Raw genomic sequence first — 72,089 nt, 5'->3', positions numbered from 1 at the left:
GGCGGTTATGCCCTCAGTCAGTACTGCATGAGTGCATCAGCCCAGATTACATGCCTTCATCTCTAAACTAGGGCTTGAACAAACAAGCTTGAGGCTCAAGATGTGTGAACTAAATCAGACAAATGAAACCCCCAGTGAAGAAAAGTAAATCCTTATTAAAACCTTAGTCAGGATTTTCTAAACAAAGGAGTTAGAGAAGAAGGAATTTCAAATATCAGTTATTTAATGAAAAGAACAAGGCCACAGAAGTCCACTGTTTAAAACAAAGTAACGTTTTTGACTTTGAGAGGCAAACAAAGCAATACCATCTCAGGTAATGCCTATCCTCTAAAATCTAGAATTAACACAAATCAAACATGAATAAACAAATTGTGATCAGTTATAAATGAGGAACTACATCTTAAACACCAGGTATAAAGGATTGCCTTGCAGTTTAGCTTGACTGTCCACTCAGCACATATGAAAACCTCAGTCACAAATTCCCACAAAGAATTTCAGCTCATCATTTTCTGGGATGTAGCCAGATCGCTAGCTATCAAAATTGCACAACCAGCTTCACAAAAACTGTACATGTACATACCTGCCTATCCACAATTTCTGCATCTCACTTTTGCCTTCTTCAGCCTGTCTGAACTGTACCGAAAGGATTATCTGACCTGTGGTGGCTCAATATCCTTTTATATGGTTGCAACTAGTTTCAGTCTCCTAGAAGTTCCTAAACTAATTTCAGTCTTAATTTCTTTAGAAACTGGAGTAGTAAGACTTTTCAATTAGGCTATGTTTAAAAAAAAAGTTCTGAAAGCAAGGAATCCATCACAACTAGAACCATGCCTGCCTAAATGCATAGTAGAACAGTGGAAACAGGTTGGCGGGGGGCGGTGGTTGTGAGAAGTGGAGGAATCGGGTTGGGGGAAGGAGGGATAGGGAGAAAGAGGTGGAGAGATGAGAGATGAGATGGGGAGGGGGAGCAGGGGTTGAGGGTGGTAAGGAGGGGAGGGGGGAGAGGAGGAGGAGGAGGAAGAAGGGGAAGGGGGGTGGGGGTAGGGGAAAGTATAGGAGGAGGGGACAGGGGGGAGGGGAAGAGGATGGATCCCAGCACTTGCATCTGCGCATGCGCTTTATGGTCCATGGCACCGTCCATCACAAACACTCCAAAATAAAATAGCAAAGGTGCAAAGAAACACAACAGATCCAACCACCATTACCAGGCTGAGGTGACTGTTTGTCTCTCCGAGCATTCACTCACTCTCACAACCACCCGGCCATTATCGGCGACCGGCATCGCTTCGCTCAACCTTCACAGTCAGCCCAGAGCGGAAGGCCGCACGTGTAATTTCATTGGTGGTTACAGCGAACCAATAGGGAAGCGAATCTGGGGAACAAAGCGCCAATCAGACAAGGGTTGTCGGCGGTACGGTCCCGCCTACCGTTGCCACAGCAACGCTTAAAGCTGTAACCACGCCCCCATGAAACCACGTGGTGCGGTACTCCTGCAATTGACCCAAGGGCAAGTCCTACCTGTTTCAAGGGTATTTACAACATCACTGAGCAGGTTAATTGCGAATATCCCAATAAGATTGTAAATATTTTAAAGGCATTGGAATGTGTGCTAAAAACTGGGAAAAAAAGTAGGATTGGTCTTACCAGAACTTTGACTTAGGTAGAGATAATAAGACTGCCGATGCTGCAGTTAGAGATAACAGTGTTTAGCCGGAGGAACACAGCAGGCCAGGCAGCATCAGAGGTGTAGGAAAGTTCTTCAGTGACCTTCTTCAGAGGTCCTGGCCAGAAACGTCAACCTTCCTGCTCATCTGATGCTGCCTGGCCTGCTGTGTTCATCCAGCTCCACACTGTGTTATCATTGACTTAAATAGGTTGTGAGCCAAAACAACCTAACAAGTAGGAATTAATTGTTCAAGAAGATCATCTGATCCAACTGTCGCCATAACGACACATTCTTTTCTGACATGTAACACTTGATTCCTGTGTCAACCAAAACTCTATCTAGCAGGTGTGAGCTAGTATCCACTGCAGTCTGAATTCCATGAACAGTAACTCTCTGAAAGAAGAAATCCCTCATCTCTGCTTTAAATGGGAGACCCCTTGCTTTTAAACTGTGCCCTATAGTTCTAGCCTCCCGCAAAAGAAATAAACATCCTCACGGTGTGCAACCTGTCAAAGTGTTATATGTTTCAACTATAACACCTTTCTGTCTTCTTAACGTCAATGAATATATGCCCAATGTGTTCAACTTTTCCTCCTAAGAAGAATCAGTCAAATAAACCTTCACTGAACTGCTTCCAATGTAACTATATCTTTGGGTTCCACAGAAGAGCAATTGTGTAACTATGAACAGACAGTGCTGGAGAAACTCAGCAGGTCCAGCACCATCTGTGAAGAGAAGCAGAATTGATGTTTTGAGTCTGTACTGACTTCTTCAGAAGCTGGAGTCATGTTGAACCCAAAACGTTAACCCTTTTTCTCTGTCTACAAAAGCTGTCAGACCTGCTCAGTTTCTCTGGTATTTTGAATTTTTGGTTTAAATTTCCAGCATCTGCAATATTTTGCTTTAAAACAAGTATATCCTTCTTTCTTAAATAAGGAAGTCAAAATTGTAAACAGGACTAAATGTCTCAAAAGTACATCATACGCTTGTCAGTTAGCTGTGTGGGCTGGATGGCTGGTTTGTGATGCCAATATTGTGGATTAAAGGCCTTCAATGTAAGGACTCTCTTTCTCAACCTGCCGGAACCATGTGACTCTCAGGTGAAAGCAGCACCAAATAAAAACTGAAAGAACTGCAGATGCTGTAAATCATGAACAAAAACAGAAGTTTCTGGAAAAGCTCAGCAGATCTGACAGCATCTGTGAATTAAAAATTAGAGTTAATGTTTTGGGTCCGGTGATTCTTCCCCAGAACTGATGGGAGCTGGGAAAACGTCGATTTGTATGTAGAAAGTAGGGAGGGTGATGGAGTGGGGAGTAAACGATAGGATAAAGGTTTAAGCCTGAAGAGAGAGAAGAGCAGTGGAATAGACAAAAGAGTTGATAACGATCTGGCTATGAGGGTGAATAACTGTTAATGGGGATTGTTAGTGACTAACAAGAGGTGGTGTGTAATGGAGGCTCTTTGAGAACAAGGTCTGGTGTGCAGGGTAAGGGGCTACGACATGGGAGAGTTAGGCCCTACAATTATTGAACTCAATTTTGCATCCGGGGGGCTGCAGGGTCCTCAAATGGAAAGTGACGTGTTGTTCTTCCAGCTGGCATTGAGCTCCATCGGAACACTGCAGCAAGTCAGAGACAGAGATGTTGGCCAAGGAACAGGACGGTGTTCAAGTGGAACAGACACAGAGAGCCCTAGGACCCTCCTGGTGGGGAATGGATGTGTAAAGGAATGGCACATCCATGATAAAGCGGAGGCTGCTGAAACCTGCAAACTGGAAGTTTTGAAACTTGTGTAAAGTGTCAGAGGAATTACAGATGTACATGGGCTGGGATTGGACCAGGGAGAGAAGACTGAGTCAAGGTAGGAAGAAATGAGTTATAGCAATAAAGCCCAGTGACTCCCACAGCTACCTGGACGATACATCCTCCTAACCTGCTTCCTGTAAAGACTCCATCCCATTCTCTCAGTTCCTCTGTCCCTGTTGCATATGTTCACATGAGACCAACTTCAACAAGGGAGCCTCCAAAATGTCGACCTTCTTCCTCAACTGAGGATTTTCCAGCACCATTGTTGACAAGGCCCTCAACCCCGTCCAACCCAGCTCCCGCACTTCTGCCCTCACCCCATCTCGCCTCTCCCGCAACAGTGATAGAGTTCCCTTGTCCTTACCTACCATCCCACCAGCATCCACACCCAGAAGATCATCAGGCCCATTCCTGCCACCTCCAGCAAGATGCCACCACCAGGCACATATTCCCCTCCCCTCCTTTGACCATCTTCTGCAGGGACTGTTCGCTCTGGGATGCCCTAGTCCACTCTTCCTAAACACCCAACACTACCACACCCCCCCCCACCACAAGCACCCCCCCAACAGCCCCACAGTATCTTTCCCTGCAAACAGCAAAGGTGTAACACCTGCACATTTACCTCCTCCCACACCACTATCCAAGGACCCAAACATACCTTTAAGGTGAAGCAACACTTCACCTGCACTTCCCAGAATCTAGTGTACTGCATTCGCCGCTCACAGTGTGGTCTCCCTACATTGCGGTAAGAAAGTGTAGACTGGTTGACTGCTTTGCAGAACATTTACGTCCTGCTTTCAAAAAAGAGACTGAGTATAGAATCGAAAGTTGTTCTGAGGTACATTACATAGATTGAAATTTGAGTTGACTGTTGCAAAGACATTTCTGGGAGTGTAGCATTGTCAATTTAAAAATCTTTCATCGAGGCTAAACTGAGAGAGTAAGCAGACAAGTTGAAGGTAGAATTAAAAGCAGGATCATTTAAGGATGCAATGATTGAACAAATAATTAGCACTTCGAACTAAAAGGAGGGAAACCTGGAATTAAATTTATCAAGATTTAGATAGAAATGAACCTTGAATTAGGAGAAAAAGAGGAGAATAGAAAAATGGAATGTGTAGATCATGGAAAGTGGGAAGAAGGAAAGAAAAAAAATACAACTAGAAACAAGAAAGCTTGAATTCGAAAGTGAGGAGAAAGATAAACAAAGAGAAATGGAAAGAGTGGAGAAAACGATTGATGGAGTAATGGAATTGAAAAAGCTTGAACTCAAAGGGAAGTCAGACAGAGTTTAGTGTAAAGGAAAAAGGAAGAGGTATTAGTATAGGAGTTAATTCTGACTCTAATGAGGGCTTTGCTTTACCTTGAAATTTGCAATACTGCCTAAATTTACAGGACATGGAGTTTGAAGACATTACATACCATTTGAAAAGATAGTTGAAGTTGAACTCACCAATAGATGTTTGGACTTTACTCAAAGTGTCCTGATTGGTGCAAATATGAATGTCTTCTTTATCTGAAGAACAATCCGTAACTACTAAATTGTTAAAAGAGTAATACTCTATTATTATGAGCTTCTCCATGAAGCCAAATAATTAATACTTAGGACTAACCTAATCAGGCATTTCTAGAATGTACGAGAGAAAAATAAACACTCTGGGAATCATTGGTTTCAATCACTGAACTCAGAGAGGAAAATGACATTCTAAGGGAAATTTTGATATAGAAGAATTCTGAAGTATTATTTGAAAACCCTTAACGCTTATCAAGATGAGCAACAAGTATTAAAGATGCTAGAAGTTTCAGTTCTTGTGGACACCTATAATACCTCAGAGAAGCAGCTGTAGTGGTAAAATGGTCAAAGGGGAGTCAATGAAGAAATTGGAGGAATGGAAAATCTGGGATGGAAATGTTTTAGTGGACACACACAAATACACAAAATGGAAAAAAAAAGAGAAAGGCCAGAACCACAAATGATAGAAAGAAAATAATTTGTTTCCAGTGTAATAAGATGCTACATAATAAATCTAATTACTGGAAGTTAATGGGAGACTTATTGCAGTAGTAGCAACACCAAGGGAATCCTCAGAAAGGGGATGTATCAATAAATTGAATCAGTCTTATATTTGTAGCAGGTAGAGATGGAGAGTGTTCTCTCTGACAGGGCAAGGGAGATGTCTCAGAAATGTCAAAAAAAGTTCCTCAATTAGTGATAAAGAAAATCAGACTATTGGAACGTTCTTAACATTTTATTTTAAATGGTGATGTATTTCCTCATGCTTCTATTCGAAGAGGTAAACTAATCATGATACTAACATACACAGAGCAAGTCCATTGTTAATGCTTGGTGATGATATAACCGATCCTCCAGTCTGGCTAATGATGGAAAAAAAGTTGAGTGAAGGTATATGTGGAGGCTACAAACCAGTCCCACTACATAGAGTTGTATTAAACATTGACTTAGTACATGGACATGTTGTGGTGGAACTCGTCCAACAAATTCCTACAGAACAAAATGATTTCAAGTTGGAGAATTACCTGACTAGTTGAAAAATATTAACCTTTCTGGGGATGGTGGAATAACCAACAGACATAAAACAAAACCGAGATGCTGAAAGAGAAATTAATTTGTGACTCAACCTCAGGCTCATAGACTTAGAAAATGAATGGTCTAGTCAAAAGGGAGCTTATGTGGCAGTTCAATAATCTTATACTATTGTCAAAAGCCTAAGTAAGAAGGATGAAGGGAAAGAAAATGAGGCTGACATATTTAACTTATTTTCTTTGTTTGAGTTAAATCGACAACTCTCAGTTGAGTACAAGTTAATCTGTCGAGATACACCTGGGTGTATTATATTTGTTAAGCATTAAGTGGACATCGGCAAGTCAGGACCAATGAAACGGCATCCTTATTGGAATAACAAGCTTAAGTGGAAACATCTCTGCAGGAAAGTCTTCGTTCTATCTTTCTCTATTCAAGAGGATGTATTGCCTTTCAAGGCTGGGGCATGTACAACAGGAAGCTTACATCTCCACTCTCCCTCATAACACACGAATCTGCCAAGGCAAACTGCATAAAGCATTGCTTCTTCCTCGTTAAAAGCTGTCCTGCAGGATGTTCAGGCATTTCAAGGCAATTTAGCAGGCCATATGAAACATTGAAGATTAACTGATAATGGAAAGATGAAAAGGATGTGCCTCCGTAATGCTCCCAAAATGCTGCCCACCATGAGAAACTGTACTACACAACACCCAGATAAAAGACACTGAACTTTAGTGACATGTAATGTTACTGCCCTGCCTCACTGACTGCTATTCTATGAGGATGACCTGTAAAGTGCAAAGACTTTAAGGTAGGATTAGCCAGAGATAGCATTCATATAGTCATATGGATAAGTAAGCATTTACAGAGGAACAGAAAAGGACAAGAAGTGTAGAATTAACCAGGTCTACATGTGCCGGGGACTGACCAAGCACTGCTTACCATCCAACTAATAGAAAATAACATAATGATAAGAAGCCCTAAGCTAACTCATTTAGCCTGGAAATGGGTTTCAATTAAGCTCTGTCTGGTTTCTCATGGTTGATAGAATATTGTTCTGTCAGGATGTCTAAGATGTCCCTCCTGGTCAATGTCCTCATTCTCACCTTCACCTTTATCATCAGCCAATTGCTATTCATGCCCCACTTTCTCTGCATCTAGGATCAACCCTTTCTGCAACTCCAGTGGTGAAGAGCATGTACCACAATAATCATGGAATCTCAAAATTATAAGATCACTGACAGTGCAGATCAAGGCCATTCGGCCCATCAAGCTGTACCGACCCTCTGAACAGCATGCAACCCTATCCCAGCAATTCCGCCATCCCACATTAACCATGACTAAGCCACCAAGCCTGCACATCCCTGGACACAACGAGGCAGTTTACCATGGTCAATCCACCTAACCTGCACATTCTTAGACTGTGGGAGGAAACCCGAGCACCAGAGGAAACCCACATAGACAGAGGGAGAAAGTGAAACATCCATACAGTTAGAGGAGGTAGCAAGAACTACAGATGCTGGAGTCAGAGTCAACACAATGTGGAGCTGGAGGAGCACGACATGTCAGGCAGCATCAGAGGAGCAGGAGAGTCCATGTTTCCGGTTGGGTCCTTTTATCAGGAATGATGCCTGATACGTTGACTTTCCTGCTCCTCCGATGCTACTTGACCTGCTGTATTGCTCCAGCTCCACACTATATTGAACTCCACACAGTTTGAATTTTGAAAAGACCAAGGCAAAATTTGTTTGGTGAGGATGCCTGGACCCAAGTGAAACTCAGGAACAGGTGACAGTTGCACATTAATTGAGGGTGATGGGGTGAGAATTTGACGAAGGGTATATATATTGGGAACAAATAATCAGTGGGGTTTTGAGTTGATGGTTTATGAGTTGAAATAAAAACCTGACCAGAACTAAAAACATATGCCCAGATGCTGTGTAACCAACATTTTAACATCTGGTATTTCATAAGTCGTTATTCATTGGGATCGGAAAATGCAAAATAGTTTTATAAAGATTTGGTCTAGTCTGGTCTGGAGGGTATTTTTTATTAGAAAAGTTTTTAAAAGGTTGCTTTCTTTGGTGAGGGGATACCTAATTGATGTGAATAAAATTGGGATGTCTGGATAAAGAGGTTAGGAAATGACTAATCCTTTTGGTTAAGTGTAATGAACCAAGTAACATAGATTTAAGCTAGGTTACAGGAGGGTTAGAGCGAACTGGAAGGGAAATCTCTTCCTCAAGAGGGTGATTTCTGAAAAGGTGGTAGACGCAGTAACTCTCACAACATTTATAAAGTATTTGGATATATAGTTGAAAAACTGTAATCTATGAAATCAGGGGCTGGAAAGTGGAATTAAATTGGATGATATTTGTTGGCTCGTGTGAATGGGAGGCGCCAGATAAGTTCATTCTCAAGCACATTTCAACATAAAAACTGTGATGAAAGGGGTAAAGAGTAACAAGGTAAAAGGTAGAAGCAGAGAAATGTTTTAAGGAATTCTTGATGCTCACAAGGGGAGCCTTTGGGATCAATCAAATAGATTAACTGAGAGAGCTTGCATAGCCTACTTCATCCAATAACTAATTCATAATCTTTGAACAAGTCTTGATTAATTCTGTAAAGGATCTTAAATATAACCCAATCACTCAGCTAGGTTATTCAGAATTCAACAGTACTTAGAATAATATGCTGTTCTGAATTCAAAATTGAATAAAATGGAACAGTCACCAGGTTGAATAACACACATGAAGAGAGAAACTTACAATAACATTTCATCAAATTTGGAAGATGTTTGATGGTAATGCCAGGGAAAAGCAACCAGAAGAAGATCACAAATGGAAGATCCTTGATAGGGTGTTAAACATAGAACATTACAGCACAGTACAGGCCCTTCGGCCCTCGCTGTTGTGCTGACCTGTCATACCGATCTCAAGCCCATCTAGCCTACACTATTTCATGTACGTCCATATGCTTATCCAATGACGACTTAAATGTACCTAAAGTTGGCAAATCTATCACCGTTGCAGGCAAAGTGCTCCATTCCCTTACTATGCTCTGAGTAAAGAAACTACCTCTGACATCTGTCCTATATCTTTCACCCCTTAATTTAAAGGTATGCCCCCTCGTGCTTGCCGTCACCATCCGAAGAAAAAGGCTCTCCCTCTCCACCCTATCTAACCCTCTGATTATTTTATATGTTTCAATTAAGTCACCTCTCAACCTTCTTCTCTCTAATGAAAACAGCCTCAAGTCCCTCAGCCTTTCCTCGTAAGACCTTCCCTCCATACCAGGCAACATCCTAGTAAATCTCCTCTGTACCCTTTCCAAAGCTTCCACATCCTTCTTATAATGAGATGACCAGAACTGTATGCAATACTCCAAGTGCGGCCGCACCAGAGTTTTGTACAGCTGCAGCATAACCTCTTGGTTCCGGAACTTGATCCCTCTATTAATAAAAGCTAAAACACTGTGTGCCTTCTTAACAGCCCTGTCAACCTGGGTGGCAACTTTCAAGGATCTGTGTACATGGACACCGAGATCTCTCTGCTCATCTACACTAGTAAGAATCTGACCATTAGCCCAGTACTTTGCCTTCCGGTTACTCCTACCAAAGTGCATCACCTCACACTTGTCTGCATTAAACTCCATTTGCCACCTCTCAGCCTAGCTCTGCAGCTTATCTATGTCTCTCTGCAACCTACAGCATCCTTCGTCACTATCCATAACTCTACCAACCTTAGTGTTGTCTGCAAATTTACTAACCCATCCTTCTACGCCCTCATCCAGGTCATTTATAAAAATGACAAACAGCAGTGGACCTAACACCAACCCTTGCGGTACACCACTAGTAACCGGTCTCCAGGATGAACATTTCCCATCAACTACCACCCTCTGTCTTCTTTCAGCAAGCCAATTTCTGATCCAAACTGCTATATCTCCCACAATTCCATTCCTCCGCATTTTGTAAAATAGCCTACTGTGGGGAATCTTATCGAACGCCTTGCTGAAATCCATATACACCACATCAACCAGTGTACTCTCATCTACCTGTTTGGTCACCTTCTCATAGAACTCAATAAGGTTTGTGAGGCACGACCTTCCCTTCACAAAACCGTGCCGACTATCCCTAATCAATTTATTCTTTTCTAGATGATTATAAATCCTATCCCTTACAACCTTTTCCAACACTTTACCAACAACTGAGGTAAGGCTCACTGGTCTATAATTACCAGGGTTGTCTCTACTCCCCTTCTTGAACAGGGGAACCACATTTGCTATCCTCCAGTCATCTGGCACTATTCCTGTGGACAATGTCGAGTTAAAGATCAATGCCAAAGGCTCAGCAATCTCCTCCCTGGCTTCCCAGAGGATCCTAGGATAAATCCCATCCAGCCCAGGGGACTTATCTATCTTCACCCTCTGTAGGATTTCTAAAACCTCCTCCTTGTGAACCTCAATCCCACCGAGTCAAGTAGCCTGTATCTCAGTATTGTCCTCGACAACATTGTCATTTTCTAGAGTGAATACTGTTGAAAAATATTCATTTAGTGCTTCCCCATCTCCTCTGACTCCACACAAAACTTACCACTACTATCCTTGATTGGCCCTAATCTTACTTTCGTCATTCTTTTATTCCTTAAATACCTATAGAAAGCCTTAGGGTATACCCTGATCCTATCCACCAACAACTTCTCATGTCTCCTCCTGGCTCTTCTGAGCTCTCTCTTTAGGTCTTTTCTGGATACCTCGTAGCTCTCAAGTGCCCTAACTGAGCCTTCACATCTCATCCTAACATAAGCCTTCTTCTTCCTCTTGACCAGAGATTCCACCTCCTTCGTAAACCACGGCTCCCGTGCTCTACGGCTTCCTCCCTGCCTTACAGGTACATACTTATCTAAGACACACAGCTTTTCCTTGAATAAGCTCCACATTTCTAATGTGCCCATCCCCTGCAGTTTCCTTCTCCATCCTATGCTCCCTAAATCTTGCCTAATCTCATCGTAATTGCCTTTCCCTAGCTATTACTCTTGCCCAGTGGTATACACCTATCCCTTTCCATCACTAAAGTAAACATAACAGAATTGTGATCGCTATCACCAAAGTGCTCACCTACTTCCAAATCTAACACCTGGCCAGGCTCATTACCCAGTACCAAATCTAATGTGGCTTCGCCCCTTATTGGCCTATCTACATACTGTGTCAGGAAGCCCTCCTGCACACACTGGACAAAAACTGACCCATCTATAGTACTCGACCTACAGTGTTCCCAGAACTTGGAATGCACTTAACAGGTTCATCCCAAAGAAAAGAAAGATTATCCGGGGTGGGATTAGACAGCCATGGTTGACAAAGGAAGTCAGGAAATATATCAAAGAAAAAGAAACAGCCTATAAAGTGGCCAAGAGCACTGGGAAATCAGAAGATTGGGAAGGCTACAAAAACAAACAGGATAACAAAGAGAGCAATAAGGAAGGAGAAGATCAAATATGAAGGTAGGTTAGCTAGTAATATTAGAAATGACAGTAAAAGCTTCTTTCAATACATACGATACAAATGAGAGGCGAAAGTAGATGTTGGGCCGCTCCAAATTGATGCGGAAGGCTAGTGATGGGAGATCAGGAAATAGCTGAAGAACATAATAAGTACTTTGCGTCAGTCTTCACAGTGGAAGACATGAGTAGTATGCTAACAATTAGGGAGAGCCAGGGGGCAGAGTTGAGTACGGTAGGCATTACAAAAGAGAAAGTGCTAGAAAAGCTAAAGGGTCAAAAAATTGATAAATCTCCTGGCCCCGATGGGCTACATCTTAGAGTTCTGAGGGAGGTGGCTGAGGAAATAATGGAGGCTTTGGTCGTCATCATTCAAATGTCACTGGATTCAGGGAAAGTCCCAGATGCTTGGAAAATTGCTGTTGTAAACCCCTTGTTTAAGAGAGGATCAAGGAAAAAGATGGAAAATTATAGGCCGATTAGCCTAACCTCGGTAGTTGGTAAAATTCGAGAATGCATTGTTAAGGATGAGATTTCTAAATTCCTGGAAGTGCAGGGTCAGATTAAAACATGTCAGCATGGTTTTAGTAAGGGGAGGTCGTGCCTGACAAACCTGTTAGAATTCTTTGAAGAGGTAACAAGTATGTTAGACCAGGGAAACCCAGTAGATGTTATCTATCTAGACTTTCAAAAGGCCTTTGATACAGTGCCTCACGGGAGGCAGCTGAGCAAGGTGAGGGCCCATGGTGTTCGAGGTGAGCTACTGGCTTGGATTGAGGATTGGCTGTCTGACAGAAGGCAGAGAGTTGGGATAAAAGGCTCTTTTTTGGAATGGCAACCGGTGACGAGTGGTGTCCCGCAGGGTTCAGTGTTGGGGCCATAGCTGTTCACCTTATATATTAATGATCTGGATGAAGGGACTGGGGGCATTCTGGCGAAGTTTGCCGATGATACGAAGATAGGCGGACAGGCAGGTAGTACTGAGGAGACGGGGAAGCTGCAAAAAGATTTAGACAGTTTAGGAGAGTGGTCCAAGAAATGGCTGATGAAATTCAATGTGGGTAAATGTGAGGATTTGCACTTTGGAAAAAAGAATACAGGCATGGACTATTTTCTAAGCGGTGAGAAAATTCGCAAATAAGAAGTGCAAAGGGATCTGAGAGTGGTGGTCCAGGATTCTCTAAAGGTTAACTTGCAGGTAGAGTCCATAATTAAGAAAGCGAATGTAATGTTGTTATTTATCTCAAGAGGGTTGGAATATAAAAGCAGCGATGTGCTTCTGAGGCTTTATAAGGCTCTAGTTAGGCCCCATTTAGAATACTGCATCCAATTTTGGACCTCACACCTCAGGAAGGACATACTGGTGCTGGAGCGTGTCCAGCGGAGATACACAAGGATGATCCCTGGAATGGTAGGTTTAACATATGATGAACGGCTAAGGATCCTGGGATTGTACTCATTAGAGTTTAGAAGGTTGAGGGGAGATCTAATAGAAACTCAAGATAATGTATGGTTTAGAAGGGGTGGACGCTAGGAAGTTGTTTCCGTTAGGCGGGGAGACTAGGACCCGTGGGCACAGCCTTAAAATTAGAGGGGGTAAATTTAAAACTGAAATGACACAACATTTCTTCAGCCAGAGAGTGGTGGGCTTGTGGAATTCATTGCCGCAGAGTGCAGTGGAGGCCGGGACGTTGGATGCCTACAAGGCAGAGATCGACAAATTCTTGATCTCAGAAGGAATCAAGGGCTACAGGGAGAGTGCAGGGAAATGGAGTTGAAATGCCCATCAGCCATGATTTAAATGGCGGAGTGGACTTGATGGTCCGAATGACCTTACTTCCACTCCTATGTCTTATGGTCTTACGGTCTAAACCAAGCAGTTTCAGGATAGCTGCAAACCTGCATCAACTCAAAATTGCCCCGGTAGGTCCTGCAGTCACAAAGCATGACAAACCCAACCTGGCAGATTGCTGCTCTATCAGTCAACACATGATCATCAATAAAGAGGTGGAAGGTGTCATCAATAGTCCTATCAAGCAGCTCGGCAATAATCAATTCACTGATGCACAGTTTGGGTTCTACCAGGGCCACTCAGCTCCTGACCTCATTACAGCTTTGTTCCAAACATGGACAAGAGACCTAAACTCCAGAGGGGAAAGTGAAAGTGATTACCCTTGATATCAAGGCAGCTAACAAACAAGTGCAGAATCAAAGAACCCGAATAAAACTGGAATCAATTGCAATCGGGAAAACTCTTCACTGGTTGGAGTTATAACAAGAATAAAGCAAGATGGTTGTAGTTGTTGGTCAATCATCTCAATGCCAGGACATCGCTGCAAGAATTCTTTAATGTAGTGTTCTTGCGCAACAATCTTCAGCTGCTTCAAGGATAATCTCCCTTCCATCATGAGGTCAGTAATGAGAAGCACAACCATCAGTAAACAATCTGCAACAATATTCACAACTCCTCAGATAGTGCAAGTGTCTGTGTCCATACACAGCAAGATCTGAATATCGTTTAGGCTTGTGCTGACTATCAGAAAGTAACTCTCACCAAGCATGTGCCAGGCAATGCCTGTCTCCAAAAAGAGAGAATCTAACCATTACTCCTTGATGTTCAGTGTATTAACATCGCTAAATCTCCCTGTATCAACATCCTGTGGATTATCATGACCAAGAACTGAACTGGACTGGCCATATAAACACTGGCTACAAGTGTAGTGGAATTCTGAGGTGAGTAACTCACTGCTTGGTTGGCTGGGTTTAGCTCCAAAAACATTCAAGGTGCTTGGCTCCATCCAGGACAGATCAGCCCGTTTGACTGGCATTCTGCACCTTCAACATTCTCTTCCTTAATCACTGATGCATAGTGGCAGTAATGTATACCATCTTCAAGACAGATTGCAGCATCTTCCCAAGGGTACTTCAGCAGCACCTTCCAAGTTCAATACCTCCATCATCTGGAAGAACAAGGGTAGTGGATGCATGGGAATACGAGCACCTCCAAGTCATACACCATTGTGATTCAAAACTACATGCGTTCCTTCACTATCGCTTGGTCAAAGTCTTGGAACTCCTTTCATAACAGTGCTATGGGTGAACCTGTACCCACGACTGCAGCAGTTCAAGAAGTCTCCTCCACTTTCAACACCACTTCTCCATGGCAATAGGGATGGGCAACAAATGATGACCTATTCAGAGTCACCCACATACCATGCTGAAATGGAAAGGGCTATTTGGTGATGACAAATTTGACTAGGTTTGCTGCTTTTCCAATAGTAGGATCTCTTATCATCTCTCAGCTTCCACAAAATATAAAGGGTACAGTTGTATAAAGCCACAGTTAAACTGCCTCTGGTGGACTTCATTTAATTTTAAACATCTTGACTTAAGAAGAATATATTGGTTGCGGGAAGGAAAGACAATGCATAGTGCAGAGCCAATGGAATGATAACAAGGCTGTAATAGTTAAATTATAAGGTCAGTTGCACAGTCATAGAATCATGAGAACATTGAGACAGAGGTAGGCCATTCAGTTAATCCACTCTGCTCTACCATTTAATATATTCATGGCTAATCTAACATTTCAATACATTTTACCCATTCTATTCTAATAACCCTTCATGCCATCGGTAATTATTTTATCAACGTCTGTTTTAAATCCACTCAAAGACTCAGATTTTATAGCCTTTCGAGTACAGAATTCCACAGATTCATTACCCACTGAGTAAAACTATTTCTCCTAATCTTGATCCAAAATGGCATCCCTCTTATTGTTAAATTGTGCCCCCGGTTCTTGATTCCACAAGCAGGGAAACATCCTTCTCTGCATCTATCCTCTCTATCCATTTAAATATTTTGTAGATTTCAATAAGATCAACTCTTATTCTTCTAAACTCTAGAAAATACAAGCCAAGTTTGCCCAATATATTCATAGGTCAAACACATCATTACAGTAACGAGTCTGATGAACCTTCATTAGACACTCTTGATGGTACTCCACCTATGGCAATGATGTCTTTCCCAAGATACGGATACCCAAACAGCACAAAGTACTCCTGGAGGAGTCTACCCAAGGTCCTATGCAATGAAGCAAGACTTCCTTACTCCTGTACTCAAATTCTCTTGGGATAACCACTAGCATTCTAACAACTTGTTGCACCTGTATATTACCCGTCTTATTGACAAGGCTATCCAAGTCTCCCTGCACATCCAAACTTTCCAGCTTTTCACCATTCATGATATATTCTTCATATCATTTCCTTCATTATGTGGATAACCTCACATTTTTTCCACATTATATTCCATCTCTCCCACGTTCTACCCAATTACTAAACCTATCCAAATGCTTCTAAAGATTATATCTTTCTCATTGCAAATAAGTCTGCTTGGTTTTGCGTCATCTGCATATTGATAAATATTACATTTGGACCCATTGACCAAATCGTTGATATATATTGCAAATACCATGGGGTGCACATTCTGATCCTTGCAGTATCCCACTAGTCAGTCTGACATTGTGAGAATGGCCTTCTTATTTCAACTTTTTTTTACTGTCTGTTCACCAAAGCTTAATCTATGCCAGTACATTACGTCCTATACCATGTGCTATAATTTTGCCAACTAACCACTTGTGGGAGATCTTACAAAAGCCTTCTCCATCCATTGACACCCCTTTGTCAATTTTGTTAGTAACATCCTCAAGGAGGCCACATTTGATTTTTGTTTCACAAGTCCATGCCGATTTTGTCCAATTAGATCATTTTTATTCATGTGTCCATTCATCACATGCTTTATGATAGATTCTGTAAATTTTCCTTAGTGTGATGGAAACTGATGGGACTGTAGTTCCCTGTTTTTCACGCCTCGCTTCTTTTTTGAATAGTGGAGTGATGTTTGCAAGCTTCCAATATGCAGGAATCATTCCAGAATCTATGGAATTTTGGAAAATGATCATCAATGCGTCAACCTTCTCCTTAGCTATCTCCTTCAATACTCTGGGAAGTGGACTATCAGATCTTGGGGACATAGTAACTTTCAACCCCCCTAATTCTTCCACTACAATCTTCTTATTAACATTAATCACCTCCAACTCCACATTCTCCCTTGTCACTTAGATCTCAAATTCTAGGGGATTTCTTGTATCTTCCTCAGTGATTAGGTTTGTGATCTCTTAACAATAGAATGTTATGGGGTGATGCAATTGAGATTTTTAAGTTGACTAAATGATTTTATCAAGTTAAAGAAAAAATATCCTGCACATATCTAGCACATTCAATCTTTTAGCGAAGATCTGTAGCTCGGGTTACGGTTGGAGTTGTTGGTTGGTTTGCCAAGCTGACTGGTTTTCATGCAAACGTTTCATCTCCCTTCTAGGTGACATCATCAGTGCTGTGTAGCCTCCATTGAAGTGCTGTTGTTCCATCCCACTCTGAAGTGGTCCAGTCTGTTGTGGTGGGCACTCTTGTTTCCGGTTTTGCACCGTAGTGATATGTAGATGGGGTCGACTTCAATGTGTTTGTTAATTGCATTGGGGCTGGTTGAAAACCTTAAACGTTACAGCACTATGCACCCGCTATCGACATGACACTACCAAAGAAGATACTAGCCACTCTATTGGATGATTCTAAAACACTAACCTCCAATAAAACCATCAGCAAGGATAACATGCTAAAATTACTAGACCTATGCCTTACCACAGCTTCATCTTCAATGGCCAGGTAAATGAACAAATTAATGGAACACCCATAGGTTCTCCCATCTTGGGGCTCATAGTGGAAACCATTATGCAAAGACTAGAATGCACAGCCCTCCCCCAGAGCCAGGGTACCTATGGGTTAGATACATGGACAATACCTTCATGATCATTAAATGAGCAAATTGTGAAGAAACACATTACCTTATTAACAGCATATTCACTGGGATCAGGTTCACCAGGAAAGAAGAGAACAATAATCAACTCCCTTTTCTAGACGTAATGGTGGAACAAGAGAACAATGGACAATTCCTTACCAGCGTATACCGAAAGACTACAAACACAGACCAAATCCTGAATTACAACAGTAACCACCCCAGCGACAAAACAAAAGTTGTGTCAAGACTCTTTAAACAAGCAATAACTCACTGCAACAACCCCTGGAGCTGCACAAAAATGAAGAAGAACACTTACACAGAGTCTTTGCAAACAATGGTTATCCTAACAGCTTCGTCCACTGATGCCGAGCAAACAAACAACATCAAGAAGACATTGTATGCCCCAACACACTAGCCACCCTACCCTGTGTTAGAAACACATCAGAACTGATTACAAGACTCCTATAACATCTTGGAATAAGGATAGCTCACTAACGAATAGCCACACTTCCCCAATTTATCTCATAGACAAAAGACCCCATACCCACAATGAGCTGGACAAATATGATGAATAAAACACCATGCAGCATCTGTGAGAAATGTTACTTAGGACAGACGGGTAGGAAGCTCACCACCAGGATACACGAACACCAAATCACAGTAAAACGGCACCACCAACTCTCCCTCATTTTAATACAATCTGACATAAAGGATTAGGAAAAAGTTACAGTACGAGGACAAGCAAGACAAAGACAAGCATGAGAAATTACTGGAGACCTGGTTTTCAACTACCAATGCAATTAACAAACGTGTTGAAATAGACCCCATCTACATAGCAGTACAGTACAAAACTGGGAACAAGACTGCCCACCATGACAGATTGGACCATATAAATTCAGAGGAGGACAGAACAACAGCACTTCAACAGAGGCTACACAACACTGGCAGTGTCACTAGAAGGGAGGTGAAATACTTGCATGAAAACTGGTCAGCTCAGCGAACCAACCGACAACTCCATTTCTAGCACATTTCATAACCTTATAAAATACCAAAACGCTTCACAGCCACAAAAGTTACAATGTCAGAAAAGCAGCAGCCAATTTGCAGCACAAGGCCCTACAAAGGAGATAATGACCAAATAATGTGTTGTTATAGAGTTATAGCGTCATAGAGTAATTCATCATGGAAACCGGCCCTTTGGACCAAATTGGTCCATGCTGACTATGGTGCACATTCAGCTAGTTCCAATTGCCTACATTTGGTCAATATCCCTCTAAACTCTTCTCATCCATGTACCTATCCAAATTTTTAAAAAATATTGCTATTGTACCTATCTGAACCACTTTTTCTGACAGCCCATTCTGTATATGCACCACTGTCTGCGTCAACAAGTTGCCCCGCAGGCCTTTCTTAAATCTATCTCCTCTTACCTTAAACCCATTCCTGCTAGCTTTCAATTCACCATCCCTGGAAAAACAATTTTGTGCAATCAGCCTATTTATGCCCCTCATGATTTTATACAGCTCAATAAGTTCACCCCTCATTCTCCTACATTCTAAGCAATAAACTCCTACCCTGGCCAACATCCCCCTATTACTCAGGCCTACTAGTCCTGGCAACATCCTCACAAACCTTCTTTGCGCAATTTCCAGCTTAAGTATGTCTTTCCTATAACAGGGTGACCAAAACTGTATACAATACTCCAAATGCAGCCTCACCAATGATTTATACAACTGTAACATAACATCCCAACTCCTTTACTCAATGCCTTGGCTGATGCAAAGCATCTGTAATAAAAGTGGATGAACTAATCGCGCAGATAGGTATAAACTTGTACACTATAATTGGGATTATTGAGACATGGCTGCAGGGTGAACAGGGATGAGAACTGAATGTCCCAGGGTATTCAGTATTTAGAAAGTACAAGCAGAAAAGGTGGTGAAGTGGCATTGCTGGTTAAAGTGAAAGTTAAGCAATAGTGAGAAAGTTTATTAGCTGTGACAATGTGAGATCTGTATGGGTCGAGTTGAGAAATACCAAAAGGCAAAACAAAATTGGTGAGTGTCATATATAGTCCCCCAAACTGCAGTGGTGATGTCAAGAATGACATTTAACAGGAAATTAGAGGTACATGTGATAAGAGAGTATTGGTGGCCATGGGTGATTTTAATCTGCATGTAGACTGGGCAAATTGAATTAGCCACGATGCTGCAGTAGGGGAATTCCTAGTGAATATATGGGATGGTTTTCTTTACCAGTATATGGAGGAACCAGCTAGAGAGCAGGCCATCTTAGACTGGGTGCAGTTTTATGAGAAGGGAATCATTGCCAGTCTAGCTACGTGAGACCCCTTGGGGAAGTGTGACCATAACATGACAGAATTTTTTTGTCAAGATGGAGAGTGAGGTTGTTGATTCAGAGACCAGGGTGCTGAACCTTAATAAAGGAAACTACAAGGAAATGAGATGTGAGCTGGCCTTGATAGATTGGGGACAGTTACTTAAATGGATGAGAGCAGGTAGGCAATGGCAAACATTCAAGGAACGCATAGAGGAACTTCAACAACTATTTATTCCTTTCTGTTGCTAAAGCAAAATGGGCAAGAGGGCCAATCCAAAGCTTACAAAGGAACTAAGAGATAATGTCTGATCCAAGGAAGAAGCATTCAGATTGACCAAGAAAAATAATAAATCTGAGGATTGGGAGCAATTTAGAATTCAGCAAAGAAGGGCCAAGGGATTGATTAAGAAGAGGAAAACAGAGTACAAAAGTAAGTTTGCAGGGAACATAAAGACTGCCGCTAAGAGCTTCTATAGATATGTGAAGAGAAAGAGATTGGTAAAGACAAATGTAGTCCCCTACAGACAGGAAGGGGGGAATGTATAATAGCGGACAAAGAAATGGCTGAGGAACTGAATGCATACTTTGGTTCTGTCCTCACAAAAGAGGATACAAATCAGGTACCAGAATTGTTGGAGGATACAAGTTTAGTGAGACAGAAGAACTGAGGGAGATCAATGTTTGTAGAGAAGTGGTGCTGGGAAAATTGTTAGGATTGAAGGATGATAAAGCCAGAGGGCCTGATAATTCACATCCCAGATACTTAAGGAAGTAGCTCTTGAAATTGTGCATACATTGGTGGCTATTTTCCATGATTCTATAGGCTCTGGAACAGTCCCAGCAGATTGGAGGATGGCTATTGTCATTCCAATATTTTAAAAGGGAGGTAGGGAGAAAACCGAATGATAGACTGGTAAGCCTAACATCTGAAGTGGGGAAAATTCTCGAGTCCGTTGTCAAGGATTTTATAGCAGAGCATTTAGAAAGCAGTGGCAGGATTGGACAGGGTTAGCATGGATTTTTTGAAGTGAAAATCATGCTTGACAAATTGGTTAGAATTCTATGCAGATGTAACTAGCAGAGTTGATAAAGGGGAGCTAGTCAAAGTCCCACATAAGAGATTAATGTGCAAGATTAAAGTACTTGGGATTGGGTGAAGTGTATTGACAATGGATAGAAAACTGGTTGGCAGAGAGGAAACAATGGCTCGGAATTAATGGGTCCTTTTCAAATTGGCAGGCAGTAACTAGTGGGGTGCAACAGCAATTGGCGCTGGGATCCCAGCTATTAACAATTTATATAAATGGTTTAGATGAGGGAACAAAATGTAACATCACCAAGTTTGCAGATGATGTCAAGTTGAGTGGGAGGGTGAACTGAGACAAGGATGTAGTGTTCCTTCAACATGATCTCAACAGCTTGGATGAGTGGGCAAATCAATAGCAGATGCAGTATCATTTGGATAAATGCGAGATTATTCACTTGAGAAGCAAAAACAAGAAGGCAGATTTCTACCTGAATGGCTATTAATTGGGAAAGGAGAATGTGCAGCAGGACCTGGGTATCCTTGTGCACTAGTTGCTGAAGTTAAGTGTGCAGGTGCAGCAGGCAGTAGAAGGTAAATGGTATGTTTGCCTTCATTGTGAGAGGTTTCGAGTACAGGAGCAGGGATATGTTGTTGCAGTTGTACAGGGCTTTGGTGAGACCACACCTGGAATATTGTGTGCAGTTTTGGTATTCTATTCTGAGGAAGGATGCTCTTGCTCTTGAGGGAGTGCAGCAAAGATTTACCAGGCTGATTCCGGGGATGGCAGGTCTGACATATGAGGAGAGATTGACTAGGTTGGGATTGTTTTCACTACAGCTTAGATGAATAAAGGGCAGATCTCATGGAAACTTATAAAATTCTAATAGGACTGGACAGGGTAGATGTAGGGAGGATGTTCCCTATGGTGAGTGTGTCCAGAACCAGGGGCCACAGTCTGAGGATTCGGGGTAGATGGTTTAGGACAGAAATGAGGAAACATTTCTTCACCCAAAGAGTGGTGGGCCTGTGGAATTCATTACCACAGGAAGTAGTTGATGCTAAAACATTGAATATATTCAAGAGGTGGCTAGATATAGCGTGAATGGGGTTAAAGGTCATGGGGAGAAAGTAAGATTAGGCTGTTGAGTTGGACAATTGGCCATGATTGTGGAGAATGCTGGAGCAGGCTTGAAGGGCTGAATGGCCTCCTCCTGCTCCTATCTTCCATGTTTTTATGTTTCTATGAAGGCCAGCATGCTAAATGCCTTCTTCAGCACCGTCTCCACCTGTGACACCGCTTTCAATGAACTATGTACGTGTACTCCTAGGTTCCTCTGTTCCACAATACTCCTCAGGTCCTTCCCATTTACTGTATAAGTCCTACCTTGGTTTGACTTTCCAAAATGCAACACCCCACACTTACCTGTAATGAATTGCACTTGCCAATCCTCAGCCCACTTCCTAATCTGATCAAGATCCCCTTGTAATTTTTGTTAACCTTCTTTGCTATCAATGAAACCTCCTAATTTTGTATCATCCACAAGTTTACTAATCTTGCCTTGTACATTCACACCCAGATTATTTGTGTCAATAACAAATAACAAAGGTCCCAGCACTGCCCTCTGTTGCACACGACTAGTCACAGGCCTCTTGTCTAAGAAACAATCTTGAACTATCAGTGTTTGCTTCCTACCATCAAGACAATTTCGAACCCAATTAGCTAGCTGTCCTTGGGTTTCATGCAATCTAACTTTCATGACTAGGCTGCCGTGTGTGACCTTGTTGTCTTCATGGTGTTTGAGAAATATTCACCTGGGCATGAGGACAGCTCCTCTGTTCTTTACAATAATTTCAGGAGATGTTTTGCCCCTATATGAGAGGGCAGATCTGAAAGGCAATGTAACATTTCCTCAACACTTCTCTGGGGTACCTGATTGGCACTACGTCCACAATTATCCATTCCTTCCGCCAGTAGCAGCAGTGTGTACAATCTACAGGATGCACTGCAGAAACTCACCAAAGATCCTCAGACAACACTTTCCCAACCCACAACTACGACCATCATAAAAGGACAAGGGCAGCAGATAAATGGAAACACTATCACCTTCAAGTTTCCCTCTAAGACACGCACTATCATGGCTTCAAAATATATTGCTACTCCTTCACTGACTCTGGGTCAAAGTCCTGGAATTCCCTCCCAAATGCATTGTGGGTCAATACACATCATGTTGACTGTAGCGGTTTAAAGAAGGCAGCACACCATCACCTTCTCAAGGGCAACTAGGGACAATTAAGCTGGCCAGCAGGGACACTCACATCCCACATATGAAGAAAAGTATCTGAGGATGTGAAGTTACAGCTTTCTGATAGAAACATGCAGTCATACAATCATTAATAGGGTAGACGTAGTTCATCTGGCACAATGAGCTGGCTCTGCCATTCAATAAGATCATGGCTGATGTGAAAATCTGAGCCTTTAGTCTACAAATGGGTCAAGTCAGTAGGCAAAAGCTTGTCAAATAGTATATAATGTGGTATTTATGAGGCCATACAAATGTGGTATAATGTGATGAGATACATGAGGTAGTTCACGTTGGCTGAAATAAAAACAAAAAAGCAAAACATCATTTAGAAGGAGGAAGATTGCAGAATGCTGCTTTACAGAGACAGCTAGCCATCCTTATGCATGAATCACAGAAAAAGGTTGAACAAATAATTAGAAAGGTAAATAGAACATTCTCCTTTTCTGGAAAGGGGATGAGTATAAATGTTAGTAAGTCTTGCTACAACAAGTATTGTACATTACTTTGGTGCGACCACACCTCGAGTATCGCAAATCGTGCTGATCTCCTTACTTCAAGAGGAATATACATTTACTGAAAGCCATTCCAAGAAAGATCACTAAGCTGATTTCTGGGATGAAGGTGTTATCTTATGAAAGGTTTAACATATGGCTCTCTGATGAAGGGTCTAGGCCCGAAACGTCAGCTTTTGTGCTCCTGACATGCTGCTTGGCCTGCTGTGTTCATCCAGCTTCACACTTTATTATCTTGGATTCTCCAGCATCTGCAGTTCCCATTATCACTGAACATATGGCTCTATACTTATTAGAGTTCAGAGGATTTTGAAGGAAATGAGAGATGGTAGGGAAGTTATATTCTGAGGAGGTCTTGACAAGTAGGTCTTGAGATCGTGCTTCTCCTTGTGTGGGAATCTCAGACTAGAGGCATAATTTCAGAGTAAGGGATCGCTCATAAAGACTGAGATGAGAAAGATTATTTTCTTTCACTTAGACCATTATTGTTGGAAGTTTTTTTCTCCATAGCACCATGGAGGCTTGTCAATGAATATACTTATGGCTGTGATAGGCAGATTCTTGATCAACAAGGTTGCCCAATGTTATGGGGGAGGGCAGGAAAGCCAGATTTTGCCATTAAAACTATTTCCAGTTGTGGGAGCCCAGACCAAGGGCACTTAATGACAAGTTAGTGGTGGCACTAACAAGCACTTCTTCATAAAATGGAAATTGCAATTTCCAGAAGATGTTGAGTTGAGATCAGTTGAATCAAGAACTGTGAAACTAAGATTTGTAAATGGAGATGCAATACAGATAAGTGGTGATTTACGTAAATTAAGGAACAGTTTGTAGAAGCTGAATGGCCATTCCTTCCTATATAGGTTCAGGCATGTACATTGCCACTAGGAGGGGGTTGGCATCCATCAAATCCGTAATCAAACCTTTTTACATGAAAACAAAATCCCAGGAAATTTGGGATGAGGGTGAGTCAGTTGGGTTATAGCTCTATACCCTTAGGATCTGACGAAGCCGTAGGTTCGTCGCAAACCTGCATTCTCTCTTCTGAATTCCAACAGGGGGAGACAGCCATGCGCAGCGGCCACTTAGATCAGAGTTAAGGATGTAAAGTGAGCTGATCACGACAGACGGAAATACGACATCACCAACGCCCAAAGCCGGTAAAAGGGGTTGACATGCATCCGCTAAAGCTGCTTGCATTTATCTGCAGCCTCATAGCGGGTGCTTCCTAACCTATGCCTGAGACGTGTTATCAGATGCTGCGGAAACTGCAGTAAAACGCCAGCAGCAACGTCCCTTCGAGTTACAGACATTATTTTTGCTTTTGCTTTTGCTCTTAGTCCATTGATAGTCGGATCAGGGATTTGTTGTACAGAAGTTCACCAGCTGATTCACCTATCGCTCAAATGGCTACAAAGATAGATAAAGAGGCGTGCAGAGAGTCATATAACCTCGTCCGGGATGATAACAACGATGTCAATTGGTTCGTTTCAGCTCAAATCTTCTTTTTGACTTGCAATTATTGCCAACTTTATGCTATTTAAAATCTTTAATTGCGTGTATGTGTATCTCTTTCTTTGCAGGGTTATTTTTAAATACGATGGGCACCTTATTGTTCCTGACTCACAAGGCACAAATTATGAGGACTTTAAACTTCATTGCACGAGTAAGATTTAGGGTTTTTTTTTTAAAACGTAAACGCCATTTGTTCTCGATTTTTATTCTTGTTTGTCGTGTGTAGCATCCATCTCGCGGAAGCTAGGAGATAGCTCGCCTGCCTCCGAAAATCCTGCACTATGAGAGAATGCTACGTTATATGCTAAGTTCAAGTCGCAAGAAGGGTATAGTCTCAAGTTATCCTGCATCTGGAGAACTGCAGCCGCAACAGAAACGATCGATTTGAATCCACGTTCCTTACTAAAGTGCCGATGGCGCAGCTTTTCCCGCACAATCTGTCCAGCCTAAGGTTAATCATTAACTAGGCTTTGCTGTTACTCACGTTTAACGTTTCAATGGTAGGGGTGCGCATTTTAGATAAACCGGAGAGAAAATTAATAGACAGATCTAAACAACTAGATTCCTGGATGTACCATTTTTACCGATTTGACTATCTCGTAACTAATGTAGTTTTGAAAAGAGGGGTGAAAATCACTTATTTAAAATCGAATAATCATCTCTTTTTAAGAGAACTAAATTCTATAGCCCACCGCTTATGAAGTAGCAGGCTAAAGCTATTTTTTAAAAATCTCCGCGACAAATATATTTGTGTAAATAAGTATTAAATTGTCCCTCCGGCTTTGTGTGTTACCAGTTTAAAGTTAGCGATTAAAATATAACTTTTTCATAAAGGTGTGGCTCTCCAGTGGGGAACTGTTCAGCGCTTATTTTTGGTTCCTTCTTCCTCAAAAGCGCTGAGGATCAGCTGATCCTCAGTTTTTTTTCGAGTAATTTTTTTTAAACGCAGTTGATTTCGAGCTTCGAAATCCGAAGTTTGGAATTTTGTGTTGCGATGCATTAATTGACCGTAAGTATAAAATAGTTTAGCCGCGCTGACCTGAAACGTTAATCGGGATTTAACTGTTGGGCAACTTCAATCATCTCAAGACGGAACCATTTTGTTTAAAGGAAGCTTGGCTTTTTAACGTTCAAGAGAAAATGCCACTGAAATTGTGATGTTATGTTTGCCATCGTCTCCCATCTTTATTTCCATTTTGACTTTTGGGAAGATCTGTCAAGAGTAGATTTAAGATGATTTTCTATTACTATTGGATGGTTTGAGTTGGTCCCAAAAATGTTTGAGATTTTGTTTTTTCCTTGCTGGGCTTCCTCCTTATTCCACCCACCACAAGTGGGTGTGGAGAGATGGCTTTTGAGCAAGATATGAGTCAGAAGTTAGAGCCCAGTTTCTTTTCCCATTTTTGAGTATTTGGATCAATCCCCAATGACCTGTCACTCTATGGAATTGCACACTGGTGCACTTTCTGCAATACTTTGAAATAGCTGTAACAAATTATACATTCACTTTTGAAGACTTCTACCTTCTTAGTTTGGTATGTACTTTAATTCTTTGGGTCATTAGTGGAAGAATTAGTGTCCAAAACTAATTGGGTACTAATTCATTAGTGGATTATAGTCTGTCTCTTCTAGTTTTGACAGAAAAGCTAAAAATCTAAAGATAGCTCAGAAACACTGAGCATTTATAGAGAGAGCAACCTCACTGAAGCTGAATGACCCAAGTGCTTATACTCCAGATGGTCCTACTTCTAACTTACTGCCATTCTGCAGATGATCGTATTTTGTTTGGGTTTCATCGAATCATCACTGGAGATGCCATGAGCAAACGTGCCAAGTTTGCTCTCATCACCTGGATTGGAGATGGCGTTGCTGTACTGCAGAGAGCCAAAGTCAGCACTGATAAAAGTTTGGTGAAGGAAGTAGTACAGGTAGGCTGTTTGCATTAGTTGAGTTTTTCTTTTCAACCTTCTTAATCCCATTTTATGTTCTTTCATATAATCAAATATTATACAATGGAAATGATTAGCAGAATGAGTCTTTAATTTACATGTTTGCTCACCATTTTAGTTTCCTGTTAGCATTTCAAAAATAAATGACTATTTTCACCACTTTCTATCCAAAATCTAATAGATTTTCAGGGTGCCTTTGTAATGCAAAAAAAGTTTTGACTGTGCCCTACAATCTGTACCAAGAGAAGTGTAACTCTTCAAATAATCTGTAGTTGTTTTAGGGATGGCACATTAAACTTCAAGCTTTTTAAATGCAGCTATGTTTACTCCTCAAAGCTGTCTTTTCATATATTTCATGATGACATGTTGAGCTGAGTGTATATGTATACTGCACTGTTTATATTGGGTCTAAAATGTATTGGTGGGCAAAATGACCATTTAACCAGTTGAATGCTTTAATAATTGGCTAATCTTATTAATTCAAAGCAATCAGTTTGCTTAGTTACCTCGGACTAAAATTGTTATTCAGTTTGGCTACTAATATAAATGTGGGCAGAGATGATGTATGTCTTGAGGACAGACAAATAAAATACAGCACTGCCTGCCTTCTAAAAATTCTAGCTTAAAAATTAAATCTCCATTTAAAAACTACAGGGTTACAGACCCTGTTTTGAGATTTTTAAAGCTATTTGCCCTGTTTGATCATTCTCTCAGCAATAGAAGATTTTGTGATTTTTGACTTTCTCGTAACACTGTACCAGTATCCACAGAAGAAAAACAGTTTCCATTATCAGATAGCCTCTAATGAATCACAACCCACTCCCTCATGCATCTTTTGTGTGGGATGGAATTCTACGGGAGTAGTAATTAACTTTAATTATAATGTAACCCACCAGGGATTAAATAAAATGTTTATCATGTAGATTACTATATTTGTCCTCTCAATTATTTTTGCAAGTAACGTTATCTGCAAGCAAGTAAATAGTACAAATGATCCGACCACACATTTTCTTAAAATATATATTTACATATTGCATTTCTTGTGCCATCTAATTACATTCAAAATAACTTGCAGTTCTTTCATGGACTTCCATGTGCAGGGTTAATACATGAGCTATCACTTGCTGTTCCGTGTGAGCTTGGAATTTTTAATGCATCCTGTTTCACGAATTGGCCACAATGTGGTTAAGTTTACGGTTTAAGGTTAAGCCGAGGAAGGCTCTGAAAGAGTTGTAATTTATACTTGATTTTTGTGCATGTATGTAAATAAAGTGGTAGGTAAAATTGGTAATCTACAGCTACACAACCATGTGGGAATGTGATTTTATGGTGATCAGAGATCTGGTTCTAAAGGATGTGACTGGAACGCTAAATATTCCTTGAGTAAGTAGTGATGAGGAAAGGTTGGAAGTGAGGAGAAGAGGTGACTATTGATTTTAAGAAGAATATTAATGAAGCAGAATATCGATGCCTGTAGAGACTAAAGACAGAATCCATTTAAATAAAATTCAAAAGTATTGGCGATATCATTATACTAACTATGCTATTTAGATCAACAAGGAGGGTAGATGCAGAGGGGGGTGAAAGAACCAAAGTGTAATGATAATTTGCCTAATGCCATTTGGGAGAACAAAAAGACAAAAGGGGGGGGAAAAGAAATTATGAAGCATGCTTGAAGAAATTTTCTTGTTTTGTACATTTCTCCTAACCAGGGGAAATTGATATCTGTATCATCTGGTTCTGATGAATGAGAAGTGGTGTCAGTAGGGCAAGCATTTCGAGGACAGTGATTACAATACCATGATTAAGTTGGCTTTAGAAAAGATGAGCAACCAAAAGTGAAAATTCTTAATTGGAAGATTGTCCATTTCAGTGGGTTGAGAACTAGTCTGTACTGTGTGAAATTGATGTCAAAGATTGGCAAGTAAAACTATAACAAAGAAATGCTGTCCTCTCGTAGCCATTATGATTTAGGGTAGAACACTTTTTTTAAGGGCCAGGGACAAAGTGTGGCCAAAAAAGTCTAGAATTCCTTGGTTATTGAGAGAGAAGCTGAAGTAGACAAAGGTATGCATGATATATCAAATTGGTAAGAGCGTGAAAAGCAGACTGAGTGTAAAAGCCAGAAATGAAATTGAGTCTAGAAGGATATGAAAAGATGCTGGAAGTTAATACCCAAAAGCCTGGTGATGAGTATATTTTTTATAAAAAGTATAGAGGCTGATTTAGTAACTGAAAGACATGTTGGCGGGAGGCATGTCTGACTTGCTAAATAAATACTTTGCATCCATCTTTACTGAGTAAAGCTACATTGTCAATTTCATAATGAAAGAGAAATTAGCTGAAACTGGATAGGCTAGAAATTAAAAAGGCATTCTTAGAAAGGCTGCTGGTAGTTAGACATGTCAGTTGGACTAGATAGAATTCTTGCAAGAATCCTGAGGGTGGGGGGTGAAGGTTAAAATTTTTCGGGTACTGGCCCTAATCTTCCATGCTGCTTGGTTACATGGGAGGGCTAGAAAATAACCAATGTTTGACTCTTCAAAAAAAGTGAAAAGGTAAACACAGCAATGGCAGTAACCTCCTATGGTTGGGAAACCTTTAGGAAGGATAAGATTAGCTGAGGAAAACAAGTGCAGACTTAAAGGGTACATGTTTAACAAAGACGATTTCAGCTTTGAGACAGCAAATGAGCGATAGGAATGCAGTTGACATTTTCTCCTATCCCTTCCTTTATCTGTTTCCATTTCTGGGAGATAGGCTATCCATCTAGAACCATAGAATCCCTACTGTTTTGAAGCAGGCTGTTTGGCCCATCAAGACCATGACTACCCTGCGAAGAGCATCCCACCCAGACCCAACTGCCTACCGTAGACTACATTATCCATGGCCAATCCACCTAGCCTCTGCATCTTTGGACCATGCAGATGTGGCGAGAATGTGTAAAATTCTCACACAGGCACCCAAGGGTGGAATTGAACTCAGCTCCCTGGCACTTTGAGGCAGCAGTACTAGTCATTATGCCACTGCTATATCCACGACAAGCCCATTGACTCTTAGGATGTGTAGTTCAGGTAACCATCGTTCTGCTTCTGTAACATATTCCATTCTCTCAGTTTCTCTGCATCTGTCCTGACCATGGCACCTTCCACACGGGTCTCAAATCTTCACTTTTTCCTCAACTGAGGATTCTTAACCATGGTTGACAGTGCTCTCAGCTATCACTGTCTCAACAAAAGTTGCTGGAAAAGCTCAGCAAGTCTGGCAGCATCTGTGAAGGAGGAAACAGTTAATGTTTTGGGTCCAGTGACCCTTACTCAGAACTCATGTCTCCACCAATGTACTTACTCCTCACTGCCACCATCTTCAACATATATGCCACCGTTTACCTTATTATCATTTGAAGGAAGTTCACTGGACTTGATGTTAACTTTGCTTTCTTTATAAAGATCCTGCTGAGTTTCTCTGGCAATTTTTTTTATTTTCATCTGCAGTATTGCAACCTGTTCTGGGCAGCATAATTTATGAAGAGTGAAGGTGTTAGAGAGGGTGCATATTGAATTTGAAGATGGGGTTACTTTTCCTTTTGGCCATGTTTGCGTTTGGACCATTTAGAACCAAATCTGCTTGATGTAACTCAAAAAAAAATCACTGGCAAGAATTGAAGCAAGATACCAGTTAAGTAGCTGAATTATATATTTTTGTTTTTTTGAAGCCATTCTCTGGTTCTGCTGTTGGAACTTTTGAAGTAAATAGTTGTTTTTCTTCAAAAATTTGTTTGATCCTAGCTTCATGGAGCTTGTCTCCTTTTTAAATATGAATGAAGCAAGTTTTATCTGGTTGTCCTGTCACACTAAAGGAAGGATGATTCTAAGGGAGAATTGATTGGTTTGACTTACTCTCTTCTGAGAGTTTAAAACGTATTTTTAAATTAAATCTCCTTCCCCACATTTGGGACAGGCACATTGGTGTCATCTCTACCTGCCCCGTAGCCCCCCTCCTTTCCTCTAGTTAGTTGCATCTCATAAAATTTGGGGTCCAGATGTGAGTTGACAAATACAACCTACGTGCAAGTAAGGAGAATGTGATCTCTAGAATCATATGCTTCATAGAATTTCTTCAGTTTGGAAGCAGGCCATTCAGCCCATAGAGTTCATAGTGCCCTCTGAAGAGCATCCAATGCATGCGCACGCACAATACCCCCTAATGCACAAAGGCTGCACATCCCTGAGAGTGATGTGCAACTTAGCATGGCCATCCACCTAATCTGCGCACCTTTAGACTATGGAAGGAAACCAGAGCACCTGGAGGAAGCATGTGCAGACATGGGGGAGAATGTGCAAACTTGACATAGACAGTCTTTCCTGTGTGGGCCACTTGCTGAATGGAAGGGCCAGGTGTTCCTGAGGAAACAGTTGTGTAACATTTCACATGTTCAATAAAGGCAAGATTTTGTTTTTAGAAATGAGGATGCATAAGCTTACCTCCTTGAGGTTGATCTCTGTCTTGGAACTCTGCTTCCCCTGTTACTTTTCTCTGCTCTTCCTTTTGTCATGCGGATAACTATGTTGTAGCAGCATTTATTGTCTAGAGAGCAATTGAGAGTGACAAGCAAAGATTTCCTTCCCTAAAAGATGTTAGTGAATTTACTGCAGTTGACAACAGTTACATGGTCATTAGGTTAATTAATTCAGATTCTTACTGATTTCAAATTCCCCATCTGCCATGGTGGGATTTGAATAGTGACCCCAGAACATTTAGCCTGGGTTCTGAATTAGGGTGGCACAGGGGCTCAGTAGCTAGCAACAGCTGCTTCGCAGCCCCAGGGACCTGGGTTTGATTCCAGCCTCGAGTGGCCGCCTGTGTGGAGTATGTATGTTTCCACCAGGTTTTCTGGTTTCCTCCTGTAGTCCAAGGATGTGCAGGCTGGGTGGATTGACCATGTTAAGTTACCATGGTTGTCCAGGGGTGGGTAGGTTAAGTGGGTTAGCCATACTAGATAAGAGGATAGGCTTGAGGCACAGGTCTGGCTGGGATGCTATTTGAAGGGTTGGTGCAGACTCTGGGCAGAAAGGCCTTTTTTTTGCAATCTAATTCATAGATTCACTACATGTCAGCTGACATTATCACTCCAGCACTGAAAATCATAAAATATCAACCACAGTGTTTAAGGTGTGAACTGGTTAGTGGAACTGAGAATCCACCATTAATTCAGCTTTTTAAATGATTGACCAAAATAGTAGAATATTTGAAATGATGGGATCCTTGGAATATTACTTTGCAGCTTGTAGTGGTGCACACTGCCACTGGATTGGAGCCAATTAAGTATGCTGCGTTGTCTTGGAAGGTGCCGAATTTCATGAATGTTGGAGCTGCACTCTGCAGACAAGTGACATGCACTCCATCTCCCTTTCCTGACTTATGAAGGTGGTGGAGATAGGATAATTCCTAACTTTTGAACAAAAACAAAGTTGCTGGAAAAGCTCAGCAGGTCTGGTAGCATCTGTGAAGGAAGAAACAGATAATGTTTCAGGCCCGGTGACCCTTCCTCGGAACTTCTGACCTGCTTTTGTAGCCAGAGATATGACACGGCAAGTCTAGTTCTGTTTCTGGGCAATGATGACCCCTAGGATGTTGACAGTGGGGAAATTCAGCAATGGGGATGTTGTTAAACATCAAGGTATTGGTTCAAATTTCTTGTGAATATGGACACATGTTAATTGTCATTTATCAGCCCAAGCCTGTCTAGATCATGCTGCAAATGGCCACGGACAGCTTTAGTATGTGAGGAATATTAATGGTGCTTTGAAGATGATTTAGACCTAGAATATGCCCCTCAGGAGGGCTATTGTGGCACAATGGTCGTGTCTCTACCTATGGACCAGAATACAGAGGATCAAGTCCCCCATTTCCACCCTGCTTCCCTGCCCAAGGCTTCTTTATAATATGTCTAAACACACTGACTGAAAATGCCTCACCTGAGGAACTTCTCAAATGGCTTAATCCCAACAGCACAACCATCTTCGTTTTGTGCTAGGTATGACTCCAACTAGTGAACTGTTTTCCTCATTCTCATGGAGTCCTAGCAAGGTTGGAGTCGTTGATGTGAAGAGTAGTCACCTTCACTTCCCTCTAGAGGACAGCTCTTTTGTCCGTGTTTGTACAAAACTGTAACAAGGCCTGGTGTTGAGTAGTGCACTGGATCTCAAGCTGGGCAACAATGAGCAGAATATGCTGTGGCAAGTATTAATTGATAACATTTTTTGATGGCTTCTTCCTGTGGTTAAATCATTTGACTGGGGTGGTAATTAGTCAGATTTAACTTGTTATTGTTTCTTGGTACAGAACTAACCTAGGCAATTTTTCACTGACCAGTTGATATCAATGTCCTAGCTATATTAGAACAACTTGACTTGGGGCACACCCTAGTTTTGGAGCACAAGTCCTCTGTTCTATTGCTGAAATGTTGTCAGGAGTCAATCATTGCATTGTGTGAAGTCTTCGGCTGTTTCTTGGTCTCATGTGGAGTGAATCAAATCAGTAGATTAGCATCTGTCATGTGCGGTGAACTTTTGGCTCCTCTGCCTGAAGGTCGATGCAAATGCTTCAGCCTTAGCTTTCTTTTCCTTCTATAAAACATATGTCAGCTAAACAATGAACAGTATGGTCTGCAATTGTGGCTAAAACAAGAAAATCATTAACTATGTTAAGAAAAGCAAAAATCTTGAATTGGGGGCTATTGAAAGAATCTCTTGGATATATTACATTATATGTTTTGTATCCATGTTTAGATTAGATTAGATTACCTACAGAGTGGGAACAGGCCCTTTGGCCCAACAAGTCCACACCGCCCCTTGAAGCATCCCACCCAGATCCATCCCCCTATAACCCACACACCCCTGAACACTACAGGCAATTTAGCATGGCTGATCCAACTAGCCTGCACATCTTTGGACTGTGGGAGGAAACCGGAGCACCCGGAGGAAACCCACGCAGACACGGAGAATGTGCAAACTCCACACAGTCGACCAAGGCTGGAATTGAACCCGGGTCTCTGGTCCTGTGAGGCTGCAGTGCTAACCTCTGAATAGCTGTAAGTTGTGGTGTTAACCGAAAGTGGTTATATAGTAGATGATCATTTTATCTTGGGCAAAGTAATTAACCTTTAAGATAGATGAGTGCTGGCCCAGATGAAATGTGCCAAGAGTCCTTAAACGGGGCAATTGTTCTGCAGGCCCTATATCTTTTAGCTGTTTGGTGTTAAATTTCCATATCTGGAATGATTAATCATTCCAGTATTTAAAAAGGTACAGCAAGGTGATAATACATTAACTAGACTTAGTAATAGGTAGTTTTTTGTTTTCAAGTATTCAAGGTAGAGATAGAGATGACACCTGAACATGAAGTTTTGTGTTACATAGAACATTATAGCGCAGTACAGGCCCTTGGCATTGTGCCAACCATTGAAACCAATCTGAAGCCCATCTAACCTACACTATTCCATTATAGTCCATATGTTTATCTAATGACCTACTTTTACAATGCAATTTTACTCAGTTATGATTTCCTCAATGAGGACAGTCAAGTCACATGTGTGCCTGGACTTTCAACACCTTTTTTGACAAAGCATCTTGCAAATAATTGTTTCATGAGGGAATCTTGTGTAATTGGAGAGGACTTAGTGCAGCTGAATGCCCATAGTCAAAGTTTTTGGTTTTGAATCTGTTTTTTTGACTAGTTACCGATAGCAGCTGGCAAGAATCTCTATTGGGCCTTTCTATTTGCAATTCTGTCAAAGCTGTGATTAAAAGTTAGCAGAGGAAATAACCCTCCAGTTTGGTATTGAATAAAGCAATGACTTGCGTGTTAGGCACATAGAAACATTCAAACACAAGCAGATCTTAATTTACTGGTGCCATTAACTTGTTTGCCAAAAGATGTTTATCCCCAGCAAACGGTGTTATGCACGTGGGGAGGACTAAAAATACATATGCACAACAGGGAACAGAAATGAAAGTAGTATTGAAGGCAACTACAGACAAGAGCTGAACTGATGAGGTGAGAGATTACCTTTTGACATCAAGGCAACGTTTGGCTGAGTATGGTTTCAAGGAATCTTAACAAACTAGAAGTGGGAATAGATTTGATTAATTTGATCAGTACTTTGTGATATAACGAGATGACTAAATTTGTGCAGAAGAATTATTGCAACTAGATTGGTTAGTGAGGTCTGAGGGTCACCTTTGGGTTATCTAAGGGCATAACTGTGGATATGTGTCTTCCTTGCAGTCCTCTGAAAGCTGGTAGGCCTGTGGAATGAATTGCCTGCTCATACGATGAATATTGACTTTCTATTTGTGGGACTTGAATTTTCTTAATCAGTACAGCAATTGTATTACATAAGTCCTAGGTAGTTTTGAAATATTTCATCAGTGTGATTTCTTAGATTAGTTTGGGTTCCCCCAAGAGACTGAAAAGTTAGCTTTAGATCAATTAATAATGGGCCTGGATGTGACTGAACTTTGAGCAATGTTTCTGGTAGGTTACAGTGTGGCTAGAGGCTGTCTACAAAAGACTTTCCAATTCTAATGGAACATGTTTCAAGAACCAGTTGATGTTTTCCTGCTCAGCACTTTGTATTTGTCTTCAGATTTCTATTTGAACTGTTAGTTAACCAACTTAAGTTACAAAATTGTTCTAATTATTGGAACTGTTCAAAGCTTTTTGTGTAAGGAAAGATTCCATGATTCTTTATGGGAGCATTGTGTTTGAGTGTCATACCTTACACATGTTGAAACAGAGGTGAGATGGCCAAGTCCCAAAAAAAGCTTTCTTGATGGAAGTGAGCTGGGGTGGAAATCTGGAGCTTGGGACTAAGCAATTGAGGACCTGGCCACCAGCTGTCATGTGATTTTAAAAAGAAAATTGGCAATGTTCAGGGAGCCACAGTTCTAACACTAAGGATGTGGGCCTATAGGAGGCTGTGGAGGGATTTTAAAAATGAGGATGACAATTTTAAAATCAAGATGTTGATTGACCAGCCCCACTAAGTTAGCAAGCATGGGCAAGGTGGAGAACTGGACTTGCTGTGAGTTAAGACACTGCTGGTAATTATATGGAGGATATAATGCAAGAGAGTCTTCCTGCTCCAATGATGTTGCTTGGCCTGCTGTGTTCATCCAGCTCTACACCTTGTTATCCCAGCCAGGGGTATGTTGGGATATTTGAATCAAATATGTTTTGGGCAGAGGCAACTGAAGCTGGGCAGTATTGTGAAGATGGAAGTAAGTGTATTATTTCTAGTCCTTCATGGGACATGCGTTTTGGCTGGTCCATCATTTAATGTCCATCCCTAATCACCCTTGACATGATTCCAAGCTTTTTTGAACTACTGCAGTCCAATTAGTCTAAGTAGACGTAGGGAGGGTATTCCCAGGATTTTGATCCAGTGGCTGTGTAAAAATGTTGTCTACATTTCCGAGTCAGGACGGCAGGTATGGTTGATGTCTCTCTCTTTAGTTGGAAGTGGTTATGGGTTTGGAACGCACTGTCTAAGGACCTTTGCTGAATTTCTGTGCTGCATCCTGTAGGTGACACACACTGCAGTGGTGGAGGGTGTGAATGGTGGTGGATCTCGCTCTAATCAGTTGGGCTACTTAGTCCTGGATTGTGCCCAGCTTCCTGAGTGGCAAGTGGGGAAATTCCATTGCATTTCTGATTTGCATTTTGTAGATGGTGGACAGATTTAGAGTCAGGAGGAGAGTTACTTGCTATCGGCTTCCTAGCCTCTGACTTGCTTTTGAAGCCTCTAAATTTCTCTGGTTAGTTTTGCTAAGTTTTATTTTTGTTTTCATCAGTAGTAACCCCTAGAGTGTGTGTTTTGCTGGGGGTCATTGATACCACATTCTGCCCTTGATGTCTCGGTAGTATTTGGCAATCACACTTTCTTAAACCCCCTTGCCTCCAGTTCAGCTCTTGTCCATGTTTGAACCAAATTTGTCAGGAGTTAAATGGCCCCGACTGCTCACTGACATTATTCAGTTTGGCCCACAATGTTGTGCTGACCATTGATCCTCATGTATGCACCCTCAAATTTCTGTGACCATATACATGTCCAGCAGTCTCTTAAATGACCCCAATGACCTTGCTTCCACAACTGCTGCTGGCAACGCATTCCATGCTCTCACAACTCTGTGTAAAGAACCCACCTCTGACATCCCCTCTATACTTTCCACCAACCAGCTTAAAACTATGACCCCTCGTGCTAGCCATTTCTGCCCTGGGAAATAGTCTCTGGCTATCAACTCTATCTATGCCTCTCATTATCTTGTATACCTCAATTAGGTCACCTCTCCTCCTCCTTTTCTCCAATGAAAAGAGACCGAGCTCAGTCAACCTCTCTTCATAAGATAAGCCCTCCAGTCCAGGCAGCATCCTGGTAAACCTCCTCTGAACCCTCTCCAAAGCATCCACATCTTTCCTATAATAGGGCGCCCAGAACTGGATGCAGTATTCCAAGTGCGGTCTAACCAAAGTTTTATAGAGCTGCAACAAGATCTCACGACTCTTAAACTCAATCCCCCTGTTAATGAAAGCCAAAACACCATATGCTTTCTTAACAACCCTGTCCACTTGGGTGGCCATTTTAAGGGATCTATGTATCTGCACACCAAGATCCCTCTGTTCCTCCACGCTGCCAAGAATCCTATCCTTAATCCTGTACTCAGCTTTCAAATTCGACCTTCCAAAATGCATCACCTCGCATTTCTCCAGGTTGAACTCCATCTGCCACCTCTCAGCCCATCTCTGCATCCTGTCAATGTCCCGCTGCAGCCTACAACAGCCCTCTATACTGTCAACGACACCTCCGACCTTTGTGTCGTCTGCAAACTTGCTGACCCATCCTTCAATCCCCTCGTCCAAGTCATTAATAAAAATTACAAACAGTAGAGGCCCAAGGACAGAGCCCTGTGGAACTCCACTCACCACTGACTTCCAGGCAGAATATTTTCCTTCTACTACCACTCGCTGTCTTCTGTTGGCCATCCAATTCTGTATCCAAGCAGCTAAGTTCCCCTGTATCCCATTCCTCCTGACCTTCTCAGTGAGCCTACCATGGGGAACCTTATCAAATGCCTTACTGAAGTCCATATACACCACATCCACAGCTCGACCCTCATCAACCTTTCTAGTCACATCCTCAAAAAACTCTAAGGTTCGTAAGGCATGACCTACCCCTCACAAAGCCGTGTTGACTGTATTTGATCAAGCCATGCTCTTCCAGATGGTCATAAATCTTATCCCTCAGAATCCTTTCTAACACCTTGCAGACGACAGACGTGAGACTTACCGGTCTATAATTGCCGGGGATTTCCCTATTTCCTTTCTTGAAGAGAGGAATTACATTTGCCTCTCTCCAGTCCTCAGGTACGACTCCAGTGGAGAGCGAGGATGCAAAGATCTTCGCAAGTGGCGAAGCAATTGCATTCTCGCTTCCCAAAGCAGCCGAGGACAAATCTGATCCGGGCCTGGCGACTTGTCAATCTTAATGTTTGACAAAATTTTCAGCACATCAGCTTCGTCTATCTCTATCCATTCCAGCATGCACACCTGCTCTTCAAAGGTTTCATTCACTACAAAGTTGGTTTCTTTCGTAAAGACAGAAGCTTCCCCTACCTCCTCAGGCTCCACACACAAGTTCCCTATGCTATCCCTGATCGGCCCTACTCTTTCTTTGACCATTCTCTTATTCCTCTCATAAGTGTAAAATGCCTTTGTGTTTTCCCGGATTCCTTCTGCCAAACCTTTCTCGTGCCCCCTCCTGGATCTCCTCAGACCATTTTTGAGCTCCAAGTGCAAGTCTCCAGTACTATTGCTGGAATGCAATAGGCTGTGGTCTGTGTAATATCAATGCTTTGAGCTTTCCTCTGATCATTTGAAGTGAATCAAATTGGCTGAAGACTGGTATCTGTGGTGCTGGCAACTAGTGAAGAAGCAGAGATGGATCGAATACTCGGCCCTTTTGGCTGAAGATTGCTGCATGTACTTCAGCCTTATCTCTTTTTGGTTCTGGTATTCTGGCTCTCCATCATTGGAGATAATGATATTTGTGGAGTACCTTCCTCTAGTGAGTTGTTTTAATGGTTCAGTCACCACTTGTGACTGGATGTTGCAGGCCTGTGGAGTAGTTTAGTTAGGTTGGCACTCCTAAGTATGCCTGGTTCAGCTCCTGGCATGGCATTTATACTCTGGTTGATAATGCTAGAGTGGGGGCTATCTGGGCTATGAGCTTGCAGTTTAATTGAGTATAATTTTGCTGATGTCCACTTGTAAGCTGAGATCTGTTGAGAGGTCTGTCCCATTTAGCACCATTCAAGTGCAGAAATGTAGAGAGTAGTCATGTGAAGACAGGACTTTGCCACTGCTACGAATACTGTCATACGCTAATGCATCTGTAATAGATGGATTGGTGAAGGTGAGTATGCTTTTATTCCCCTCTTGGTTCCTTCAGCACCTACATAGATTCATTCTTTTAGCAGCTATATTTTTGAAGGCTAGAATGGTCAGAAGCTCACTTGTGAACCAACTAGGATAATCTCAAACTGTTCCTGAGAAAATGATAGTCTGCATTGATTAACAGGGTTTGAAAGTTGCTGAAAACAGTGGCTTCCATGTTCTTGGGTGGAGAAAACTTATTGCTACTGCAATATTAAGTTTCAGATGGCTTAGCAACACTGGACGACTCTGGAGATATGGTGAAATAAAGTTGGTCTCTTCTGTGCATGCATGAAATCTAATTCTGTGCTCTTGAATATTGTTCTGGAGGTAGTATTCAATTGAGAAATTCACAGCAATCCAAAGACTCTTGTGGGAGGTTGGAGATGATCGATCAGGAAGAGCAGCCATTGTAGTTGACTGTTTCTTTGGCTATGATTTTAGATGTGAGAATGGATTTAAATGAATAAACTCAGCTGTACAAAAGTGGGGTTTTGGATGCAGATGTTGTGGTCAACCATTTCAAGGGCTGCAAATGAGTTGAGAAGGTCAGGGAAGGAATGTTTGGCTTTTTAACAGCAACATAGAATGTAATTTGTGATGTTGAGAGCTGATTCTGTACTGTGATAGTTGTGGAAACTTTGTCACAATGATTCAAAAATGCAGTTCTGGAAAAGTTGACAATGGATTTGGAAGCCAACAACACTCATTATGGCAGAGGAGGCATTAGTGAACTGTCTGAAAAGGGTGTATTTACAGCATGACTGGTTAACATGGGCAATTTCCGTTGCAAGTGTGAAAATAATGCATTATAATGTGATTTTAAAATAAGGGCTGAACTTGCATCTTTAGAAAATGGAGGATTAAAGTGTGGCTAGAGGCATGGGGCAAGAGTGAGGGTTTAAGTTTTTAGTACTTTTATGATAGTTCTGTGGCGAAAGGTATTAAGTCAAAATGAATATCTTGTCCCACGAGCTTGGAGCAGGCCCTTATATGGCATGGTTCATGAAGTGTTTGGGTGGATATTGGCAAGGAAAATGTCATAGGCTGATGCATCTGTAATAGATGGATTGGTGAAGATGAGTATGCTTTTATTCCTCTCTCGATTCCTTCACCTACCAGGGATTCATTCTTTTAGCAGCTATGTCTTTAAAGGCAAGACCAGTTAGAAGGTAATTTCTAAATCACATGTTACACCAAGATAGTGAACGGACTGGAATAATCTCTGTCTCATAGACAGGAATGAGATGTATGGGATAGTATCTTGGAAGCAGTACCATATTAGAAGAAACCAAGAACTGAGGAAAGAGTGGAATAATGGCATATGTCTAAATGCACAATGATTGGTGAGGTACAATTATAAATAAACAAGGACAGGGACCACTTAGATTTTGGGTTGTGTACTTGAGTGAATTGAACAGAAATTGAGGCAAAGTCTGCTCACTAGACTAATACAGCTACACAATGACAAGAATTGTACATTTGTGTTGTCCAGAAACACGCTGCATGAATTTAAAAATGGTACAGAAAAGCTGGTTTAATCTAGGTGTGCAATACATGAGTAAAATCTTCACTCTGAAGAAGAGGTCCTGTTGATCTAGGCTTTAAGCTTGCATAGTTTATTTATTAATTTCTCTTCCAGGGGGAAAAACATCAACTTGAAAGATGAGAGCTGCAGAATATTTTGCATGAAGGGAATTAATTCCCCAAAGGAGGTATGGAAGCAGTGTGGAGGAAAGAAGACAGTGTGTGAGAAAGGACTTGGGTTTTGGAAATCGCTGGAGAGATACTGTTCATTTATGAACCCATGTTTTCCTTGTTCCTCAGTACAGTGGAATCCCCCTCTGCCCTGGTTTCTTTGCCTCCCTGGTACTTTGCTTGTGCTCCTACAGTATATTTGTGGAATGCTATTTTTACAAAAGCGCAGGCATTGCGCATTGTGGTTAGTGGTGAACAAATGGCCTCGGTTTGATCGGTACTTAGCACCCTTAATTTGATATCAGTGTGCAATGGATGTAATGCCAGTGAATAGTGTTAAAATGCAGCGACTACAATAAAGCATGAAATGGAATGTAGTCCAATATAATGTGTAAGATGTGCTACAGGCAATTACTCCAGTATGATTTTTAAACCCCCTGCTCCCCCTTCCAATAATGTTGCTGCTGTATTTTTCTAGCAGGTAAAAATAATTTTGTCATTTTTATTTGTAGCTGGGAGAAAAATCAGACATGAACAACTTGGAGAGTAAATAAATATAGCAAACAATTAAAACTTGTTCCTTGGAGCTTTGAGTGGAGTTTTTTTGACTGACTCGGGATTCTGCGAGAAGTAGGATATGTGCTTTGTACAATAGAAGGACAGTTAGTATTCATTGTGCACAGTAAATTAACATGAGTATCAGGGCCTCTGCTCGCAAAATGCAACCATTCTGCTACATACAATGCAGCTTTTGTAACCAATTATGAATGCGTCTAAAAAACGGATGGCCAGAATTTGTTACTGAACTACACATAATGCTCAACCTGATGTTGGCATTTCTTAACTTTACTGCTTGGACATCTTTATTCCAAATTTAGAATATTCATACTTAACCATAATAATAAGGTATTTGGCCATAAGATTAAACTTTTGAATTTTTTTACTACCCAGAGGGTGATTAGAGCCTTGGAATTCACTGCCTTAACAATTAGCTGATGTAGGAGCCTCCATATATTTAGGAAGAACACTTACTTTTAACATGTGGATTTGAATTGCTGTGGATTCAACGAGGCTATGGACCCCATGGAAAATGGCATGGGATTGGACAGTCCAAACATTGTCTGAATGGTGGTCTCTGTTTATGACTGTGTATATAGAATATGAGCTGACCCTTAAATAACTGTTTTGGATATGGGAAGTGATATACTAAATATTTGGCAAACATTGTACCGTTCACTACTGTTGTTTTGCTGTAAACATTGACTGCAGAACACTTTGACATGGATGTAGTAGTTCTGTGTATTTTTAAAGTTTTTTTTGTAAACATAATTTTTTAAGTTTTTTTTGTCTATGCAATGTACTAAGCAAAGGAAGAATTAAGCTGTCCTTGTATAGAACTGATGTGGCATACTGTGATCTCCTGCTGAATGAGTACTAGCCAAAAATAACACTCTGCCTTTCAGCCTAACATTTAAAACTCCTGAAGTGTTGTTTATATAATATTAGTAATTTCCAAGAAGCAAGTTACCACTTCTTTCCAGTTTTGTAGGTACAATGCCTTTTGAGGGTCAATATCACAGATACCCCTTGGGTCATCAGTTCTTCCCCCATGCTGTTCTAAGAATTCATTTTATTTATGCATTGTTAACTTCTAGGAATATTCTAAACTGGAATTGTTCAGTATAATTTTGCTACTGACTTTCCAAGTTCTACTTACTGTTGTGTTGAATTTTAGAGATTTTGTAAATCATGTAATTTATTTGTTAACCCAAACCATCTTGATTTTTAAATCTTTTTGTGTACATAATGAGGCTTTGGGTGCTTTCCCTGTAATTTCCACTTTTAAGTGTGGTTTTGAAAACTTGAGGGTGGTTCTCTCTTCACCCCCCCCCCCCCCCCCCCCCCACCACACACCCAGGTAGTAGAGCCCAAAACTGGAGGGCATAGATTGAAGGTGAAAGGGGAAAGATTGAAAAGGGACCTAAGGGGCAACTTTCCATGCAGAGGATGGTGCGTGTATGGAATGAGGTGGTGGAGGCTGGCACAATTACAACCATTTTAAAGGCATGGGGGGGGTGGTGGGGTTAGAGGGTTATGGGACTAGATTAATTTAGGATATCTTGTTGGTGTGGATGAGCTGGACTGAAGTGTCTGTTTCCTTGCTGTATGTCTCTGACTCTAAATCAAAATGGAATTGTTTGAAAGACTTCAAATGTTTTGAGGGATCGACAGAAGAGTTTGTGAATAGGAGAAGGGGAAATTGCATTGCAAACTTGCCTGAAAGAAAGGAGCCATTCACACCCTTTGGGAATAAGTAAATCAGATATGATCAGCAGTGGACTGTGATACATGTAACATTTTGTACATGCACTTGAATAGTTCATTGATTTGGATTTAATAGCATGGCTATCTATATTTGTATGGGTTTGTAGAGCATAGGATCAAAATGCCACCAATTCTCTTTCTTACCTTTTTAAAAATGGTACTTCAGTTGACAATACAAGATGGTCACTAGTGCAAGCAATACTTTTAATGTGCCATCAAAATATATATAATTCCTTTTTACAACTGTTTGCTTTCTGTAATTATCCTTACTTTCCTGATTTTTTTTTTAAGTTTCAATTACAATTAGTAGTTGCTCAGGCACAGATGCACTTCATTTTGTTTTTTGCTTATAGCATTTGAATTTAATAGTTATTTTAGCTCTAACAATCTAAGAACTTGTTAAAAACATTGCCATTTGTTTGAGGCCTAAGTAACTGAAGTCACTTAACTCCCTACTCCAGACTTTTTTGACAGTTTGGAAATGTAATTCTCTAGAATTGAACAATGTGCACTTGCTTTGAAACTGCTAATTTTGGAGGAGTCACCTTTTTGTCAGGTGCATAATTTGTTGTGAAATGCATTTTCATTCCATTTTCTTTTTATCTTGTAGAACTTTGCTAAGGAGTTTGTCATCTGTGACCAACAAGAATTGGCTGAGGAATATATCAAACAAGAACTAGAGAAAACTGGAGGAGCCAATTATGATGCACAACTTGAATGAAGTGTATTAGCAACCTTCTACCTGCTGCTTGGCTATAAGGATGTGGAGAAAATTGGATGGGTATATAGTTGCACCTCTACCCACATCAACCCCCATGGGACATGTAGTCATTCAGCATTGTGAATGCCCTCTTAAATTTTGTTTTGGAGGTGCGTGTAAGAGTCCACCGGCACAGTCAAAAGCGCTTCATCAATTTATTGGTTTGTTTTGTTTTACATTGCGTGGTTGACACAATTACTCCCTTTTTTTTTCCCCAAATGGTCCTAGGAGGCGAATGCTTATTTTGTTTCAATTTTTATATGCAAGTTTCCCAGGCTCCTTGTTCTGGAAACTTAAGTGAAAGATATCTGTTGGAGGGTTTGGGGAAATAGATGGTGATTATGCATTCTCGAATAAATTTTTTTTCAAAAATGAAATGTGTTTTTATTTTAATAAAGCAACTTTTAATGAATCTAGAGCTAGAAGCTATTAATCTTGATTGTGCTTGTGAGATGCGTAGTAAGCACATTTGGCTGGCAGTGGTTGCTGCAGCAACTGTAACCTGATGGTAGGATTGAGTATTCTATGATGTCCCCTGGATGGTAACTGCCTTGATCACACAATCATTTTAAATTATGCAATTCACTGTCTCCTCATGATGCCGGAGCAAAATTTCATAACCAGTGGCGTTCTATTCAGTAATGTTGCTGAGTGCGTTGGTAAAATTCCAAGGATTGCAAGTTCAAATTCCTCCTACAAATATGCAGAAGCTAAATAAAGAGTACCAGCAATTGCTATTTATCGCACCTATTGGCTATAAATGTTGAAGAGCTGACTTTGCAGCCACTGTTTCTTCCTTCTTCCTTCCTTGTTTAATACCATTTAACACCAAAAAACACTCTCTTTACAACTTTTATTTTAAAGTAACTTGGGATGATTAATCTTTATTTTCTGTAAGTTTACATTTACTAGCTCCTTGGCAAAAGGAGTGCTATGTGAGCCACTGTCTAGTTTTGTTCCCTCATTGAACCATGGGGTGGGGTGGATGGTCATTTACATCTTGAATGTAATAGAAGTTAAAGGAGGCCATGAAAAATCCAGCATCTTGAGCACACCACTTTCAGATTAAAAAAAAATAACATTTGTATAGCAACCTTTAGTATGAAATGCCACGGTATTTCAGGAGCTTTATTGAACAAGATGTGACATGGATCACAATAAAAGAACCGCTATCAATGGTGAATGATAGTTAATTGGGGTTCTGCAAGAGGCTGAAATTAGAGCTTGGAGTTTTGTAAGGGTGAAGAAGGTTAGCAGTTGGGCAAGGCAAAGGTAAAATAGAGACTTAAAGGTTTTTTAAAATTGGGGTTCAGCATTGATCAGTGAACACAAGGCAATGGGTAAATGGAACTTGGTGAGAGTCAGGATTGGTACAGTGGAGCTTTAAATGGGCTCATGTTTATGCAGAGGGTGCAGATGGGAAATTTGTTTGAGACAGTTACTATTCAAAAAGTACAGTTGAGGCATGATTTCAGTGTTCAATGCAGCCCATGACTGCAAATCTGCAAAAGTTGGAGATTAATCCGTTTGCTTAATCCCTGTCTGAGGCAGCATTCCACAGGCACATGTTCAAACAAAAAAATTGCAGTGGATTGAGAAGAACACTGTGACCAGTCAATTCACATAGGTGCAACTAATCAATCGATGTAATGAGAGGTCAAGGCTTAGCTGCGCCTAGCAAGCAAATGATTTGGTCTGTAACAAAGGGGTTTGATGTTTTGCTTATCAAGCTTTATGTAAACAGTAATTATATCATGGGCAAGATATCAACAGCTAATTCCATTTGTGTCTCTACATCACGTTGCAGTTCCTGTTTCTTAAAGTGCCAGACTATTCTCTGTCCTTGAAGCTTTGCTGAGTGGATATTTTGTGTTTTTTTTAAAAAAGTAGTGCTACAAATGGTGACACAAGTTACAATGACATGCTTGTGACTTTTTATTGAGAATTTTAAAGAGTTGTACAGATTCCTAAGACACACTCTCCTGTAGCCCTTCTCACGAGTCCAGTCTTGTGAAATTTTCTTTTTGCTGAATCGTAACCAGGGATCAATGGATGAGATATTTTGGTTACTACCCTTTATTAAACTAGATTGATGTCATAACATACAAAGATTTGGATTTTTGAAAGAAAACCTGGACTATTTATAGCCAGTATTTACCATCTGAAATTCAAGTAAAGACTGGACTTTCTTGTTAGAAGTGACAATGAGCTTACTATCATCTTGTATCTTGCTGTAACGTGAATCGGTAGCAATAAAACACTTGTAATTTCTCAGCAGTTGGAAGAATGGGAAATATGCTGAGCAAACTGATGCATGATTTCCATAAACAAATGACCTAGACAGTTGACATCCATTAACCTTGATGACTGGGAATGTAGCTTGAAGGTGCATTTGAATAAAGGCATAAATTGGAATTTTGAGGGCAAGAGTGAATGAATTGTTCTGTTTGTTGAGTTTTATTGGTTGTTTGAGTATTATACAACCATCATAATTAACTTAGCTGAACCAACTTACAGCCCTTCAAAGAACTGCACCAAGCAAAAGCTTCATTTGTTCCACAAATGCTTTACACAATAAAATTATGCAAGTATAAGTTCTGATTTATTTTTGTCTAAGCTTATAAAGGTCATTTCTCAAGTGATTTGAATAATGACAATCTGACTCCTTTATTCTTTCTCCCCCCCCACTTACCAGTTAGCTATGCCTCATGGAGGATAATAATGTTTGCAATGGTTACTCACCTCTTTTAAGCATACTTCCCAAAGAAGCATGCAATTTGCACTTCTAACTCTGCTGTGAAACATGGGTAGCTATAGTTCTTTCAGTCGCAGACAGCATTTTAAGAAGACAGTGTGGAGCTGGAGGAACGTGGCAGGCTAGGTAGCATCAGAGGAGCAGGAAAGCTGAAGTTTCCTGACCCCAAAATGTCAGCTTTCCTGCTCCTTTGACTCTGCCTGACCTGCTGTGTTCCTCCGGCTCCACACTTGTGTTATCCCTGACTCCGGCAATGGCAGTTCTACTATCTCTTAGCAATTTAAGAAGATGCTGATGCAACGTGGAAATGGAAATACAGCTTGTAAATGAGAAGATTGCAGGAGTGAGGCCAGGGTATTCTAGTACTTTCAGAATAGTTATCCTGCTTTTAAGGAGGTGTGCAGTATATTGAATGGGTCAAAGTTTTTCAAGGTAGTAATGTCTTAAATGGAATCCTCTTTAGTACATTGTTGCACGTGTGTGTAAAATGAGTTGTGGAAAATGCAAGTCACCTGAGGATGTAGAGTTAATTTGATTTAGGGGCTCTAGTCATGTGATGGCAGTCTGCCTATATGTAAATTGTCTAATAATCAAATACACACTACAAAGAACTTTTTTTCTATAATTGGAAATCTTGATTAGTGGCTTGCTTTTCTCACTAATTAATATCCTTTTATTGTTACCTATTTCAAAGTGAAAGGGTCTTGTCTGAAATGCAATAGTAGATTTTTGTATTTCTGATTGTTCTTTGTTCTTTGTTTGAAGTATGGTAGGAGAGGTCTTGTGCTCTCAGACCAGAAGCTCCAGTTTTGAAAACCTCATCAAGGCTAGCTGGCGATTGGAGGATGTTTTTGTAATTTAGTCAAATAAGTTCATTTATTAATCTGCTCCCAAGAAAGGAGGAAGAAAGGTTCTCCCACTCTTATTAGCCATGTGATGGAACAAAATTAGAATCTCTGTCATCATTAACTACATGTCCAGATTACAACATTGTACTCTGATCTTTAGCACGCTACCAATACAAATTTATATTTTTGACCTAACTCTGTGAAAATCATGCTCTCATTGATCAAGTTGCCTGAGTACCTTATGCATGTTGTGATATTCTTTTTAGTCCAGATTTCTAATTCATTAAGACTGTATTTGTCCAACATTAGAATAATCACCAACCATGTGTCGGCTTCACTGCTTAGGGATATCTCAATGTCCAAAATGGGAACAAAATGATGTAACACAAATGCAAGTAGGGATATGATGCACATCATTAAACAGCTTACTGTGTATAGAAAGATAGATAAGAACACCCCTGAACACAATTTTTAAAATATTTACTTCTAGTCTATAATTGTGATGGTTTGTATTTTACATGATTTTTCTATAAGCCCAGACATTCTTCTAGTACAGAGAATTGATATAGAGCCGGTGGGTTGTTGGATTCTCAAGTTGAGGCTTGTTTCAGCTTATCTGCTTTAAGAGTAGAAAACTCTGGATCTCTAGAGTTTGTGACTAGTTTTCTCTCAATTCCTTGGTAGCACTTCAGGCAAATTTCTACAGCTTTCCATAAAGAAGCATTGCCTGGATTTTACACATCTAACACTGATCTGTGTAGTGGAAATTTTATGGATAAATGTTCAATTAATAGCTAACTTCATTCTAAATAAAGTCAAGATTGGTAGAATGCAGCTTATATTTCAGAAGAGTTGAAATTGTATTCTCTGTTTTCAATTCCAGTGAGATACCACCTTTAGTTTTGAGTTTTCTCTGGATGCCTTAGTTTTTTTTGCTCCTGGGTGCTTTCACCATATTAAGGCTGAGGATAATAAACTTCACACTAAATAGCATTCTTATCAAGAATGCATTGGGTTGATGTTCTGTTAACTCTAACTCCAAACTAATCTTTAAATGGCACGTTATGTACTTTTTAAAAAAAGTCAGTGATTTCCTTTTAAGCCACTTTTAATTAAGTAACTATGTATCGAGATTCAAACATTAAATAATTTTTAAGAATTTGTATCCAAACGAGTATTATACAAAGTTTTGGTGCAAAAATGACACTTGTTAGGAATAGATAGTAGTGAAGATTAATTCAATGTATGCAGACTAGCAGTTCTTCACTGAATTGGTCATAGAAATACCCATGAACAGTTTTATTTTGCAGTAAAATTAGACACACCCTTATTTGATGCCCATCCAACACTGCCAAAGTACAAACTCACTGCAGGGTCAGCTCGTTGTCTTTCTTTTCTGTGGTGCTTGCCTGAACACCTTCGGCTTCCCTTCATTGTTTGTGTTCTGAAAGAGATTTTTCTGTGATTGCTGAAAGAACAAGTCAATTTCATTCTCTACAATATTGAGCTACGGGTGAATTGTAGTCGCATTGTAATCAATGCATTTCAGTCAGTTGTGGAGTATGAAGGCTCCTCAATGGCTCTTATGTGCAGTACATTTGAAAGCATTGCTCTGAACTGTTCACAATGATAGAACCCATAGAGACCCAAAATCCACAGGTTTGGAAAGCTTGGGAAAGGGCATGGCTACAGTGTCCAATTACATCAAGGCAGGTTAAATTCTAGAGGTCGACAGTATCATGGTGTAAATTCTTCCCAACTCCTCCATAATGTGGGCAATGGGGAGTTAGTCAGGAAAGTACGGCATGATCAGAAAAATGAGATTCTTCTGTCAAAAAAAACTGATTTTTAATCATGAGGCGAGATTCTCATTGGAGTTGTGAGGAGCCTCTTTGCCTGTGTTTAGGTGAAAATAGTTCATTAAAACATAACGTGCAATTTGCTGTTCTCCCACAGAATGGATAGACACTAGACCCTGACATGAAAATCTGAGCAGGTACTTGCTTCCCCCAGCTTGACTAGCTATCCCCAATATCTTAGGGTATTCAGTGAGTGGTGACTGTGTGTGTTCTTCAGCCACAGAGGTTGGCATTGAACATAGTCTTACCACAATATTATGGCACATCTCCAATTCACTTATAATACAGTTAGCCATTTCACTGCTGTACTTTGGAACTCATTGCTTTACATCATAATGCAGTTGCCAAGTTGCTTTGTATGCAATCATGGATGTCCCTCTCCTCCACTTCCTGGGCAGCTTGATCATGTGCTTAGTTACTAGAAGCAAGTTGCATTTTACAAAAAATTATCTAGCAGAGAAGCCTAGTTCTTAAAGCTCCACCTCCCCTACATTAAAATGTTATGCATTCCCCAAACTTAACCTATTGCGTCAGCCACAGCTATCTTATTATCACTTTAGAAAGTTATGAGGCTTTTCTACTACTCATGCTGCTACAACATCCTTGGAGTGCTAGAGTGGCTAATGTGGATTGTAGCTGTTCAAAGATGCCTTCTCGAGTAATTAGCAGTGGATGGTAAATGCTGGCTCATTTTGTGTGGTTTTAGTGTCAGCAAACATGACAGAGGGCATCTTTACTTTGATGACAGCATTGCTTCCATGTGGATTATGAGGTGGTTATTCCTGTGATAATGTCAGAGATGTGTGTCTGCAACTAGAAGATTGTTGGCAATAAGATCAAGTGAGTATTATTTCCCTTCTGCAATGCAGCAACTTGTCATACTTCCTTCAACAGCACCATCCCAGCCTGTACCCTCTAGAATCCGAAGGATAATTGCAGCCATGATAATTGCAGCAGTTACATGGGAGCATAACATCATTAAAGTGTAGGGGCAGAATTAGGCCACTCAGCCCAGCAAGTCTGTTCTACTATTCAGTCATGACTGATATGTTTCTTAGCTCCGTTCTCCTGTCTTCTCTTTATGTTTTGGTCCCCTTAATAATCAAGAAACTATCTAGCTCTATCTTAAAGACACCCAATGAGTTGGCCCCAACAGCCTTCTGTGGCAATGAGTTCTACAGATTGACCACCCTCTGCTTGAAGAAATCCCTTCTTATCTCAGATCTTAAAGGCCATCCCTTCACACTAAGGCTGTGCCTACATCATCAAGTGCTCATCCTTCTGCAAATAATGTACTAGTTCTTAGAACTACACAGACATTCCTTCCCTGTCAGTGATTCCATGACCTAGAACTCCCTATAAGTTACAGGCCTGTGCTAACATAACATGGTCCAGAATGGTTCAACAGAGAATTTGTGATGACCTTCTCAAGGGCATTGAGGGATGGACAATAAATGCTGGTCCTATTGTTGATGCTCTTACCCCATGAATAAATAAAAATAATGGACTGAAATTGATTTTGAAGAAGTCTTCATGCAGGGTTGTAGGGGATTATTCAGCTGAAGGCCCACTAAAGTACTGTTGCTGACAAGAAACAATCAGACTTTTTATTTATTCGTGGGATGTGCCTTGCATTTACTGTCCATCCCTCGGTGCTCTCGAGAAGATGGTGGTAAACTACCTTGAACTGCTTTGCCTGAATGATGTCAAGCTTCTTGAGTGTTATTGAAGCTCACTCATCCAGGCAAGTGAGGAGCATTGTATCACACTCCTGATATGTGTCTTGTAGATGGTAAACTGAATTTAAGGTGCCAGTAGACAAGTTACTCACTGTAGGATCTATAGCCTCTGACTTGCTCTTGTACTATTTACATGGCTAGTCCAGTTTCAGTTCAATAGTAAGAATGTGGATAGTGGGGGATTCACTGCTGGTTGTGGTATTGCATGTCCGTGGACCCAAATGTTAACTCTGCTCTCTCTCCACAAATGCTGCCAAAGCTGCTGTGTTTCTCCAGCAATTTCTGTTTTTGTGCCAAAGATTGGTTTGATGTCCAAGATATTCTAGCAGTAAGCAAGCTTCAAATGTAGGACCTTCTTGGCCTCATTTCTCAATGTTATGCCAATGATGTTCATATATTTTAGCAATATATTTAATGGGAACCCCACTGTATTGTTACAATTTGTATAGCAGAATGCATTTGATGGACCAAATGGTTTTTAATTCATTCCAGATTTTCTGAGGTCATTACGACTCCAGAGATGTGTGGCTCAGCAGTTCATTGGAATGTGTTCTTCCACATCAGACACCTTGACTGCTGGATGTAGGCAGTAATGATTATAGGCAATTGGGCACACCAGTGTGGTAGGAATTAATAGAAGACCTTGTAATAAAAAACACTTTTGAAACACAACTCTGGAGAAATAATGAATGTTATTTGTAAAGACTTACAATTTTCTCAATCTGAAATATTCTTTTAGAATGAGAGTAAACATATTTGATGTGAATGGGCCCTGATGCATGTGGTGCAGTTCAATCACTTGTTATTGGCAGTGTTAAGCAACAGTGTGTTATTGTCTCCCTGATCGCAGATGGTGCCAAAAAAAACAAAAGTTCATGACTGCATCTTTTAAGCAAACAACAAGCTTGTAACCAATGCTGAGAACAAGGACAGGAGTTACTATTTACTGGAGTTTTAGTTCATAATGGCCACCTTTATTTCCTTTTGAAATAAAAATCAGAATAGATTTAAATAAGTAAAGTGAAATTTTAACAAAATTTGTGCCAGTGTAAAAATAATGTTAAGATTAATAAAATTGAGCATTTTTGTGTATATTTGCTGAGAATTTAGTGAACTTCATACGTGGGGAAAGACTTAATTAAAATTTTGTAATAATGCTGCCTTTGCATTATAGAAATGCAAAGGTAAAAATATGACTAGACACCACTTTTTAATATTTCCATTCACTGGACAAAAGAGAATATCTGGTCTGTATTAGAAGTCACAGTAAAGCTAGTACGGGGGGAAAGTACCTTGTTGGGCACCAGTGCAAGTCTGGTGTTTCCTCTCTGTCCCCTGATAATGCAAACTGTAGTGGACTGAGAGTTTAAATATAGCTGCCTTGCACTCCCAGTGGGAACTCCCTTCAAGTGTAGCTTTCCTGCTAGGAGCACTGGACTTCTGAATTTACTAGGTTGTTCTGTTGCCAAATGCAGCCCATTAACGGTCAGTCTGTACTCATGAGCTAGGAAAGTATCAACTCATTTGTTTGACCAGGTACAATCAGGAGGCTGTGGAAGCTGTCCCAACATACAATTTTCCAGCAAGGTCCATGCAAAACATTATTAAATAGGGAGCTCTTTGCCATTACTGGCTCAAGGACAATGCCTTGAGGCCTATTGTCAGTGGCATCATTTTAATTATGTATTGAAAACCTGCTCCAGTTGCTAGAGTATGACTTACAGTGACCCTTAAGTGCAATCGTGAGAATGTGCTGGATTCTTCACGGTTTAGATGAGACAGTAAAATGCGGCATCTTTTGTATATTTAAAAGATCACATGGACTGTTTTTAAGAAAAGCTCATCTCACCTCCTGCCTAAAATATATGCTTTCATCAGTACTTCCAAAAATAGATAAATTAGTAACTCATCTCATTGCTGCTTGGGGTCTTTGTGTGCAAACTGGAGGTTGGTACAAAAAGACAGAAGAAAGACCTTTTTATTTAAACAATATTTTTCCATCATCAGGATGCCCCAAACAATTTTACTATCAATTAAATATTTTTTGTTTTGAAATACGCACAGGAAACTTAGCAGCTAATTTTCTTGTGGGGTACTACAAACAGCAACGTGACCAATAACAAATGATATATTTTTAATGATAATACAAATCTCAAATATTGTGGACATTGGAAATCTGAAGTATGTTGGAAATCCTCTCCAGATTTGGTAGGACTTGTTGAGACAGAGAAGCAGAGTTAACCATTGAATTCCTATGGAGTGGAAGCAGGCTATTTGGCCCATCGGGCCCACACCAACCCTCTGAAGAGCATCCCATCCATACCCTATAATCCTGCGTTCCCACGGCTAATCCACCTAACCTGCACACTATGGGAAATTTAGCATGGCCAATACACTTAACCTGGACATCTTTGGACTGTGTGAGAAAACTGGAGTACCCAGAGGACACACACAGACACGAAGAGAATGTGTAAGCACTTGGCTGCCCGAGGGTGGAATCAAATCCAAGCCCCCGATGCTGTGAGGCTTCAGTGCTAACCACTGAGCCCCTGTGCCACCCAATGGTGAGATTTTAACTCACTCAAAACTCTTTCACCAATATAGAGTTAAAGATGAAACCAGTTTAGGCCAATGATTGAGTAATGAATATTGGCCTGGACATAGGGAAAAATACCACTTGTTGCTATCTGAACAACTGCCATGGGCTATGTTGGTTTAAAAGTGCCTATGAAAATCTACATTTCTAACAATGTTAGACTTTCTCCGTACTAAATTGGAATCTTCAGCTTTGGTTTTGTACCTAAGGCTCTGAACTTGCAGTTTCTGATTCAGAACTGGGAGTACTACCTATTGAGTTGAAGCTGATGTTGAGAAAGGTACTATTTGAGAGTAATATTCTTACCAATTGTGAAAACTGATTCCTGTAAGGGGCTTTTAAACTATTTCTTTTGGAAGCTCAGCTGAGCATCAAACTGGCAGCAGTCTGATTCATCCTGAGACTGTTGTCAGTGATACAAATGAAATCAGTCGCAAAATGGGCATTTTTGTTTCTGGCTAAAAGTGATGGCCTCGATAACAATGTTTAACTGAAAGAATTAGCTTCATAACATCGTGGGCTAAAGGGCCTGTTCTGTGCTGTACTGTTCTATGTTCTATGTTCTAAAACTGTGACTGGACACTTCTTTCTCATCAGGATCAAAACCCTTCCTTTCACTACCTGTGCTCCTGTGAGTGCTTTGCACATTATTGAACAAGAAGCTGGATGGAGGAAGCAGGAGAAGTTTAAAGAAATAGTTGATGTTTGAGTAAAGCACTTGGTAGCCTCTACATTTGGGTTGATCAGTGGTGTGTGGGTGCCTTTGTATGTAGTGATGCCTGGTGTGGCTCAACCAAACCACATAATTGATCATTAAACTAGATATGCCCCAGATACTGCAAAGTCTGGACTTGAGGAAGAGAGGATGGGAGCATGCCATAGGCAATCGCTTCGATGGAAGCAAGTAAAGGTTATGTGGGTCAAAGGCATCAATGGTGGACATGCAGGGGGCAGTTTGTGGATCAGACATGTGTGGACGGTGAGCAATACAGAAGAGACAATCAATGATCAAGGTCAGGGGAGTAGAGAAATCACGCAAGATGGCAATTTTTGATATGAATAGGAAAGTTTACCTGGATGACAAATTTTACAGATCTTAAGAATGATAAGAGGGGGATTAAGAGGTGTCTAAAGAAACTGAATTGGAAAGAAAAAATAGGTACTGAAAGCAGTAGTAGATGGATTGAAAGTAGGAGAAGAGATTAAAGTGTGATTTAATGTTTTGATTACATGGTTACTATCGATGTTTGCTTAGGGAGGTTGGTGTACTATATACAAAATCAAATTGCTGCCAAAACTCAGCAGGCCTGACAGCATCTATCAGGAGAAAGCAGAGTTTACATCCAATGATTCTTCATCTGCAGTTCTTTGTTTTATTTTGGTGTACACTATATTCAGGTGAAGAGGTGTCACCAGCAGAGGGGCGTTGCATATCATAAGTAAAGCCAAATGTCAGACTGTTAATTTCCTCAGACATAATAAGGTCAGACACAGTGTCTCGCACCTGAGTAAGTGAAACAATCTTCAGAGGGAACAGCGATTGGATTCATTGGTCAGATGTGAAAGAGGTTGGTGAAATATTCCCCAATGGTTATGTTGCTACTGGTAAAGACAATACAGTGGGTGCACACTTGGGCTCCTTGGAGCATTGAAAAACATCAGATCACAATTTGAAAGGCTGTGATCTGAACTGGAATGAATGTATTGATCTTTTGAACTGTCTGTAATTTGATTCATGGATGAGTTAGTAAGGACCCCCCCCCCCCCCAAAATCTGTGTGCTTACAGATAGTGATAACCTTTATTCATGTGCATGTAATTTAAAAATAATTTTTTTCCAATTAAAATATATTAATGATACATTACAAGAATTAGCTTAAAAGGCTTATTTATCAGAGATTTAATTGTTGACAATTTCAACACTCCATTTCTGTCCAATTTTATTCACTTGGGTTGCCAGTATCAATATCTTGGTTCAGCCAGAATTGCTCCACTTATCTGATATTTAAAATAAAGCTCAATAAGAAATTAATCAGAATTGTTTAAGATTGGACTTCCCTCTCCTCACCCTCCTAATTGCCTTTCTTGTTGCCTTGGGGGCCAGTAGTGCTCTGGTGTCTCAAATGAGAGCATTGAGAAGTAATTATCAGTAGGTTATTTCACCAAAGAAGGCATGATTCCATTCTCTGTAGACCAGAATCACTGAGTTAAGTTCAAAATCCCAAATGTTAGTTTGACTTCAACTCACTAATGTTCTCCTCTAAACAGTTCAATGGAATCTCTTATGTCTGTCCTAAACAGTCAGAGTTGGGCTATCAATCTAGTTCTTGTGTTGATGTGGAAATTGATTTAGAGGGAGAATATTATCGTATAAGCTCATTTATTAAACATTGTTCTGAGAATGCAGTATTTATTGTGCATATTTGTTGCCCTGCAGTCAGTGCTGGCTACATTGTGTAGGATTGAAGTCACATACACGATTGTAGGGCATACAAGCAGAAATAAGCCATTTGATTTAGAGTCTGCTCCACCATTCAATGAGATCATGGCTGATCTAATATCTCACAACTCTTCCTGATTTTTTTCCATAATTGTCGACTCCCTTATTGATTAGAAATCTGTCACTCTTATTTATGAATATACTTAATGACTCAGTCTTGACAGGTCTCTGTAGTTAAAAAATTCCATTGATTTGCCATGCAATGAAAGAAGCAATCCCTCCTCGTCTCTGTCTTAAATGGGTGACTCCTTTCTCTGGGCTTACGCCCTCTGACTCAGACTCTTCCACAAGGAGTGACAACCTCTCCACATCTACACCATCAAATGCTCCAAGCACCATACGCCTCCTCTCATTCTCCTAAACTCCAGTGAGTACATGCCCAAACTTTCCAACCTTCCTCATAAGAAAATTTCTCCAGACCCAGAAGCCACCTAGTGAACCTTTCCTGGACTGCCTCCAATGCCAATTTCTTCCTTGAGATAAGAGAGCCAGAACTATTCACAATATTCCATGTGTGGTCTGATTCATTCCTCGTACAGTTTTAGCAAGAACTTCCTATTTGTATACTCCATTCACTTTTAACCAAAGACTGACACTCCATTTGCTTTCCCTAATACCCACTGAACTTGAATGTATCTTTTTGTAATTTCTGCATGAGAAGCTCTAAATCTCTCTGTGTCACAGTCTTTCCCAATTTCAACAATAGTCAGCTCTTCTATTCTTCCTGCCAAAGTGCATAACCACACATTTCCATACCTCATGTTCTATCTGCCAAATTTATACCCACTCACCTAACCTGGATATATCCCTCTACAGACTCTGTGTCATCCTTACCATTTGCTTTCCCACCTACTTTTTTCTGCAAAGTTGATGATTGTACATTCATCTGTATCATCAAAGTCACTAGTGCATATTGTAAATAATTGTGGCTTCAGCATCAATCCCTGTAGCACTCCACTAGTTACAGATTGCTGTCCTGAAAATGCTCCCTTCCTCCTAATGCTCTTCCAGCCAATCTTGCCATGCTAGTACACTATCCCAATAACATGGGCTCTCAGTTATTAAATAGTGTTATCAAATGCCTTTTGGAATCTAAATATACTGTATTCAAAGTTTCTACTCTATCTATCCTGCTTATTACCTCCTCAAAGGCCTCTAATAAATTTTTAGGCATGTAGGCTCCTCTTCCTGGATGTTAAAAAGCCATTCAGATTTTTACAATAATCTGGCAGCTCCTATGGTGAAATTTTGGTGCTGTCCCATCAAATATCGGATTTTTTTCAATTCTGTTTTACAGGTTGTCACAACAAGATTGAGAACTCTGGGTTCCCAGCCATATGTGTCTTAGCTACGAGACTATGTACAGAAAGAATTTCCATCAAATAATGGTTTTGGCAATACCAGAATGGCCTAAATCCATTTACAGCGAACAAAACACACAACAAGCATCAACAAACAACTTGCTAACATATTTGTCAGTAGTTAACTGTTTTGTTAACTGTTACTGAGCTGTAATGTTGCCTCTGTTTCCCTCTCCAAAGATGCCCCATTATCTACTGACAACTTTCAATGTGGTCTACATTTTGTATGCTTTTATTTTAACCATGTTGATTGAGGGATACGTATTTACCAGGCATGATAGCGAAAATTCCCTGCTGTTCAATTAACATTAAGGGATCTTTTATATCCTCCTGCAATGGAAGACAGGGTTATGTTTTATCATTTTCTCCATGATTGCAACCGTGACAGACCAGCACTCTCTCAGTGCTGCATTGAAGTGCTAGGCTAGCTGTTGTGCTCCATCATCTACAATGTCGCCAAATGGGCAGCATGGCAGCTCAGTGGTTAACACCGTTGCCTCATAGTGCCAGGGACCTGGGTTTGATTCCAGCCTTGGGTGACTGTCTGTATAGGGTTTGCGTGTTCTCCCCATGTCTGCATGGGTTTCGGCTGAGTACTCCAGTTTCCTCCCACAGTTCAAAGATGTGCAGGTTAGATGGATTGGCCATGTTCAATTACCCATTGTGTTTGGGGATGTGCGGGTTATGTGCTCTACCCATAGGAAATGCAGGGTTAGGGACATGGGTCTGGGTGGGATGCACTTTGGAAGATCAATGTGACTTGTTTGGTTGAATGGTCTGTTTCCACAGTGTGGGTATTCTGTGAAGGCTGACAGGGCATACCTGACAATTCAGTGCACACTGTCATATGCTCAGCATTGCATAAACATTTTATTCAATCGAGGAAGAATTAAAGAAGAATCACAAACCTTAAATAATAAACAACATTACAAACTTCTTGATTAGGACTATGGGACTGCACTCTCATTAGACAGAGATGTCTGGAAATGGTTTAACCTGAATGTCACAAGATCTCAAGTGAGTGGAGACATTGAGAAGGAGAGTCCTTCATGGTAACCTCTGTTGGTGTGGGAATTAAGCCATAATGAAGTGCCTACAGACATTACTAAACATTCTGAAAATTGCGCTAATAAACATAGAAGCGTTAATAGTATTTTCTAATGTACAGCAGCTATAGATTTATTTTAACTGAAGTCTGTGAAGGTAGGCATACAGTCTCAGTTGGTTTACTGCAGTTAATTTTATTTCTGTAGTGATTGTAATGAGGTTAGCTGGGTAGGACTCATAGAATATGAGTTCCCTGATTGGGGCCACTAACCTGGTCCAATCAGGGAGCCCTTCTTGACAGATATAAACAGGAATATTAGAAGTTCTGATTTTTCTGAGAGCTGGTTCTGAAGCAGCCGGACTATGTCAAGTACTATGCCCATGTTAATAAAGGGTTGACTTGGTATTGTGATACAGGCCTCTGTGGATTTAGTTCAATTTTACTGCACACCATTTATACAAATCAAGAAAAATCAAACGAAACAATATCAGAGCACAACAGAGATAATGGGAACTGCAGATGCTGGAGAATTCCAAGATAATAAAATGTGAGGCTGGATGAACACAGCAGGCCCAGCAGCATCTCAGGAGCACAAAAGCTCCTGAGATGCTGCTTGGCCTGCTGTGTTCATCCAGCCTCACATTTTATTATCTCAGAGCACAACAAATCTCTTATCCATTGCCCGAAGCAAAGAGACAAAATGGTGAGTCAGAGTAATGCCCTGATACACAACAACTGATTATACGCATCAGAGATAATGGGAACTGCAGATGCTGGAGAATCCAAGACAATAAAAATGTGAGGCTGGATGAACACAGCAGGCCAAGCAGCTCTCTGATGAAGGGTCTAGGCCCGAAACGTCAGCTTTTGTGCTCCCGAGATGCTGCTTGGCCTGCTGTGTTCATCCAGCCTCACATTTTTATTGAACTGATTATACGCGTCAGGCTAATTTGACACGTTACACTTAAAGGTACTCAGCAGGGATTCCCTATGATAACATGACAGCTGTAAAGGAAAGGTAAACAGTGTTTGCAGCACATAGAATACTGTGGCACCCTGAGTGAAGATGTTCCAATACTTCATCTTTCACTTTGTGATTGCGACCTGGACATTATGTTTAACCAAAACTGTGGTGTTTCTGGCATGATTCTCAATGGTTAGGCAAATATGATAATCAATTGAGCAGTGTAGACTTGTGATGTTTACCATATTTAGCAATGACAAACACTCTTGGACCTGTGGTAATGTTCTTGCCTGAGTCTAACATTTCTAAGAATCTAAAGGTTTAAGCTCAAGCCCAGCATTGGATCGAAGCTGCTACTTCAGTAGAGCACTGAAGGAGAATTGCAGAGGTGAAATACTGCAGAGACTGAAAATACAAAACAGAAAATGTTGGAATTACCTAGCAAGTGAGGGCAGCATCTGTGGAGAGACAAAAAGAGGGCTGAATTTTATGGTGGCATCAGAAGCTTTGCTGAATGTTGGGAGTGTGTAGGGGCAGTGATGTGAAGGTGTGGTCAGGGTGAGTGGGACCTGGCAGCCACATTCTGTTGGTGGCAGCCAATTTAGTGGCCATCACTGGCACTGCCATCTCAATTAAAGACACCGACCCACACCCAAGAACTGTTTGCCAGTCAGAGAGCAGGTCAGATCAGCAGTGCTCAGAAAGGAGGGCCATAGCTCAAGCTGACCCATGTGCTGACAAGATTTAATCATCCGTCTCTGAACTGATCACCTAAAGTAATGGTGGAGGAAGGAAGGGGCCCTGAATTGGCCTCTTCAGTAGCTCTACTGTGTTCTGGGCAGATGGGCAAAATGTACCCTGCTGCTGGTAAAATGGCACAATCTTCCCAATTTTCGGAGCTCATCTCTGAAGGGCTGAGAGTAAAATCCCGCTCAGATTTAATGTTTCATTTCAATGACCTTCCATCAGAGCTGGAAAATGTTAGAAACACTAGTGATGTTAAGGAAGGATGGGAGTTGGATCAAAGGGAAGAGCTATGAGTGGACCGAAGTTTGGAGAGATTCAATGGCAATGATGTATGATTATGATATAATTGGGAAATGTGGATGTATAAAGGTGTTTGGGTATCCATGTATACCAGTCAACAAAAGTACACAGGTAGGTGCAGCAAGGAATTAGGAAGGCAATTGGGATATTACCTTTCATTGCAAGAAGATTTGAGGTCAGAAGTAGGGAAGTCTTCCTGAAGATATACAGGACCTTGGTAAGACTTCAGCTGGAGTGTTGTGTTCAGTTTTGGTCTCCCTGCTTGAGAAAGGTTAAACACGCCATAGTGGGAGTACAACAGAGGGAGTGCCTTTACAGGGATTTGCAGCTGTAGTCAGAGCCAAAGCCTGGTCTGCTACATGGTCTGACTGACTCCCATTCTCTATATGAAATGTATGCACCTTAATAAGTCTGAAAGGTTTTTTCTGTAGTTTCCAGCAGTTGGTTCAGACATGCTTTACCATTCAGCAGTTAAAGCACACGGTTATCTAGGCTTCATTTTTAATCTCAGCACTACCCTTTCTGTCTGATGAGGTTTCTCAGAGCTTTTCTCTTTCCCATGAGTGTTCAATTTTTCATCACAATCCCAATCCTACCTTTTGCTGTTGGGAACAGATGACATGGGAGAGGTTTATTCTAGAACCAGGATTTGTGGATCAATTCATGATCATCAGCCATGTGTTGATTTGCCTAGACCAAGTTACTCACTGTTCCTCAATATGTATTTTTCTATGAAGTTTATGAAGTCATGAAGGAGAATTAGTCCCTGCAGGTTTTCAGAAGTGGCTGTTGTCTTAAGTGGTTTCGGTCTTAAACCAAGCTGTCTAAGATTTTCAAATTCCACATATATCTAATCAGTCTAATTTCTGAGGATACAGACTTTTTGACAGTATGTTTCCAGTACACAATATTTTACTGCCTCATAATCAATGGCACCTTCCTTGCGTGAGAGAAAGTTAACTTCATGTACTATCTCTGTGGGCTAACTTTGCAATAATAAGAATCAGTGTTTGGACTGGCCAATGAATTTGCTGTGCTACCTCTTTGTAGAGGTAAAGAATGATTCTAGCTCTGCCTGTTCAAATTTTGGAATTTAATGAGCAAATCAAGCTGCTCCACCACCAAATATTTGGTGTCCACCCACCGCTGACGCCGATGCAACTCCACCCACTACCACCACTGATGCAACTCCGCCCACCGCCTCCACAGCCAGCAGCTCCAGGGGAGACAGCAGCACCCAGCCCTGCCAAGTCTTCACCATCCCCCCAGACCTCCCCCTGACTGGGGATGAATGGTCTGCCCGCAGTAAGGGGCTCACCTTTGTTCCCCTCCACCTACACATCAACGAATACTGGTCACGTTTGGACATAGAGCAGTTTCTTCGCCGCCTCCGCCTCCACGCTTACTTCTTTAACCGTGAGCCTAACCCTCCCTCTACTGACCCCTTCTCCCACCTCCAACACACCCCCTCCTCCTGGACACCACCCCAAGGCCTCCTACCCTTCCTCAACCTCTTCATCTCTAATTGCTAAGGTTGGTGGAGTTGTGGATAGTGATGAAGGATGCTGTAGGTTGCAGAGAGACATAGATAAGCTGCAGAGCTGGGCTGAGAGGTGGCAAATGGAGTTTAATGCGGACAAGTGTGAGGTGATGCACTTTGGTAGGAGTAACCGGAAGGCAAAGTACAGGGCTGATGGTAAGATTCTTGGTAGTGTGGATGAGCAGAGAGATCTCGGTGTCCATGTACACAGATCCTTGAAAGTTGCCACCCAGGTTGACGGGGTTGTTAAGAAGGCATACAGTGTTTTAGCTTTTATTAATAGAGGGATCGAGTTCCAGAACCAAGAGGTTATGCTGCAGCTGTACAAAACTCTGGTGCGGCCACACTTGGAGTATTGCGTACAGTTCTGGTCACCGCATTATAAGAAGGATGTGGAAGCTTTGGAAAGGGTGCAGAGGAGATTTACTAGGATGTTGCCTGGTATGGAGGAAAGGTCTTACGAGGAAAGGCTAGGGACTTGAGGCTGTTTTCATTAGAGAGAAGAAGGTTGAGAGGTGACTTAATTGAGACATATAAGATAATCAGAGGGTTAGATAGGGTGGATAGGGAGAGCCTTTTTCCTCGGATGGTGACGATGAGCATCAGGGGGCATAGCTTTAAATTGAAGGGTGAAAGATATAGGACAGATGTCAGAGGTAGTTTCTTTACTCAGAGAGTAGTAAGGGAATGGAACACTTTGCCTGCAACGGTAGTAGATTTGCCAACTTTAGGTACATTTAAATTGTCATTGGATAAGCATATGGACGTACATGGAATAGTGTAGGTTAGATGGACTTCAGATTGGCATGACAGGTCGGCACAACATCGAGGGCCGAAGGGCCTGTACTGTGCTGTAATGTTCTATGTTCTATGTTCTATGCTGTCGTGACATCAATTGCCTCAATCTCTCCACCCCTCTCACCCACACCAACCTCTTCCCACACAGAATGTGCAGCCCTCCACTCCGTCCGCTCCAATCCGAACCTCACCATAAAACCTGTGGACAAGGGAGGCGCAGTTGTAGTATGGTGCACTGACCTCTACATCGCCGAGGCCAGGCGCCAACTCTCCGACACTTCATCCTACTGCCCCCTTGATCGTGATCCCAACCCAAACACCAAGCCATCATCTCCTAAACCATCCACAACCTCATCACTTCAGGTGACCTCCCACCCACAGCCTCCAACCTCATTGTTTCCCAACCCCGCATCGCCTGCTTCTATCTCCTTCCCAAAATCTACAAACCTGACTGCCTGGTCGACCTATTGTGTCTGCCTGCTTATGCCCCACCTAACTTATCTCCACCAATCTGGACTCCAGTTTCTCCCCCTTGGTCCAGGAACTCCCTACCTACATCCGTGACACCACCCAAGCCCTCCACTTCCTCCAGAACTTCCAACTCCCTGGTCCCCAACACCTCATCTTTACCATGGACGTCCAGTCCCTATATACCTGTATACCTCATGCAGATGGCCTCAAAGCCCTCTGCTTCTTCCTGTCCTGCAGGCCCGACTAGTCCCCCTCCATTGACACCCATCCGCTTAGCCGAACTCGTCCTCAACCTCAATAACTTCTCTTTCAATTCCTCCCACATCCTACAGACAAAGGGGGTGGCCATGGGTACCCGCATGGGCCCAAGCTATGCCTGCATCTTTATAGGTTACATGGAAGAATCCCTCTTCAAAAGCTACATTGGCCCTAAACCCCACCTCTTCCTCCGTTACATCGATGACTGTATCGGCGCCGCCTCTTGCTCCCACGAGGAGCTCAAACAGTTCATCCACTTCACCAACACTTCCACCCCAACCTTAAGTTCACCTGGACCATCTCTAATACCTCTCTCTCCTTCCTGGACCTCTCTGTCTCCATCTCTGGCAACCACCTAGAAACCAATATCCTTTTCAATCCCACCAACTCCCCCAGCTACCTAGAGTACACCTCCTCTCACCGACCTTCCTGCAAAAATGCCATCCCCTATTCCAAATTCCTTCACCTCTGCTGCCACTGCTCCTAGTATGAGGCATTCCACTACATTGCAGATGTCCTCGTTTTTCAAAGACTGCAACTTCCCCCCCTCAGTGGTTGAGAATGCCCTCGACTGTGTCTCCTGCATTTTCCGCAACTCATCCCTCACACCCCCTCCCCGTAATATCAACCAAAACAGAATCTCCCTCGTCCTCACGTACCACCCCACCAACCTCTGGACCCAACATGTTATCCTCCGACACTTCCACCAACTGCAATCCAACCCCACCACCAAGAACATTTTTCCCTCCCCATCCTATCTGCTTTCTGGAGGGGCCACTCCCTCTGTGACTCCCTTGTCTGCTCCACACTCCCCTCCAGCTTCACCACCCCCGGCACTTTTCCCTGCAACCGCAGCAAAGTGCTACACCTACCCCTATACCTCCCCCCTCACCCCCATCCCAGGCCCCAAGAAGACTTTCCACATCAAACAGACGTTCACCTACCCATCTGCTAATGTGATATACTGCATCCGCTGTTCCCGTTGTGGCCTCCTCCATGTCGGGGAAACCAAGTGGAGGCTTGGGGACCACTTTGCAGAACACCTCCGCTCAGTTCGAACCAAACAATTGCACCTCCCAGTCACGAACCATTTCAACTCCCCGCCCCATTCCGCAGATGTCATGTCCATCATGGGCCTCCTGCAGTGCCACAACAATGCCACCCGAAGTTTGCAGGAAGAGCAACTCATATTCCGCTTGCGAACCCTGCAGCCCAATGGCATCGATGTGGACTTTACAAGCTTCAAAATCTCCCCTCCGCCTACCGCATCCCAAAACCAGCCCAGCTCGTTCCCGCCTCCCTAACCGGTCCTTCCTCCCACCGTGCCCTCCTCCCACCTCAAGCCCCAACCCCATCTCCTACCTGCTAAGCTCATCTCACCCACTTGACCTGTCTGTCCTCCCTGGACTGACCTATCCCCTCCCTACCTCCCCATCTACACTCACCTTTACTGGCTCCATCCCCACCTTTTTGACCCGTCTGTCTCCTCTCCACCTATCTTCTCCTCCATCTATCTTCTATCTGCCTCCCCAGCTCTCCCTATTTATTTCAGAACCCCCTTCCCCTCCCCCATTTCTGCAGAAGGGTCTGGGCCCGAAACATCAGCCTTTCTGCTCCCCTGATGCTGCTTGGCCTACTGTGTTCCTCCAGCTCGATACCTTGTTATCGTCAGTGCAAGCTCTTTCTTCAAGCTCATTTTCTTGTCATTTTTCCTGAAAACCCTGCTGGACCACCCTTGCCCTTTCCTCCCTTGTTAATTTCTTCTCCTCTTGTTCTCTTTCTCTTTCCTCTCTCTCCCTTTGGTTTTCCTTTTCCTTGAACTGCTAATTTCTGCTGCTCCAACTTTGACCTCCCTACCACAATTCTATTTGTTACATCATCGTCAATTTCCACCTATAAACCATTGGCCACCTCTTTTAAAATTTCACATTACATGACTTACATGTAAAATTTTAACTCCTCGTCCCTCGCCAAATCTTTGGACAGTTTGAGGAGCAAAACCTTTGAACCTTCAAAAGTTATGACTCATTTCAGTTAGGACTGTGTTCTGTAGACATTTCTACATTGTGTTCGTCATTGTGTTGGATTTATTTTCTGAAAACTTGGATTCAAACTTACAGTTTACCCAAGCTAATCTTTTCAGTTCATGCCTGAGTACAAATTGTGGATACAAGTGACCATTGGCTTCACAGAGGACTTTGCCAGACAGTCACTAACTCGATAAAAACCAAAAGAAACAAAAACAGAAATTGCTGGAAAAGCTCAGCAGTCTGGCAGCATCTGTGGAGAGATATAAGGGTTAACGGTTTGGATTGAGTGACCCTTCCTCAGTACTCCTCAGGGTTCTGAGGAAGGGTCACTTGACCCGAAACGTTAACTCTGATTTCTATCCATCAATGCTACCAAATCAGCTCAGTTTTTCCAGCAACTTTTGTTTTCGTTTCAGTCAACTTTACATTGTCAATTTTCTACAGTAGTTCTCTTTTTCTAAACAAAAGTTCAATAAAAATGTCCATAAGTACTTCAGGTCTCTATTCATCATCATACCAAACACTCAGTAACAGTAAAGTGAACATCGTAAATCACATTGAATAGTTATCATGGAAATGGTCTTTCTTATGAACAATGCTTGAGTGTGGCATGGTGGCTCAGTGGTTAGCACTGCTGCCTCACAGCCCAAGGGAGCTGGGTTCGATTCCACCCTCAGGTGACTGTCTGTGTGCAGTTTGCACATTCTCCCTGTGTCTGTGTGGATTTTCTCTGGGTGAACTGGTTTCCTCCCACAGCCCAAAGATGTACATGCTAGCCATACTAAATTGCCCATATTGTTCAGGACTGTGTAGATTAGTTGAGTTATAGAGGGATGAGTCTGGATGGGATGCTCTGAGGGTTGGTATGGACTTGTTGGGCCAAAGGGCCTGTTTCCATACTGTAGGGATTCTATCATTGAGGATTAGTAATGCAATGAACCTGCATGTTTCCAACACAACATTGCTAAGTTATCAGAGATAATGGGAACTGCAGATGCTGGAGAATCCGAGATAACAAAGTGTGAAGCTGGATGAACACAGCAGACCAAGTAGCATCTTAGGAGCACAAAAGCTGATGTTTCGGGCCTAGACCCTTCATCAGAAGAGGTTGAGAGGTGACCTGATAGAAGTTTATGAAATAAGGAGAGGTATAGATAGAGTAAATAGATGTTATTTTTTTTCCCTAGAATGGGGAATTCAAGTCTAGGGAGCACATTTTTTAAGATGAGAGGAGAGAGATTTAAAAAAGACAAGACAGGCAATTTTTTACACACAGTGTTTCGCATGTGGAATGAAAGTTCTGATGAAGGGTCTAGGCCCGAAATGTCAGCTTTTTGCTCCTAAGAGGTTGCTTGGCCTGCTGTGTTCATCCATCTTCACACTTTGTTATTGCTAAGTTATAATCCCCTGGCAATTGAATGAGTTAACAAACCCTTCATTCATCTTTCAAGTTTGTGGTTCAATCCAATTGAGATGCAAAGGTTTTTATGTTTCCTTTCTGATGGACTTAACACTTGTGTGAAGAATTAATTTCGGCAGTCAGCCTCCACAGGAGACATGTTGTCATCGTTTGTAGACTTACAGTGATGTTTCATTCCTGAATACAATTTTAATTCTTTTTATTCTTGTCTCTGCATCTTCATATTTAGTCTTACATACAAACTTACAAAAAAGTTTGATTGTGCCTTTAATCCAGTCTTTTTACTCTAAAACTCTCATGATAGAATTATAGAGCAGAGCAAGAGGCCATAGAGTCATATAGCATAGAAACAGACCCTTTGGTCCAATCAGTCCATTCCGAACACAATCCCAAACTAAACTAAACCCACTTGCCTGATCCTGGCCTATATGCCTCCAAACCCTTCCTATTTATGTATCTATCCACACGGCTTCTAATCGTAATTGCACCCGCATCCACCACTTCCTCAGGAAATTCATTCCACATGCGAAACACTCTCTGTGTAAAAAAATGTCTGTCTTATCTTTTTTAAATCTCTCTCCTCTCATCTTAAAAAAATGTGCCCCCTAGACTTGAAGTCCCCATTCTAGGGAAAAGACAACTACTACTTACACTCTCTATACCTCTCCTCATTTTATAAACTTCTATCAGGTCACCGCTCAACCTCCTCCATTATGACTGTTCTATCTCTGAGAATTAGAGATCATTGGTATTGTACATTTTTATTCTTTTTATTAAATCTTCAGCATTAAATGGTCTTGTGATGCAGTGGTCATGTCGTCTCTCTGGGTTCAAGTTCCTGCTGCCCCAGAGGTGTGTCATAATATTTTCACACAGTCTGATTAAAGATAATTGATTTTTAATATCCAACTCTGTTTTGAAAGCTACAGTTGAATCTGTCTCATCACTTTTTAAACAGTTAAGTTCCAATCTTACTGCATTAAAAAAAGGCTTCTCAGCTTGCCTCACTAAATTTCTTGTTAATTGTCATGAGTCTGTATCGACCAAAACAACTTGCCAATGAAATCAGTGTGCTTGATTTAGTAGTTCACTGGTGTCCATCCTGAGCATACCAACAACTAAAATTCAACCAGGTCTTAGCTGGCCAATGTCTGCACTCCCCAGGATCAGCAGGGTAGATACACTGCTCTGAGAGCTGCCACCTGTACAGAGACAGACAGCTGTTTTCTCCCAGCAGTGCCACTGGGAGTCGTGGTCACTGTCAGTACCACTGCATGGTCCAGGAGCTGGAACTAACATGGAGCTATGAAAACTCGGTAAGTAAAATGCCTCCCAGGGGGCCAGTCAGCCAGAAGATGGGGAGGCAGACAGGTTGAGAAGTTAGAATGATTCTTCATTCTGGATGGCTCTTCCACCAGTAAATCTTTGCAGGTACCCCTCCCTCAGGTTATAGACCTTTGGCATATAACTGGTGGATTATCAACATGGTCTGTTTCCATTGCCTTTACTTCACCACTGCATTTGAATACCCGTGACTACGTGCTTATCTGTAATTGGCCACAATAAGGGCCTTGTCAGCAGGAAGTCTGATCTTTAGCACTTCCAGCCTTGACAGAATTGGATGAAGCTGAAAAGACTACAGACTCACTACCTGAAGCCTTCAGACCCATTTCACAATCTCTGTCTCCGGAGAAAATTCAATTCTGCCCTGTAGATTCCAATTTATTCTATCAAAATTCTGCATTTGTTTGAACAACTCTTTTAAGCAACATACACTCCCCACCCTTTTCTTCTCATTTCTAAAGATAATACCCATTTCCCTGGCCTTTAAAGTTGCTCATCCTATAATTGTTCTGATAATTGTTCTAATATATCCTCTTCAAGATCAATCATTTCAAGTATAAAATTACATCAATAGATCATTTCTGATATAGGTTTCTCCAGTTACTGAATGTTTTAGTGCTCTGCAATCCTTATGATGAAACCTCCTCTGCCCAGATGCACAGCAGATATGGATCCAGCTTAACTGCCACCCCTGTAAGTTTGAAATTCAGACTAGTCATAGAGATCCCACAAAAAATGCTTAGTGTCTTTAATATTCTGGTGTAAGTATTCAGAATCCATCACATGACTGGGTGTTGTGTATGCTATTACATAAATGTGCAATTTACCCAGCGATATGCAATATGGGTCCAAAAGCAGCTCGTTCATGTGCCAGAGGAGATTGTAAAAATTCTCCAGCTGCTTATGTTGATTCTACTTGTTCACCTCTACATTATCAGCATTTTACATAAATAAGGTGTAGAGAATTAAGGTGTACCAACCAAAATGGTAGCACCAACTTCAGAAAGAGTGTAAATAGAGCAAAAGTGAATAATTTAGGAATGTGTATAGTGGAGGAAAAAAATACTGTGTGGTATGAATTACAAGATGCAACATTAAGTAGAAGGAAGTAGAAGGAAAACCAAAAAAACTTAAGGGCAAAGATTCAAAGGTGTGTGAATAGATTGAGTTACAGATTTTAAATGCCAAAGTGGACTTTATCTTAAGTAAAACTGGGGAATTAGAGACACTTATTTGAATGGAAAAGTAGGGTTTTTGCAGTATTGACAGTATGTAATGAAATGATTTTCATGCATCCTGTCTGGTAGAAACATGAAGATGGGGCCTTAAGGTAACAGTTTATGATAATATTGTGTCTCTTTTCAGTCTCTGAATTTTTGATTTGCCTGAATTCAGACAGAGGAAGATTACCTACCCCAGAAGGTTAATAGCCTATTTTTTCAGCCTGATGATGGTTTTGTGAGGGCTTTAACTGTGGACCAATCTAATTCTATCTTGGAACTCACAGCCTGCAGACTTTTGAGCCTTTCTCACTTACTTTTCTGGGAATAATTTCTGTGAGCCTTTACCAAAACTTGAAACTCCTCCTTCTGCCAAGTTATAACTTCTGCCTGTCAGAAGTGGGGTAGTACCACATAACAGGAATCATTATTGGGACAAATGAACCAAGGGAACTAAATTGAGAAATCTGGCCAATTTTCATTGCTCTTTTGTCCAGTTTTCATATTTAAAGGTGTGAGTTAAATCAGAAACGGCCCTATAAAAATACAAATAGAACCGACTTTTTTCATATGAGTAATTGTTTTATACAAACCATTCGTTCAGCCTCATTTAGAATATGGTATAAGTTCAGGAGGCATTTGATTTCAATTCTTTGATCTCAATTTCAAATTCTACCAAGCCTTGTATACGTCACTTCTGGGACCTTATACCTAATTGCAGCAGAAGTAGGTCTTCTATTTTGGACTAGTTTTATGGAACCCACAAAAGCCTGAATTGCCTTTTGTATTTTCATGTAGTCCTCAGCATACATCACACTTACTTTTTCACACTTACTTTTTATTAATATAAAGACAGAAGAGTCTGATAGTGCAGCATTGTTTGTTTTACATTACACAGATTATGCTCTCACAGTGACTCACAGAAAGTTATTCTAGTCTCTTGCAAGATAAACATTAAAATTTTGAAATTAAGCGGTTAACAATTCAGAATTTCAATATTTTTAATCAGCCTCTTCTGGCAAGTTGTAACACATCTTTGCTTAAGAGGTAGATGAGACTTGAATATGGATCTCCTGGCCAGAAGCTACGACACCAACAGCATGCCACAAACCCTACAATTCAGGTTTTACACTCTCTTAAACAATAAATTACAGAGTTATTTTCGAAAAGGCACAGGATAAGAAACAGGCTGTTCAGCCCCTCAAAACATGTTTTACCATTCAATTGGATTGTGGCTGATCTCAACTACATTTCCTTCCTTTGGTTCTATGTTCCTTAAGATCCTCATTTCACAAAGATCTGTTAATCTAGTGGTGTTGGGTTTTCATTGTGTCTGTTGTATAATGGGCAAAGTGAAGTCCTGCCTCCTTGTGTCTAAAGGCAGCGGTTATCACCGATAAGGTCAACTCACAAATAGTTTTCTTTTAGCAGCGTTTTCAACAGCCTTAATGGGTTGCTATATCATTCTGCTGCAGTGCTCTTAACAGGACATGATAATGCAGAGTAGATAGTTATAAATTTAGCTTCAAGCATAGTTTCTGTCCCATTGCCTTCTAGTGGAGAGAGATGTACTTTTTTAAGATCTATTTTACATTGCTGAAATGAAATGTACTTCATTACAACAAAAAGCTTCCGGTTTTTTTGACTGGTCACTGGGCGATTGTCACTAGTTTGACAATAGACAACAGACAATAGGTGCTGGAGTAGGCCATTCGGCCCTTCGAGCCAGCACCACCATTCATTATGATCATGGCTGATCATCCACAATCAATATCCTGTTCCTGCCTTATCCCCATCACCCTTGATTCCACTATCTTTAAGAGCTCTATCTATTTCTTTCTTGAAAGTATCCAGAGAGTTGGCCTCCACTGCCTTCTGGGGCAGAGCATTCCATATATCCGCCACACTCTGGGTGAAGAAGTTTTTCCTCAACTCTGTTCTAAACGGCCTACCTCTTATTTTTAAACTGTGTCCTCTGGTTCTGGACTCACCCGTCAGCGGAAA

General features: G+C 41.2%; 2 protein-coding genes across 8 annotated transcripts in view; one reads left to right on the top strand and one right to left on the bottom strand.

Annotated features, from left to right (window-relative positions):
• klhl36 (kelch-like family member 36) overlaps window positions 1-1,337 on the bottom strand; it is a 19,805-nt gene extending 18,468 nt beyond the window's left edge. For 2 of the 7 annotated variants that reach the window (XR_007249144.2, XM_048546970.2), the window contains exon 1: window positions 581-985. Coding sequence is in view for 1 of the 7 variants with exons in the window: in XM_048546972.2 (XP_048402929.1) it covers window positions 1,206-1,238 (33 nt within the window). In the remaining 6 variants the exon portion in view is untranslated. Of the gene's footprint in view, window positions 1-580; window positions 986-1,205 lie in introns of those variants that run through there. The other 5 variants (XR_007249145.2, XR_007249143.2, XM_048546972.2 and 2 more) reach the window with 5 other exon arrangements.
• Window positions 1,338-24,691: 23,354 nt separating this feature from the next.
• Window positions 24,692-46,882, top strand: cotl1 (coactosin-like F-actin binding protein 1). Its single transcript, XM_048547100.2, has 4 exons — window positions 24,692-25,029; window positions 25,130-25,212; window positions 26,832-26,989; window positions 44,139-46,882. Exons 1-4 carry the CDS (start codon window positions 24,953-24,955, stop codon window positions 44,247-44,249), a joined length of 429 nt encoding a protein of 142 aa, XP_048403057.1. The 5' UTR covers window positions 24,692-24,952; the 3' UTR covers window positions 44,250-46,882.
• The last annotated feature ends 25,207 nt before the right edge of the window (window positions 46,883-72,089 follow it).

The sequence above is a fragment of the Stegostoma tigrinum genome, chromosome 16 (assembly GCF_030684315.1).
Source record: "Stegostoma tigrinum isolate sSteTig4 chromosome 16, sSteTig4.hap1, whole genome shotgun sequence".
NCBI lineage: Eukaryota > Metazoa > Chordata > Chondrichthyes > Orectolobiformes > Stegostomatidae > Stegostoma > Stegostoma tigrinum.
Note: the sequence above shows the minus strand (reverse complement) of the source record. Positions and strands in the feature narration are given on the sequence as shown.

Bases quoted from the DNA above. Each gene is read 5' to 3' on its own strand.
- cotl1 (XM_048547100.2), top strand. From the start codon at position 24,953: ATGGCTACAAAGATAGATAAAGAGGCGTGCAGAGAGTCATATAACCTC. The intron at 25,030-25,129 runs GTTCGTTTCAGC...CTTTCTTTGCAG, and splicing joins GATAACAACGATGTCAATTG to GGTTATTTTTAAATACGATG. The intron at 25,213-26,831 runs GTAAGATTTAGG...GCCATTCTGCAG, and splicing joins CTTTAAACTTCATTGCACGA to ATGATCGTATTTTGTTTGGG.